The following is a 72,089-nucleotide window of genomic DNA, read 5'->3' as shown; positions in this document are numbered from 1 at the left end:
GAAATGGCAAATATTTTTGCACATTTTGAGGCAGTCTACCTTTGAATTTGTTCAATTCATAATTAAAACGATATCAGCCTGCCTTATCACAGTATGTATCTTTCTTTTTTTTTTTTTTAATAATGACTTAACAGTCAAAGTGCCTTTTTCTTAAGCAGAAACCTATTAGCACTCTATGGGGCAGATTTACAACTTCTGGCGCATCTCTGCTAATCAGCAGGGATGCGCCAGAAGAGTTGTGATGCATCTTCCCACCCGTGCGCCACCACTGATGCGCCACATTTACAATGTGGCGCACCATGGCGCACGGTTGGGCAGATGCGTGTTGCATCCCCCGGCGGAAAGGCGGCGCATTGCTGGAGTCGCGTCGCAAGCGTGACGCAGCTCCAGCAAGGCTCGGGGTGCCCCTATTCCTAACATGCTTCATCAATCCTTATGCCTGCTTCAAGCAGGCGCAGGGTTTTGACGCAGCATGGCCGTAAAAGTGACTGATTGAAATCTTGTAGATTTCACTCAGCCACTTTTCGGAGACGGTCCTGTGCCGGAACGCCCATTTTTAAATAATCCACATCTAACTGACGCAAAAGCTCTATTGGAAAAGGTTGAAAAGGAGATAACGGAGTTCAAAGACTATACAGTCATTCAAAAAAGCAATAAGTTCGAGTTGGACAAAAATAATTTTTCGTTGGAATCAACTTATCCTTATTTAAATAAAGATTTCTATACTAAAAACGACTCGAGAAACTATCTTCAGAATTATCGAGGCCGGTCGCGAAAGAAATTCATCACCTTCTCAGAATCATCATCGTCCTCGAGTGAGAACACAGACGTCAACACCAGGGCAAATCAAAATCCAAGGCTAAATCAACAAAATCAGGATCCGCAAATATTAAACCAAGAGGCACGTTTTTTAGCCAGAGGCCAACGACAAGGCAGAGGACGGTTACGATACTCCCAACCATGGGAAATGAGGACACGCCGGCAGTACTACAGGAGCTAGTTTCCTCGCCGATATTCAACCTGTCTGATAAAATTCTAACAAAAGCTGAAATGTCAATACTAGAGAAAGGATTAAGCTTTGTTCCATCTAGACCAACAGACTTTGTGAAAATGAAGTTGGAAACACTGGAGTTTTGCCGCAAAATTCGTCTTAAAACGTTCTTTTCGGACTCCAGTGAAGCTGCTACAACAGAGTTAACAGGACTGAGGAGAAAATCCTCTTTTTGTCCATCAGGCCCCAAAGTCCCTAAAGAAATTAGTACCTTTGAAAGAACCGTTCTATCTGGAATAAAGGCAATGGAAGGCAAAAGAGGCTATGTCAAGTACAATTTAGCTAAACAAGAGAAAGATGCTTTGATGGACCTTAAGAATGACAGATCGGTAGTGGTCAAACAGGCGGATAAAGGGGGTGCAATTGTTATTTGGGATGTGAACAAATACAAGAAAGAGGTGCTACGCCAGTTAGAGGATGTTGAATGCTATCGAAAAATCTCCAAGGACCCAAAAAAGGAATTACAAAACCAACTATTCCAAATCATCGAAGAAGGTTACACACAAGGCTTTGTTGGTCCAAAAGAACGAATTTTTTTACAGAATAAGAACCCTAGAACACCCGTCTTTTATGTTCTGCCCAAATTACATAAAAGCGAACTTGACCCCCCAGCCGACCGATAGTGTCGGGTTGCGAGTCACTTATTGAGCCAGTGGCTCAATATATTGACTTCTTCCTGAAACCTTTCAGTGGTGAAATTCCGGCCCACCTTAAAGATACCACGGCCTTCCTAAACAGAATAGCACCCGTTGGTTTTGACAACACAAGACAACTGATGGTCACATTGGATGTAGTATCACTTTACACCCAAATTCCCCAGGATCAAGCATTAGAGACTTTAGAGTGGTTCTTGGGCAAAAGAGAACAGCCGGTCCAAGTACCCATGGAATTTCTTTTGGCACTTGCCAAATTTTCATTGTCCAAGAACTATTTTACATTTGATTCACAGTTCTTCTTCCAAACAAAAGGCGTGGCTATGGGCTGTCCCTTCGCCCCAGAACTAGCGGTGTTATATATGGGTTTATATGAAAATAATTTCATATATAATAACAACCCTTATTTGGCAAACATTTCTAGTTACATGCGTTACATCGATGACATCTTTTTAATCTGGACAGGCACACAGCAATTACTTGATGAGTTTGTAGGATGGCTCAATGGACGGTCTAATGACATCAAGTTCAGTTGTTCGTCATCAAATGAATCAATCACATTTTTGGATGTAAAAGTGGAGGCATCGGATGGACATCTAGAGACCACACTTTTTAGGAAATCGACTGATAGGAATAAGGCGCTACATTACACCAGCAACCATCCTCGAAGTCTGAGACAAAATCTACCGTATGGCCAGTTCCTGCGGATCCGCAGGAACTGTTCAAATAAAGAGGAGTATTTTGCGCATGCGAACAAACTAAAAGATCGTTTATTAGCGAGGGGATACCCCAAAAAGTTACTAAAACATTCTCTCAAGAGAGCATGGTGGACACCAAGGGAAACACTGTTGGAGCAAAAAACAAAGAAAATGGCCAATTGACCAGTCTGTGTCACCACGTTTTGCCCTAACACACATCAACTTCGAAAACTCATCCTCGCTAATTGGCACTTGATCAAGGATCTTCATGAGGAATTTTCCATCCCTCCTCTATTTGCATATAAAAAAGAGAAAAGCATAGCCAACTATATTGTGAGAGCGGCTTTACCGAAACAGCAGCCCCCGACTCTGAGAAGCATGTTAGATCTACCACCAATTGTAGGACACCACAAATGCGGGACCTGCACATGCTGTGATCAAACCATTGAAGGTGATGTCTTCACGCTCAATAACATCCATTGGAAGCACAATGCTTTTACAAATTGTAAAACTAGGAATGTTGTGTATGCAGTAACCTGCCCATGTCCAAAGCTTTACATCGGAAAGACCACCCAGGAGGTGCGGCAGCGCATCACCCAGCACAAGTCGAGGATTCGACGACGAGAGGAAAATGCTCCCCTAGTCAGCCACTGGGTGACAAAAACACACAGTGAGGAAGACTTCAAATGGACAGTACTTTCTAAAATTGAGAGAGACCCCCGAGGAGGTGATTTGGAGGGCCATTCGAGTCAGCGTGAAGCATTGCTCATTATGAAATTCAATACGGCAATTAACGGTCTAAATGAGATAGCGGAGATCTTTAGACCAGTGGTATAAACTTTGTCTTTTACAGCATGATACTCTGATTTCAGGTCCCCCGTTGATGCCACATTACCATTTGCTAGACTAGACCACATCAGTTCAACTTATTCTCCATAAAGCGTGCCTGTTTCGTTTGTTCGTATTAACGTTGATGACATATCATATAGGCACCGATAAATAAGGCTATCAATCAGCTTTCCATCAAAGAACTCCATGTCCCACCATGCGCTGAACCATCGGCACATTAAACTACAATTCCCATGAGCCAACGGGATATCATGACCCGGGAGCATTCAGTTGTTACTCGCCCCAGTCTTCCCAGGAGTATGGCTGACGGACTGATGGAGCCGCGAAGCGCTGGAGGAGCAGAGTAATCTCGGTAAGCGTCTCCTCCTTCTGACAGCCCCACATACTACATAGATATGGCCAGCCGAGCAATACTAATGGCGATTTTTTTACGCCTTTGTGTATTAGATGCCGGCACGGGACTCTAATGTGAGACGAGCACGCAAACTTACATAGGTAAGCGGCTGCCTTCAGGATCCAATGGCATTTTCCCGCAGCCCGTTGAGATCACAAAGAGGTTACCAATTAGTATTTCCTTTCGCTCTTAGGAAGAAAATATAGTTCTCCACCGAGGGAGCCGGCTAAGGAGGCAGCCGTCTCAATTCGGTAAGCCATTATGGTATTCATTACAAGACCAAGAGGTTGGGGGAACCCATTTACACTCCGGCTGATATAAATTTAATATCTATTATAGGATTCGGCTGTCCCATTCAGACAACAGATTTACGGCGAAGGGTGAGCTAAATGAACGCTTACAGTTGTCTCTATGTGTGTCTTTTTAACATTTTTTGACAGAAAGAATGAGGATATAAGTGGGTTCTATTTGTTTTTCACAGCCCCAGGGCAAGCTGGATTGGTCACAGACAGTTAAGGTTCCATATTGACGCACTTGTCTAAGGTGGGTGTGCTCAGCCGCTGATGGCTCTCTAGAGGTCCTGAGTTGTTCTAACTATCTAAAGAGGGTTTGTTGTCTTTTTATTACAGAAATTGGTTGGTCCTGAAGAGAACCTCATAAAGACAGAGGTTCGAAACGCGTCGACCAGATCGGTCCTTTTGGCACCCACTTGAGGTGTTCTTATTAACAACGTCCTTTTGTACTTTTATTGCATAAAAAAAGAAAAAGTATTTTGACTTATCTAAAGTTTGGCAGTCAATATATTGAAAAAGGAAAGGTGTCATTAGGTCCACTTTGTTCAGTGCATGTTGATTGTATGCATGAGTGTATTGGCCATGAATGTTTGAGGAGTGAATGTAGTTTGAAATCTCCATATAGGGGATCAAGATTATTGTGTAATGTTGTGTAATGTATTTGTATTTTTACTATGTTGTTTTTTGGAAAATGTAAATGCGCAATGAATAATTGTTTATGAGAAAAATGAGAAATAAACAATAAATATTTACCTGAGTAAAAAGGAAATTTATAAAGCCCTCCTCTCACGTTTTACTTTTCATGATAGGAGCTATAAAAGGGTGTTTTTAGTGATTCTCAGTCTGGACAGTTTGTTTTGCTTTTTCTGCTAATTGGGCTCAGTTCAGCTGAGCTTTCTTTGAGCCAGGACCCAGTTTTGGTTTGTAGGAACGCCCATTTGTGGCGCAGGGCTTTACAACGTGACGCATCTCCCTAGATGCGTCACATTGTAAATACCCTGCAGCATGGCGCTGGCTTTGCACCGCTGCTGCGTCACAAAAGTTACACAACGGCGGCGCAAACGTGGCGTAGGGGGCTTGTAAATCTGCCCCTATATTTATGTCAGTATTCCTCAGTGCACCAACCTGGATTAACATAATTGACCCGACAGACATCTGAAGTGATTACATTAACCAACTGAGCTTTCTTGCCAGAACAGCACATTTCCAGAGTTAAACTTGCATTTATTTTTCATTTCATTGTATATGCAGTTGCCTGTTCTATAGGCGAAAGGCCATTATATCAGTTACAGATTATTCTGTTCTATTAGCTAGGTGGCTAAACCCACACCTATTGTAGTCAGGATCAAAATTCCCAAACGTTTTTATGCACTTCGATCGTTGCATTCACCCTACACTCACAGTAAACGTCACTCACATACAAGCTGGTGCCATCCCTACAACCCCAGTGGGTACTCCGAAGAAGTACGCTCCAAATAAACAATACTACAAATCAAAGGGGCATATTTTCAACAAACGGCGTTAAAATTATCGCCGCATTGGCGTCAGAAAACTGCCGCTAAAGCGGCGACAATGGGCTTGATAATATGCCGCAGAGAATTCCCATAGAAGCCCATGTTCTGGTGTCAACATGGGCTTCTATGGGAATTCTCTGCGGCATATTATCAAGCCCATTGTCGCCAATTTAGCAGCAGTTTTCTGCCGCTAAAGCGGCGTTAATTTTAACGCATTGCTTGACAATATGCCCCACAGAAAGTAGTCTCTAGCCTCCCATGAGTCCCTGCATCCCAAGGGTGTCCATTCCTTAAGGGCTACAAATTACAAATTCTTTGCAGCGGACCCTTGTACAGTCTATGAGACCCTCCCTAAGCAGTGGTATTGGGACGGCCAGCAGAGCGACAGAGTTGATGCTTCAAGCAGACGCACTGAACTGTGCACCGAAAATGGCTGGTACACCTAAAAAAAGTTAATAAAAACAATTCATGACTACACATTGTACTGTGGGACTCCTACACCCCACACTCTCCAACAATCTGCACCTGTATCCCAGAGCTTGCAGTGCACCAAACTGCCCTGACACTACAGCACTGCATTATGCTCTGCCATGCATGCCAATCCCCCAAAAAAGAATACAAGCAACACACACTCACAGGTACCTTCAGACAGACACAGTGACACACTAATCAACACGTGAAGCACCTTCGACATCCACAAGTGGCGACAGATTTGATTAACCCTTCACTCTTTGTCCTTCATGAACAGCAAATGTTAAGGTCTGACGACTGCTTCAAGTCAAGCCTGACCTAAAAAGGGAATGTTTAATGAAATAGGACCGCGGCAGCAATAAAGGCACTGGAAACTGCTTCACTAATTCAATAAACAGCTTGACAGCCAACCAATCTCGGGTCCAGTCCAAAAGGAATGCATCTCAGTAATGCCAAGCTGCAAACACCAATCTTGTTAAGCGCAGCCAGCCTGAAAACCCTCAGCAGCTGAATGCTTGCCAATGACAAGCCATTAGAATGGACGAAGATATCTAATTCTACGTACCCCTTAAATTCAGAAAATTGCATCAACGCTTTGTAAGGACAAGTGGTCCTACCTCCCAATTTTCCAAAAATCGATATATTTTTCCCACAGTTATATGTTAGACTATCACATGGATAAATATACTCTAAGAAGAATATTGTAATCAAAATACTGTTCACTCGGTGTGAATTTTCTATTATTAACGTCAATGGGGACATATTTGTGCAAACATTATTGATGCCATGATATGTATATTTGACAATATTCTGCCAACGATTATCTGGTACCACGCCATCTCCACACCCAACTAATCCATTTTTCATTATTCTCAACCTGATAACTAATTTAGCCCCTCACCAATTTAGGGGCATATTATCAAGCCAGGCGATAAAATTATCGCCGCTTTAGCGGCAGAAAACTGCCGCTAAAACGGCGATAATGGGCTTGATAATATGCTCTATGGAATTCCAATTGAAGCCCATGTTAGACGTCCTTCACATTTAACATGGGCTTCAATTGGAATTCCATAGAGCATATTATCAAGCCCATTATCGCCATTTTAGCGGCAGTTTTCTGCCGCTAAAGCGGCGAAAATGTTATCGCCTGGCTTGTTAATATGCCCCCAACTTCTTACCGCTTCAGATTAAGCCCATCTTTTGTCCCCAAAAGCTCCATGGGGCATATTATCAAGAACGGCGATAATGGGCTTGATATTATGCCCTTGAGAATTCCAATAGAAGCCCAGGTTCACACCAGAACCTGGGCTTCTATAGGAATTCTGAAGGGCATATTATCAAGCCCATTATCGCTGCTATAGCAGCAGTTTCCTGCCACTAAAGCGACGATAATTTTAACGCAAGTGCCCTAAAAACAAACCATATAACACACAATATAAACAGCAAGATTCCACACACCAAATACAGACCTCTTTCAAATCCCCATCTTCCCTTCTAGTCTTTCGACCATCACCGGCCTCCTAACCTCTGCTCTCATCTACTAGCCTTTCCCCATATTCCTCATTGAAAGTTTGCAAGTCCAGAAACCCTAACCTGGAATGCTCCACAACATTTGGCTGGAATTGTAAACAGGGAAGCACAAATGTCCATCATATTCAAAATGAATTTCATTACATTGTTCCACTTCTGGAACACTCCCATGCCTCCTCTTAGTTGCACCTATTGCCAAAAATCCCTTCCATTGTCTTAATGTTTTTTCTATTTGAAAGAACCAATAATCTCACTATTAAATGGAGCCCCATTACCCTCCTACCTCACAGAGCTCCAGGGGCACCTCTGTATTGACCACATCTGCTCCTGGTGACAGAACCTCTGTCACTGTGACTAAGTCAAGGCTTCCACAGTGTCACTTTCAATGTCATGGGCGCATCTTGCTCTAAAAACAGTGCTATTATACATCACAGCACAAAACCCACTCAATTCTTGTAGCTGGCTTGTATTCTAAAAATAAGATACTATCTAGTTGTCCATGCTCAGACTGACAGAATTCTAACCCACAGCACCATCACCATCGACGTCAAGTGCGGATCACCAGGGTTTGCAGTTGCGACCCCTAGCTTGTCCCTTGTGACTCCTGGCATTGCATTTGTGACCCCTGGACTCAGAGGTGACAACATCTGTGCCAAAAACACTGGGACACCTCCTCCTTATGGACATCGGCCGGGACTTCAATCTCCTTGTTTTTTGTCATTTTTTAAACTTACACTAATATTGAATAACATTATATTATTCACTATTAGTGTAAAACAATTGAGTACAATTAGCTAGAATATAACTCTCCCTGGCATATGAGATAAGTAAAAAATGCTTTTAAATTTATGTTGTGTGTATGCGTGCAGGTGACAGTGTGTTTATGTGAGAGAGAGTGTGTGAATGTGTGATTGTGTGTTGATGTGTAAGCATCTGTACATGAGTGAATAGAAAAGTCCAGTAAGGGTATTTGACAGTTAGGAAGTTAATGGTGCTCTGCAGGTAAACGTGAATGGTGCGAACCCAATAGATGTTATGGTGCAAACAGGGAGGGGAAACCCTTAAAAACCCCTCAAAAATGTGTAGGAAAAACCTACAACCAAACAATTAGGACAATCCTGTGCACACATACAGTTTATCAAATCAATGTTGAAAAGGGTAAGTACAGAAATGAAAAGAGGAGCATTCGCATATGAACAGGTGGTTCTGTTTAATTAGCGTAGCCAGCCGACACGTGTTTCGTCATGGAAAGAGTAGACCACGACTCTTCAGGGCTGTAGCCTTAGCCTGAAAACAGTGGATGCCCACAGTCGGTGATAATTCCAACCCGGCTGGGTAAACAAAGCAATAGATGAAGAAGGTTGGCCCAAAGTTCCAGCACGAATAAGTCTCTGCGCAAATAGTCACTATAGCTGGCGAGTCAACACGTCCTGGCGGCATCCATTCACTTGTACACCGAATGGATGCCGCCAGGACGTGTTGACTCGCCAGCTATAGTGACTATTTGCGCAGAGACTTATTCGTGCTGGAACTTTGGGCCAAACACTTACTTTTCAGAAATAATACACTTCGAATACGGATTGACATTGAAGACTTGATTTTGCGTTACTGGCGGTAGACATCTTTAGAACTACTTTTACTCGAACTAAGAGACGATACAGATTTGTTTTGCTTGATTGACCAACCTTCTTCATCTATTGCTTTGTTTACCCAGCCGGGTTGGAATTATCACCGGCTGTGGGCATCCACTGTTTTCAGGCTAAGACTACAGCCCTGAAGAGTCGTGGTCTACTCTTTCCATGACGAAACACGTGTCGGCTGGCTACGCTAATTAAACAGAACCACCTGTTCATATGCGAATGCTCCTCTTTTCATTTCTGTACTTACCCTTGTCAACATTGATTTGATAAACTGTATGTGTGCACAGGATTGTCCTAATTGTACATGAGTGAATGTATAGGTCAAATGGAGTGTGATGTCACTTCTGCTACCCTTTGCCTTTCTGTGAATTGGCGTTCATGACCATCACTGGCACCAATCGGAAAAATTGTAAAAAGAGAATTCTTCACCTGGCCAATAGAATCCTAATGCTCCTGCACCAGCTGAACTTGAAAAAAATCAGAGAATATGTATACATTTCTTCCACAAAAACCAGATCGTCATTGCATTGAATTTACTTCAGGGAGCCACCTACACCATCATATCTGGCTTCAGCTTCAACTTCAATCTAAGCAAAACCAAAGGGGATGTTGAACATTGCAAGCACTCACCCCCAGTCAACTGATCTGGGTTTAATCCATCATCATTCTTAGCTCACTCCGCCACCCCTGTTCAGACATGGCCATATGCAAATCAGTCTGACCCTGTGCCTTAAGGGAACAGTCCAGCCCGAACTGCCAAGCCATGTCTTACTTGGACCGGAAACAAGCCTCCTGGGACCGGTTTCTGGCTAATCAGCCTTCATCAGCCAGGCTAGCTTGAATCCAGTGGCAAAGTGAGCAAGGGACCGATGTCTGGGCATACCCTGCCAACTTAGGGCAAACAAAGCAAAACCAAAGGGGATGATGGACGGAGTGTTGAACATTGCAAGCACTTACCCCCAGTCAACTCATCTGGGTTTAATCCATCATCATTCTTTTGCTTACTCCACCACCCCAGTTCAGACATGGCCATATGTAAATCAGTCTGACCCTGTGCCTCATGGGAACAGTCCAGCCCAAACTGCCATGCCATGTCTTCCCTGGACCGGAAACAAGCATCTTGGGACAGGTTTCTGGCTAATCAGCCTTCATCAGCCAGGCTAGCTTGAATCCAATGGCAAAGTGAGCAAGGGACCGACGTCTGGGCATACCCTGCCAACTTAGGGAAAATAAAGCAAAACAAAGGGGATGATGGACGAAGTGTTAAACATTGCAAGCACTCACCCCCAGTCAACTCATCTGGGTTTAATCCATCATCTTTCTTTAGCTCACTTCACCACCCCAGTTCAGACATGGCCATATGCAAATCAGTCTGACCCTGTGCCACATGGGAGCAGTCTGTTTTCAAGACTGATTTGAATATGGCTGGGTTGAAATTGGAATGGCTTGGTGAGCAAAAAAACGATGGAATAAGGCCCAGATCTCTGTACTGGGTTGAATGTATGACATTGTTCTGCATTCTGTCCATCAACTTGTTTTTGCATTTGTCACCCCGAGTGGGACGGGTATGCCCAGACGTGGGTTCCGTGCTCTCCATGCCACTGGAACCAAGCTAACCTGGCTGAAGAGGGGTGAAACCCCGAAACCGGTCCTAGGATGCTTGTTTCCAGTCCAGGGAGGACCTGGCTTGGCAGTTCGGGCTGGACTGTTCCCATGAGGCACAGGGTCAAGACTGATTTGCATATGGCTGGGTTCAAACTGAAATGGCATGGTGAGCAAAAAAACGATGGATTTAGGCCCAGATCTCTGTACAGGGGTGAATGTATGACATTGTTCCGCATTCTGTCCATCAACTTGTTTTTGCAATTGTCACCCCGAGTGGGACGGGTATGCCCATACGTGGGTCCCATGCTCTCCATGCCACTGGAATCAAGCTATCCTGGCTGAAGAGGGGTGAAACCCCGATACCGGTCCTAGGATGCTTGTTTCCAGTCCAGGGAGGACCTGCCTTGGAAGTTCGTGCTGGACTGTTCCCATGAGGCACAGGGTCAAGACTGATTTGCATATGGCTGGGTTCAAACTGGAATGGTATTGTGAGCAAAAAAACAATGGATTTAGGCCCATATCTCTGTACTGGTGTGAATGTATGACATTGTTCTGCATTCTGTCCATCAACTTGTTTTTGCATTTGTAAACTTCAATCTAATCATATGGTGAAGCAACGCTGCCCATGATAAGACAAAACCCAGTCATCTGCAGAAGGAATGCCACAATCACCCACAACTGCCTGCATGTTTCTTTTTGCCAATTCATAAGCAGATACGGCTTACTGTGTACTAAGTTTCCTTTTGGACCCACTTTGATTCTTCCTTAGTTTTGCGTATTACACATTTTAGACTACTTTGCTTTGCACAGCCACACATAATACATTTATTTTGTGCCATATAATTATTTTAGAAATACATTGTACATGTTATTTGTTATTGAGTTATTCTTCTCAGGATTCAGTTTGAACATTTTGTACAAGGTCGAACAACATGGTGTACTGTTTTCTTGTGCCCGGTCAGCAACATCTCCTAACATTTTCGATACAAAATGGTTTCAACAGCTGCTGCTTTCCAATACAGTAGATCTTATCATATAAACTGTGACTCACCCCCATGGAAAACAGTGAGGAGAATTCCAACAGAGGAACAGATCTTGAAATGGGCACACCAGCCTTACATAATTTGAGTTTACATTTATGATGCAGGCCACCTTAATACAAAAACCATGTATGGAGTCTGATGCTAATACCAGAGATTACTGCTATATCCCTGTAATCACATAGTGAGAGTATGCCTAAACAGATATATCATTAGCCCTGACAGGGCTATTCATTGTATACAGTTTGCTAGTAATGTTGATTATTCTGTTTATTGTATATGTTTTGTAATCGTAGCACAATTGCTTCATAATAGACTACAATAGTTTCAATAAATATTGTAAACTTTCCTTGTGTCTTTCTTTTGTTTAATATGGACGTGCACGAGTGAGAAACGAAAGGTGATGATCTGTTTCCGCAGGTACCCTGCAGACTAGAAGTTTGCCAAATAACCTGTTACTGTAAAAAGATGATAAGTTCGGGTGACGCACTGTGAGCTAGTCGGATTTGGGCCTACAGGTACTGATGTGGTAGAGAGACTCAGTCTCAACATTATGACATCCTGTTATCCCAAGGCATAGTTCTGTTTCTCAGCAGAATCCCTGCAACATGGTGCTTCCAACAATGATCTGGTACTTTTTCAGCAGGTCTCCTGATTAGTACTGGTGCATGTCAATAATAGCCCTTATATTAGGGCTGGGCAGAGGTCACAAACTTTCACTCTGTGGAATTCTGCAGAATTACCGAAAAACTTCAGAATTTCGTGGAGTTCCGTGAGCGAGCAGAGTAGGCCGACATCAACAAAAACGTATGTAGAGAAGTGCAAGAGCAGTTCCAGGAAGTAAACACGCAAACACACACTACAGGCTAACCTGACATGAGATGCTACAAGCCCTCGAGTGCAGTTTGCAGTTACTGAACCAGAGAAAACACAGAAATTATAATAAAAATAGACACAGGTGCTGCACAACTTGGAGGCCCAGCCGATGTTTGTGCAGCATGGGAGCTTTGCATGCTGGATTCCAGTGTATGCACTCTGCACACTGACTTGCACAACATCCTTTCACTAGCGCAACCAGCATGCATAGTGGCCAGAGCACGGCCTCTCCCACTGCATGCATTGTGGTGCTAGGGCACCTAGCTTGCAATGCAGAGCCAGCGGTGTTTACTTCTTCACTCCATCCACATGCTCCCAGGGCTCGTGAAGTGCTGCACCAAAATGTGAACAAATTGACACGGATGGAGTTAGCAAATTTCTGGACATAGAAGACAGACTAGCGGCTGTAATCATGGACATGGGGAAGTGTAATCCTTATAACAGATGAAGGCATTCCAGCTCAAAAAAACTGGGCATGCCACTGCATTGGTGGTGTTCTGCAAGCACTGACAGGGTGCTTTGTGTGTTGGCAATGTTTGAGATAGTCACAGAATATCATTCACATACAGAATTGTCCCATCCAAGGAAAAGCCTTCCCTCTGAAAGGGTTCTCCATGGAGACCAGTCAGGTCTTTTTACTACAGTCTTGGCATTTCCCAGAATAGGGCTGATCATGGCAGTTGAGCACTCCCCATCTCTCTGTACCGGAGCACACTGCTAAATTGCTGTCACAGAAATGGTTAAATGTGGCAGTCTGAAAGGCAGAGCTCCCTTGACAGCCATCCAAACCTACTAGTCTCTCATACATTCCAGTAGGAATTTTAGAACGAGGAAGATCCTGTGAGGATAGATTAGCGTTCTTATGTAATAAAATAACAGGTTTAAAAAATAAATATAAAGGATAAGCTAATTGAAATGCCTTTGCAGGCCATGAAAAAATACATTAAAGTGGCCATTAAACACAGTGAAAAGTCAAAAAAATGTGACCAATCTAAAGTTGCAGGGACCTCCTGCCAGATTGACTGCTGTTAGTGGAGCCATGAAGCACTAGAAATATAACAATACAAACTAAAAGAGGTAAGAGTACACAAGATGCAAAGATCAAGCTTAACATGGAGGTTACACTAGATGAAGTACACTTGACGAAACAGCTGTTGGGAAAGGCTGATTTTAGCTAACTATAGGACATTATTGATAGGCCAGGTGCCAGGCTCCAAAAACAAAGTAAAATATACCATCGCCTGAGTGTATTAAGTAAGTTAGTTGGCTGCTACTCAGAGCCACATCCCCGCCATGTGTCACATGTGTATGAATCACACAGCAACACTCCTTCATTTACATCTTGCTGAGCTTGTCTGCATTCCCTAAATGCGCTTCCACTACATCCGTCATGTCTGCCACTTAGAAAAGGAAAGAAGTAATGGTGGATGTCAGTAAAACTCTGCCATGCAGTGATTGTAGAGTTTTTGCTCAAGTCCATGCCCCAAGTGGAGCACGGAGTTGCAAAAGTCTAAAAACTCTCCCGGCTTAGCTGAGTTTGCCACCCACTCCTACCTTACACCTACCACCAGAGATGTCCGTTGTGTTGGGGCTAAATCTTCCTCAGTATTTTAGGAAGCACCTCATTTTCTTGTTGGTTGCTCAAGCTTGAACCATTAAAAGGATAACCCCTTTTTGCGTTTGCACTTTGCTTCCATTACTTTTGTAATAATAGCTCAACCACAACCTGCCTTTATTGTTGACAACTGCATACTTGCACTCTATGCATATGTAATTTACATGGCTTTACAAAAGCAGGAGGTTACTCTATCTTCATGTTTGAAGCACATGATGGCTATCATTTAGTATTCTTTTCTTCTTGGATCATTTTTACAGCTGTGAATGCTAATATGAACACATTTCATGAATGCACACATGGTAATCCACCACAAATATATAGAGCATATGTGCTCTTAGAAATTCCATTAACACATTGGGAACATCAAAATTGGTTCGAGGTGCCCTTATATGTGCACTTGCACCAGTACGCACGGGTCCTCCTTGTAATGAAGGGGCCTCAAGGCCAGCATTAGCTGGGTATACACCATTCCCCAAAATAGCGAATGTCAATGCTCAGGAGCTACAACAATTATACACCTGTCTAGTTACACTATATAAATGGTTAACTCAATATGTTTCATGCACCTTGCTGGCTGTACCAGCAAGGCTGGTTTGGCAGGGGAAGCCCAGTTGTCTGTAGTGGCACCCATAAGTCCTGTGATTGTTCATTCAATTATGGGCAAAGTTCCCTCAAATCATGAGGAAATTCCTTTTTGGATTGCCCAAAATATCACTCAAATTGAAGTTGTGTTTCCCCTTACAGTACCACAATGCAAGCACAGAATATTGACTATGTGCTTACGCCCATGAAATGATTCCCGGAATTGGTGACTGTGCCACTTGGTGAACAATTTTTGCTGCAGTCTGTATTGGTCATGGTAGTCCATCTATGCCAGTGTTGCTGGAGGTGTTAAAGCAAAAACAGAACTAACACGGGGACGCTGCTGCCCTGGATTTGGGGATGAAGCAAATTGGAAATTTTACTGTGATGTCCACAATGATTCTGTCTAACATAAAAGGTGAAGCAGCATCTTTGTTATACACCAGTGGATCACAGGGGTTGCACCAGGCAACCAGGAATATGAGCTAGGGGTGGGCGGAATTTGCGTAGTCACGTTATGCAAAGCTCTGCGAAACTGTAAAAAATCTCCGCGAGCACGCAGAAATTCTGCGAACACGCAGACTTGCTTGTTCACGATGCTTTTTTCCTGTTCGCAAATGCTGTTTGCGTGCTCGGGGGGAAATATCTGTGAACACGCACTTTGAGAACGTGAACAAGCAAAAAATTCCGTGAAGCCGCGGAACGCAGAACTTTGTGCAATTCCGTGTTCTCCGCGGAACGCGAAACTACCCAAATTCCGCGAGCGGAATGGAATTTATCGCCCAGGCCTTATATGAGCTACATATAATTATAGCCGAAGTGTATACCTCTGTAGGTTGCAATGATTTGGAAACCAGACCTAAGAAACCCCAACTTGCCAAACCTAATTCCAACAAGGACACTGACAATCAGAACCCTGAGGGTATTAAGAAACAATGGGAAAAACCCAAACCTAAACAAAAAGCTAAACCTGGAGGAGGTTCTCCGCCACCAGAGCCCTCTCAGGGACACTATAATTTGAGTGATCCTACACAAATAAAGGCACCACAAAAGTATTCAATTTCTGATAATCGTCCTTCTTGTTCCTTTAATAACTCATCTGACAAACAATAAGAGAGAGGAGGGCATTCTGATTGCAGACAGGAAGAGTATGTGAAACTAATGAAGGAATCACAACACTTTTCCAACAAGAAGATAAGAGGCGAAACCTCCTCAATTTCGGCCCTAATTTCAGAAAAAGAAAAATGTGTCTGTAACTGTGAAATATGCCACACACACTGAGAACTCTCCTCTTGAACAAGATGTGGGTGGTGATTCTCCTCAACAGCACGGCAGAAGTCACTATAGTGTGCCGTAATCTCCAGGAGTTTCTGGCTGCGACAGCAAATGAAAACTTAGTTACGGTTGAAAGCTCTGACAGGTAAATAGCCCATTCAGACAGATTATGTCATTTGGATATACAAATTGAGGGTGACATACAGTGCACCATTAGGGTATTATGCTAGGAAAATTTGACATTGTCAAATGACATCCTTTTAGCGAAGGTCGATTGGCCCTGCAGTTTGTCCAAACATCTCCACAAGGCGAGGATGTAATAATTCCTAAATTTTCTGCACCTGATCTTAATGAAGTCAAACAAGCTTATACAGTGGAATGGGCTCTTGCACAATCCCCAGCTTTATATCGCAATCATGTTGGCTAGGATAAGGACTCTCCTTATCATAAAATAAACAGAAGGTCCAGCCCACAATTGCACCCACAATACCCCATGAAACGTAATGCTAAAGCATCTGTTAGAGAAATACTCTTCTAATTAGAGTACCCCGGTGTTAATAAACCCTGCGTCTCTCAATTAATAATCCCCTTTTTCCTGTCTCAAAAAAGGATCATTCATATAGCATAGTCTTAGACTATAGACATTTAAACAGTGATACATGCACATTTCAATACAAAATAAACACACATATAGTCCATAAAAAATACAAAACCACCTTGGATATTTTCAATGTTTTTTTTCTGCCAAAATCTAGCACCTGAAAGAAGTGCCTGGACTGCCTTATCTGCGCTTAGTTTTCAGCGTCAGTTTTCCTGACTCCCTATAGGCTATAAGAACAGTCCTGGACTTTTTGCTGCCCAAATAGTGTCACTTCTTCATGCTATCGACCATGATGCATTGTCCTAGGTAGATGATATATACCTGACTGACGATGAATTTAACACACATTTAGCCAGAGTGGATCGCATAATGTTGTGATTTACCGAATCTGGCTACAAGTTCAACTTTAAGAAATCTAATATAGCATTTCTAAGTGTCCTCTTTTTGGGATATGAACTCACCCATGAGGGAAAAAGCCTTACACCACACTTCTTAGAGAGAGTGGGCTCTACTGCAACCTACAAATACTCAGAAGAAACTAATTCATTCAGATTTTTCCAGTTAACATTGGACATCAGAACATAAAGACACACTCAGATCCTTACAATCTGACTTACTTGCAACACATCAATTAGATACATGTGTAAATACCACAAACCTACTTAGCCATGTGATTGTGGGTGCTATTGTCTTTACCTATATCATCTTTAACAAAGGTGACAAAGTGCTGCTTGCATATAAATCACATGTATATTCCAATATGCAAATGCATTTTGCATCCACTGAAAAAATACAGACTGCTGTGCAGATGGCTATTCTTAAAGAGAGGCCCCTTGCACGAGGAAAATGCATCATTGTTGTTACACCCTTTACAGCCTTAGAGGTTGTCACAAAAGCTAGTGTTCCAAATGCAAAAGCCCTCCATCCTAAATGGATCCAATGGGCAACATCCTTGACAGTTATGGATGCAGACGTTGTCTTTGACCTGTCTTTACAGACACAAGTTTCTCCAATGTGAGCATGTATATTCAACGCCCAGCAATATTTTACCTCTTGAACAGTATAAATACATTGGGGCAGATTTACAAGTCCCTTGCGCCACTTTTGCGTCACTTTTAACATGGGAAAAGTGACGCAAAAGTGACGCAAGGGGCTTGTAAATCTGTCCCATTGTGTATACTGATGGTTCAGCCCAACCAGCTATAGTTACCAAGCACCAGTATTCAGTGGTGTGCATCACTGTTTTCTGTATGTTATTGGATGGAAACTTCTAACCACGAAAAAACTCACACAAGTCCTTAGGGGACTGCACTGCACAGCTGGCTGAACTGAAAGCTTTCCTTCTAGAACTAGAACATAAATATCCTGAATTCCCCACACATAGTTTGTGATTTGTACTACTGTGTTGAGTCTTTTAATGACAATTTACATTACTGGCGCCAAAATGGATCCAAAGATTATAAGGGCAACACAATAAAGCAGAAAATGTTTTAGGCGAATGCAGCAGACCTGAAAGATAGGTTGCCATGGACTCACATCATTCATACATAAAATCAACAACGTGTGGGAACACAACTTGAAGAGAATTCTCAGATGAAGTGGCCACATCTGCAGTTGGGATTGTGACAGTTGCTACGGGTTTTCCAGCTAAATACACATATCATTTAAGTGAATAAAAAAGTTCCCTTTGTTGGAATGCCAGGGGTTGGTGATCGTTTGATGCCCAACCAAGACCGCAGACTAGCTTTAGTGATAGCCGCGCATGAAGGTGTTAGTTCTGCACATGCGGGTGTGGCAGCTAGAATGTTGTTGCTACAGTAACATTATTGATGGCATAGCTTATATCAACAGGCCCAAAAATATGTCCTTTGTTGTGATATTTGTTAATAAATTAAAACTTTTATTTTGGCTCGCCCATCATAGACACACCTGTTGATTTCCAACAAACCTTTTGGCTATATTTATCTGGACCACGGTGGCCCTCTTAATTCGGATGGACAGTTTAAATTTATATCTTAGTTGCAGTTGATTCTTGTTCAAGGTTCCTCTGGGTCTGGCCACAATGTTTGGCTGACGCTCATACTGTTATTAAAGATTTGTAAGTCTTTATTGGAACCCATTCATTTCCTGCATTCAGTTTGAAAGTGTATACAGATACTATGGTTTCTCTGAGTGTAGTGGTGCATTACTCTTCTCCATATTAGCCAGAGGGAAATTCTATTGTGGAGAGGATAAACTGTGACTTAAAGAAGTCCTTAACATCTAGAGTATTAGGTACAGGGTGTAGCTGGATCCACCACCTCTATGGACTACAAAGACCTCTTAATAATCTCTCTAAAATATCTCTGGGTGGTCAGACCCTATGCGAGGTCCTTTATGGCATCAAAATGTACGTTCCAGGACTTGACGGTCCAGACATTGTGACAACAGTCACAACCTTTGATGTAAATGAACGTTTTGGTGTCTTACAAGATCTACAAAACATCAGCGTGCAGTTGAAAACGTCTGCCTCTGCAGGAATTATTAAGAAGCTAGAACCTTCCGACTATATTCCACAAGTTGGGGATCTTGCTTGTGAAAAGGTTATGGTGAAAGGGTGTTTGGTCCATCATACCATGTACCGGTGTCAGTCCTTAGTGTTCTAGGTACAATAACTGTAATTTTGCCGTCAATTGCTGGTTTTAAAATGTTTTGTATGCATTGGCCACATCAAGTTACATCATGTGATTGATCCTGAACAGTAGCCCATGAAGAGTCCTTAGTAGTTTCCTAACTCCTCTTGCTACCATACAGCAAATTCCTCTGCAGCTTGTAAGGACCACCAAAGCTGTTTTTCCCCAGCTGGGAGGGGCAGGGAATGAACTTCAGTTAATTCCTAATACTGCTACAAATGTCAGCAACTTGACTGAAGTAAGAACTGTACTTACTACTGGGTCTTCTGCAGCTGATGTCCATTATTCAGATCCACCCTTAGTGAAACCTACTAGTTTTCTTACTGCACCTGTGGCTCCTGCTTTTCAACAAACTGCTTATGGTTATTATGTGGGAACAGATGATTTTTCATCTGATTCTTTTGACAGTTCTGCATTTTAGACACTTTGTCTACACTGGCCTGTGTTTTCTTTTCATGGCTGAATCACACTTATCTAGTCCCTCCTTGGATATATGTTCTGATAACTATTTCCTTGTTTTTTGTATTTCTGTAGATTGGATTCATGACTTTTTTGTTCTTGCTCATCAATTGCCATTGCCTTCCAGAATTCTCTGCCACATAACTGTGCAATGAGGTGTTGACACCTCATTCATTTTTAAATAAGCTAAACAGATACTTGTCCCTTGTGAACATTTCAGCGTTTCCAGTAACTGATGGAATTATTTGAGATAAAGTACCATATGATGTATTCGGTCATACAGAAATACTGCAGATTAATTATGTTTTTAGGGTTTCTATAACTGATGTCATTGTAACTGAGTAACATTCTGATGATTAGGATGTTGAGACTGTAAACTCTATGCTCCAGGAGTTGGAATACTACACTGTTTTTGAATCAGGGGAACTGCACCTAAATTCTGCCAACTATGGTGAAATGTTCTATTACTATCATTATGGACATCATTATTTATATTGCGCTAGTGTTCAATGCACACTTTTTAATTACACACAATGTCAACATCGTCCTACTCCCTCAAAAGTGAGCTCAAAATCATATAGGAATAAATTCATATGATACATTAGAACTGAAATATTTTTATTTTAAACTTGTCCTTGTAACACCCAAAAAATATATGATCACACAAACCAAAGGAATATGTATAGATTTGTTTGTCACACAATTAGCTGTTCAAGGTTATGACTATTGGAAGGATTCCTTCGACATGAAATCAATTTGGGGTACCAGATCCTGGCAGGTTCAGGGTACAGATACCTTATCTTGATCCCTCTTAATTCCAACACAAATGATTGTTCTCAATGATACTATTCAGCTGACTTCGTGTCTAGAACTGGCAAAAATTAAAGGCATGAATTCACAATAAATTCTGTCTATTGCCCGATTTGACAATTGGCAACATTTTAACAAATTACACTGAAGAACAACTCGATAGTATGTTGCAGGATGGGGAAGGGTGGTTATTGTGGCCAGTGGAAACAATTGGTTGATATACTCATTTTTTTTAAATTCCACACCGGGATTTAAGGCCAGGAGACCCGACCATTGTTATTTCCAATCTCAAAAATCAGGGATAGTCACAACCTATTCAGTGGGGAAATTGTGTCAACAATGGTTGGAAAATTCCACACTGTTTGCTGTAAAACAATATCTGTCCCTCCTGTCGGAAGACATGGACCTATCTGATTTCTTGCTGGGTCCTAAGTTTCCACGTTGAAAAATATTTATTATGCCACATATAATGACATTTGGAAATTATCACAAATGGAGGCTGCTACACTTTTAAGACAAATTGATCACAATAATTTGGATACAGTGCTTACTGTTGTTAATAATATTATTAATACATTGTATTCTCGCATTTACAATCTGAATAACATTGTGTTGTCTGTTATTGATATCATGCAAATTCAAAAGTCTTCATTTTACCATGCAAAAAGAACAAGTGATGGACAGAATGCAGAACAATGTCATACATTCACCCCAGTACAGAGACCTGGGCCTAAATCCATTGTTTCTTTGCTCACCATGCCATTCCAGTTTGTACCCAGCCATATGCAAATCAGTCTTGCCCCTGTGCCCAATGGGAACAGTCCAGCCCGGACTGCCAGGCCAGGTCCTCCCTGGACTGGAAACAAGCATCCTAGGACCGGTTTCGGGCTTTCACCCCTTATCAGCCAGGATAGTTTTACTCAAGTGGCATGGAGAGCACGGGACCCACGTCTGGGCATACCCGTCCCACTTGGGGTGGCAAATGCAAAAAGAAAAATTGATGGACAGAATGCAGAACAATGTCATACATTCACCCCAGTACAGAGATCTGGACCTAAATCCATTGTTTTTTTGCTCACCATGCCATTCCAGTTAGGACTCAGCCATATGCAAATCAGTCTTGACCCTGCGCCCAATGGGAACAGTCCAGCCTAACATGCCAGGCCAGGTCCTCCCTGGACTGGAAACAAGCATCCTAGGACGGGTTTCGGGCTTTCAGCCCTCATCAGCCAGGATAGCTTGACTCCAGTGGCATGGAGAGCACGGGACCCACGTCTGGGCATACCCGTCCCACTTGGCGTGGCAAATGCAAAAAGAAAAATTGATGGACAGAATGCAGAACAATGTCATACATTCACCCCAGTACAGAGATCTGGACCTAAATCCATTGTTTTTTTGCTCACCATGCCATTCCAGTTAGGACTCAGCCATATGCAAATCAGTCTTGACCCTGCGCCCAATGGGAATAGTCCAGCCCAACATGCCAGGCCAGGTCCTCCCTGGACTGGAAACAAGCATCCTAGGACGGGTTTCGGGCTTTCAGCCCTCATCAGCCAGGATAGCTTGACTCCAGTGGCATGGAGAGCACGGGACCCACGTCTGGGCATACCTGTCCCACTCGGGTGACAAATGCAAAAAGAGCAATTGATGGACAGAATGCAGAACAATGTCATACATTTACCCCAGTAGAGAGACCTGGGCCTAAATCCATTGTTTCTTTGCTCACCATGCCATTCCAGTTTGTACCCAGCCATATGCAAATCAGTCTTGCCCCTGTGCCCAATGGGAACAGTCCAGCCCGGACTGCCAGGCCAGGTCCTCCCTGGACTGGAAACAAGCATCCTAGGACCGGTTTTGGGCTTTCAGCCCTCATCAGCAAGGATAGCTTGACTCCAGTGGCATGGAGAGCCCGGGACCCACATCTGGATATACCCGTCCCACTTGGGGTGACAAATGCAAAAAGAACAATCGATGGACAGAATGCAGAACAATCTCGTACATTCACCCCAGTACATAGATCTGGGCCTAATTCCATCGTTTTTTTGCTCACCATTACGTTCCAGGTTGGACCCAGCCATATGCAAATCAGTCTGGACCCTGCGCCCAATGGGAGCAGTCCAGCCCGAACTGCCAGTCCAGGTCTTCCCTGGACTGGAAACAAGCATCCTAGGACCGGTTTTGGTCTTTCAGCCCTCATCAGCCAGGATAGCTTAACTCCAGTGGCATGGAGAGCACGGGCCCGGTCAGCAACATCTCCTGATGTTTTACACAACATGGTAGCACAGCAGCTGCTTTTCAACACTGTAGCTCTTATCATTTAAACTGTAACTCGCCCCCATGGAAAGCAGAGAGGAGAATTCCAGCAAAGGGACAGGTCTTTGACGTGGACCACCTTAATACAAATACTAGTGGGGGGCTAATCCCAGGGATCACTGATATATCCCTGTGCTCACATAGTGAGGGTAGGCCTAGACAGAATTATCAATTGCCATGATAGGGGCTATTCATTGTACACATTTTTCTAGACATGTTGATTACTCTTCTTAGATGTATATGTTTTCTAATCTCAACATCACTGCTTAATAGTAGACTACCACTGGATTGAACTTTTGCGATTGTGTTACGTGGATGGCTACTGTAGTTTGAAGTGTTAAACCTACACACTTGTGTGTCATGCGAACAGGGCGGAGCTGTGTCCAAAGTGAGTGGTGTACAGGGTGCAGTGTCTCTGGGCGTATTGTCATTGAGGAATTTTATCAGCCCTTTGTTGAGCCCCCAACGGCCCCCACCTTTTCCCCGGCTGCGGCTTCAGCCGTGAGTCGCACTAGGGGAAGTGTACTTCTGACGAAGACTCAGGGTGGCGAACAGAGCACCACTGAGCCGTCCTCACTGGTCTGGTTCCCACTCCCAGATGCTCCATACCTTCACTGAGGAGCCAGGGCTTCTTGGGCCCCTGACCTTTGGACCTCTCTAGTGTTGAGGATGGATGGGGACACGGGAAGAAGCATCAGAAGAGGACGCTCCAGACACGAACAGGTATGTGGGGGTGGGGCCGGGTCTAGGGCCACTTTTGGGGGAGGGTTGGGTCATTTTCGGGGGAGGATTGGTCATTTTTGGGGGAAGGGTAGTCATTTTCAGGAGGGAGGGGTCAGGTATTTTTGGGAAGGGGCAGGTTTTTAGAGCTCAAGCTGGGGGAGGTATAGTTTTAAGGGCTGGCTTTGGGGTAGTTTTTAAGGAAGGGCACGGTTTTAGGATTCAGGGCAGTGGAAGGGGTTGGGTAGTTTTCGGGACAGTGTGAGGGGGTTGGGGTAGTGTATGTTAAGGGGCAGGGTTTTAGGCCTCATGGCGAGGGGAGAAAGGGGTAGTTATCAGGGCAGGTTTTGGGGCTCAGGGTGGGGCGTTGGCAGGTAGGGATTTGGTAATTTAGGGTTTAGGGCAGGGGGAGCGGGTCAGAGTAGTGGTGAAGTTACCCACACATATCCCCTTTCCATACATGCCTTTACAAAGAAATTGCATGGTATAGGCATGCATGTTAAAGGAATGCGTGGTTAAGAAGCATTTGTGATTCGTGCTGTGTGGTAGAGGCACACGTGGTTTAGCTGGATGCTTCTTTAATAGTGCACCAAACAATGTAACAGAGATTGAAGTGAATCTATCCCGCTCTATGGATTTTCCTCTATTGACATCATTTCAACTTGCAAATAAACATGTAATCATCTCTGAGTGGCTTCAATCATTACAAAGGATACTTGAATCTATACTACTACTGCTGGAAAAAGCAACATTTAATTCTGACAACAGACTAGACTGCAGTACAAAAATCTCGAATTAATCAAAATGGGCTGTACACTACCGGAGGGGCAGATATTGGAGTGGGAGTCCAAACAAGTGAAGTTGTTGATGGCCAAAATGCACAATCCACATGGAATATTCATAAACATTCCATTGCAACTCACACAAGCAAAAAAACACAAAAAGGGAAATAGGGGATGGGGGAGGGACAGTTTACTCCCTATATAAGTTATTTGTAGAATCATCACTTGATCTGGAGGCAAGTACTGAGACAGCTGCTCCTCCCTGTTACCCGATATTTAATTGCCTCAATTCAGCAGGTTCCTCGAAAATACTCTCTTTGACCTCTTCAACAAAATAAGAAACAGAGCCGAAGAAGACCAAAAGAAATAGGGTAAAAGTAAAGAAGACTGTGAGGAAAATGAAAAAAGCAAATCGCAGATTTACTAAGAGGAAGTCCAGAAGAATAAAGTTTCCTCTAACAGATTACCACACTAGCGCTTAGGTTGAAGGAGCAAGTCGTTTCACAACAAAAAAGGCAAATTCACAGGATGCACAAGTACCGAATATGTCCCTCCTCCCATTAAAAGAAATAGTACATGCGCAATTAAACTCACTGTCCCAAATCGTGTAAATTCTGTGCTTCTACTGGATAGCAAGTACACTCCACATGCAGTATTGACAGTAAGCTCTAACGGTGTGTAAACTTTGGCAGGGCCAATATTAAATCTGTATTGAATCCTTGAGATATCAGACTTTCCCAAATGGGAATGATCCTCTAAATAGGCAAAAACATTTAAGGCTATTGCATGACTTGCAGCAACTCCAATCCCTTACTTCTTCTGAAATAAAGTTGGTGTCCTTTCCTAATAATCAAGATTTTTCTACAGTGCATGTAGAATTGTGGTCTAATGGAATCCCATCAATAGTGCTCCAGGAAAGTGAAAGACTTCACATAAATGGCTTTCACTTAGCAGGTATTCATTATAAGGCTCCTGCACTGCTGCCCTAATGCAGGCACCTGTCGGGGGAGTGAAAAATCTGATTTCCCCACCTAGTCATAATGGCATGAGTACAAAAATGGACCAGGGGAAACACTCACATTGCATATTGATGAAGGAGGTAGACGGAAATAGAACCAAAACCTGCGCAAAGTGGATAACACGAATGGATGTCTCTTGGTCCTGGCTCTCGAGAAACTTAAACGAAATTAAATTGAGTAGTGGCTCCAAACTTCCTTTTTAGCAATAATCTGGTGATTATCTTTTGAAACCTGGCTGGATTGTAAATATCTAAGTTGCACGGCCTGATGAGATTCTCCCCAGCAATCATTTGTCTCCAAGAGACCTGGGGGCATATGTATGAAACTCCTATTTTGCGAATCTCAAATTGCGATATTTTGCGATTTGCAGTTTGAGATTCGCAAATCGGGATGTATTTAAAAAATCGCTTATGTTTAGCGATTACTTAAAATTAGCTAAACATTCTCAGAAACATGCTTTGCGATTCCTTAATTGCGAAATTCGCAAATTAAGAAATCGCAAAAGCAGGAATCTGCTATACAGGTGCAGCCTGATGACATCATAACCAGGAAGTGGGAGTGATTTGCTGCACCTGCTTACCTGAGACACACTCAGAGGCTGTTTGGAGAGTGTGAGGTGTCAGCCCAGGAGAGAACAAACCCCAATGGAGTCCTAGAAGCAACATGAGGGCAAGGAGGATGAGAAGAGGAAGAGAAAACACAAATTCTCTGATAATGAGCAGGAGGTCCTCATAGAGGAGATGGTTTGCAGCCATGAGCTCCTCTTTGGCAAAAAGGCACTGAGAGTCCCAGAATCAAGAAAAAGAAAGATCTGGCTGGACACACAGGAGAAAGTTAATGCTGTGGGTGTTACTCATCGCACTGTTGAAGAATTGCGCAAGCGATGGTACGACATGTGGCAAAGGTCTAAGGAGAGGGTGGCAGCCAGACTCAAGGAGGCAAACAAGACCGGGGGAGGACCATCCACATCAGCAGAGCCAACTCCCCACGAGGAGCTTGTGGAGTCCATCCTCCTGCCTGAGACCGTCGGTGGTGTGGCTGACATTGACAGCTCCGACCCTGCATCCAGCAGCCAAGGTAAGATGCATGCAAAATATATCTGCCCTGATCCCCATCCCATGCACACTTCCCCAAATGCGCAAAATATACACAACACATGTCATTCCAGTCCAATTCTTACAGCACACCCAGCAATGCATCATGGAAGTTGTAGTAAGATGTATGACAGTGTGTCCATGACACATAGGAAATCAAATGCAACATGTGGGTCGGTGATAAGGGAATAACACAGTGTCAGAATTTAGGCAACACAAACTGTAGAAACTTTATTGAGTGCAAAATGCGGACAATGACACAAACTCATGTATTCCCCTTTACATCCACAGCACAATCCAGGGCACTTGATGACAGTGCAGAGGGAGATGACAATGCAAATCCTGAGGACCAGCATGATGATGGGGACTCAAGTGAGGATACAGAGCACAATCATGTGCAGGAAGCGCACACATGTTCCCCCTACTGCCTCCATGGAGGATGACATACAGCCCACAGGGAAGGAGAGTGATGGAAGAGAGGAAAGGCAGCGTGTCTCACACATGCGGAGGCAGGAAACACCATGGAGGAGCATGCCAGCACTGGAAAGACGCAGGTCAAGGCCCAGGAGCAGCACTGCTACTGATGAGGACCACACAGTATTTTCAGGTCTTGAACACAGCATGCTGCAGGTACAGCGCCTGCAATATAAATAATTGTGCTCCATCAATAGGCAGCTATGCACTCTCAACCAAAATCAGCGCAACATGGGGGAGGGCATCATGGCCATGGCAGGTGCCATACGTGACCTCTGTGACACCCGGAAGCAAAACCAAGAAGCCAGTGACAGGGCTGCCCGACGTGCCAAAGCACGGCTGCACAACTACACAAAGGCCGTGAACCGCCTCTGCACCACCACCAGCAATCTGACACGTCGCAGCATTACCATGCAGTTGGAAATGTCACACTGCTGTCAGGACATTGCTAGAGGGCTGGAACAGGTCACCAGTGCAGTGGAGGAAATGCAGATGGCCAACTCAGGTGGCACCGCTCTCATGGTCTCTGGGGAGAGTGAGGAGACCTCAAGTAGGAGTAACATCACACCTACATTGCCTGGAGCAAGAAGGCGCAGTGCCAGACAGGAGGCAGTACCTAGGAACCCCACGGAGGGCGCTCAGCCTGGATCACACACAGCACCAATCTGTCACCGATGGAGGTGAACTGTACAGTGACAAATTTGCAGCAATGGGTGATGCAACCCAGCAATGCATATTGAACACTTTCTTGTGAAGTATCTGCACTGTGTGCATAACATGTCCTGTGTACAGCAACAGTGAAATCTTTTGCAGTGTGAATAAACACAGCACACATTTCAATAATTTTTTTGTCTCATGTCATCATTACTCACCTAGAAGTAGTTTTGCGTGATCTCAGTCCGTCTCTGACGTCCGGCAGCTGCCCCGACTCCTGATGCTTGTCTGCCAGGGGGAGCAGGGCAATCGTCATCCGATGTGTCTGTATCGGTCACATCAATTGTGGTGCCCTTCCTCATAGCCATGTTATGGAGCATTGCACAGCTTGCCACGATTTTACAGCAGGTCTCAGGGCTGTATTGCAGTGCACCTCCACTTTTATGCAGGCACCGGAACCAGCTCTTTAGGATTCCAAACGTAAGCTCAATGACGCAACGTGTAGATCTGTGTGCCCTGTTGTATCTCCTCTCACTTGCATTGGCTGGATCCAGGTACGGGGTCAGGATGAAGTCCCGCACTGCATAGGCACTGTCACCTGCAGGGATAGACACAATAGGTAAGTCAATGCCCCCCCCCCCCTCAGGAGATGTAGTGGATGTTTGGATGTGTGCCATGTATTTACCTAGCAGGTATCCCTCGCCAAACTCTCCAGCACTCAAACGTCTGTGTATTCCACTATGTCTAAAGATGAAAGAGTCATGTGTACTGCCAGGGTATTTGGGTACAATGTCATTGATGATATACTGAGCATTGCACACAATCTGTATATTCAGGGAATGGTAGCATTTACGGTTTCTGTACACATATTCAGTTGCTGATGGGGGTGTGATGGCTACATGGGTCCCATCGATGCAGCCAATGACGTGGGGGAAACGTGCAATCTGGTGGAAGTCAAGTTTTGTTTTCTGTAATGCCTGTTGGGTGGTGGGAAAGTATATGTGATGTGATAGCCTCTGTAGCATTGCATCTAGAAAGGCATGGAAAAAAGCGCGACAGGGCACTCTGTGACACCCCGCCAACCTCCGCTATGACCCCTTGAAAACTCCCTGAGGCAAGGAGGTGCAGGGAGCACAGGATCTGCACATGTGTGGGAATTGTTTGTGTCCTGCGTGTAGGGTGTTCCAAATAGGGTTTCACTCCTCAATCAGGTCCAATATGGTCTGTGGGTGCAGCCTGTACTTGTCATGGATGTCCTCTTCAGTCTGCTGGAACAGAGTGATGCGCAGCCTGAAGATACGTTCCTGTCTCATTCTCCTCTGTGCAAGAGCCCGAATACGCAGCCTCCTGGCTATCACAAACAGTGCTGCCATTGTGGAAGGATCTGTTGCATTGTGGGGTGGTTTAAGTACCTTGCACCTGGTTACCACCTGCATGCACTTGGTGTTAATTGCGATTTCTTAATTTGCGAATTACACAATTTCCCAATTTGTGACTTTTTCATACATGTACTTGCGATTTCTTAGTTTGCGATATCCTGTTTGCGAATTTCGCAAAATGAGAATATCGCAATTTAGGAATTCGCAAGGAAATTTGCAGATTTTTGTTTTCGCACATTAAGAAATCGCAATTTTTGCGATTTCCTATTTTGCACTGGGAATGTGTGTCATACATATGAAATTGCGATTTTTTTAATCGCAAACGCTGTTTTTTGCGATTCGCAGCATTTGCGAATAAAAATGTGTTTCATACATATGCCCCCTGGTCAGTAGCTAAATTTGACTGGGACAATTATTTGGTTATTGATGTTCCTGCTTTTGAGTGTTAGGGAAGATCATGCCAAGGGTTGCTTCTCTATCCTCCTTACAGTTGAGATATAACGGGACTTTTTCGAACAACCAACTTCCGTGCAACAACATACAAAGGGCCTCATTTATGAAAAGTGACGCATCACTGCGAGAAATCAGCGATGCGTCACTTTTCATTGCCCCCTCCTTGCGACACCAATGATTCGTTATATTTACAGTATGACGCATCATGTCGAAAGGAGTTACAGATATGTCAGTATTTCTGACGTATCTGTAGGTGCAAAAATGACGCATTGCTATAGTGTGTCACAAAAGTGACACAACTCAAGCAATGAGTCATTACACATAGGCAAGTCCCATGTTAAATGTGCCTGTGTCAGTCTTAGGCCTGCTGTGAGGGAGGCATAAGATATTGACGCTTTTGCGTCCTAGAAGTGGCGCAGTGAACTCTCATAGATTTCACTATGTCACTTGTACGAGGCTTTCTTGAGTAGGAACGCCCCCCCTGCATACATTATACCTGACGCAGGTATAATGTAGCGCAGGGGTTTAAAAAGTGACGCATCTACCTAGATTTTCTAGAAATGTCAATAAACTCATTTGGCACCATTTCATTGCTTTCTCCGTCTCAAGGAGTAAAGACATTCAAGCTCCATACAAAAAAGACGGAAACTTCGCTCCATAAATAGTAAAAACACCATGGATAAGAACACCATATGAATCCCATCCCACAGAAGGAATTAATTAATATTTTTTCTGAACGGTATGTAATTAAAACTACCCCGTCGAGTTGTGATGAGTTCCCTAAGGCAACTCCCGAGCTTAATCAGCACATAACAGCTCCTAAGGATAAACGGATAGAGTTACATATAAGGAAAGTAAGATCTTCTGCAGCGATAGGCCCGACAAGATTCCCATAAAGGTATTACAGGGTGAGCCAGAAAGCTATAGCAGTCTCCTCACTCCACTTTTCCCCCACTGTTATGCAATATGACAGTTTCCAGGTTCATGATATGAAAGTGTAGTGGTCCCCCTCCACAAAAAATGGTTCTGGGTGTGGGGACAAACTCCAACCCTTTGTTTTAGACGATGAGTTTAACCTCAGATAGGGGTATGGTGCTCAAATGTATCCCTCAGGGCTTTCTCGATTCGGCCCTGCTGGGTTTCTGTCCTTGGCCACGCTCCTTGTGACTACCATTGATGGATCCTGAAACTGCACTGTTGGACCTCCTCTTTTTTAAACCTTTTTACTGTTTCTTGGTTGGCCTCTCCGTAAAAAAGAGTGTCTTCCATATTGGAACGGGAACTCCTTTTGGAACTGTGGGTATGGGTGTGTTCAGAAACCCATTGGGAATCCCTGATTTTGTGGGCCCACTGGTGGTGGAGGGGGCAGTACTGGTTATCTTCATAGCTACTATAACTACTGTTGCAACCAGAGCTGAATGGCCAGTTGCATGGAGTGGGTCGGTTTTTATTTTGGAACCTTTTCTTTTGCTGTGGTGTTGTGTTCATCTGCTATGTTTGGGTAGGTGGTCTCACGACTGAACTTATTTATGTCTTTGTTAAATTTATTAATATTGGATTGTGTTATGAATTCCCTGTGCTGGCCCATGTCTTTACTGATTTCAGCCAATCGCTATTTTTAGTCACTAATGAGGACTGTAGTTTTTAACTTGCCTTCACTAATCTGAATCTGGATAAGCATTTCGGCTGATATTGTTTTGACGATAAACAAGCCAGTCTCAGGTGCTTTCAATGCTATGTATGACCATTCTCGGTGAAAGGTAACATCTTCCCAAACATTCAAGGTCCTGCACATTAACAATAATTCCCCCCAACACAGCACCCTTGCACTATGGTGCAACGATGCCTGCATTGGCACTAAGCAGCTTAATTTAGTGCCAGCGCTAGGCCTGGACTAAAATTCTGTTCCGCTCGCGGAAATTGCGATAATTTGACATTTTCGCGTTCCGCGGAGAGCGCCAAAATGTCAAAATTTCCGCAATCCGCATTTTACCGGAAATTTTTGGCTTGCTCGCGCTGTAAAATAATACATTCTCGCGTGCGCGCGATCGCCTTACCTGAATCCCAGAGTTCGCCAACAAGTTTTCCAGATCCGGTCGCGTTCTCCAAGAGATGTTGGATTGTTGGTAGCCATTTGCGCTGTCTCGCGACAGTTCGCGCCCGCAGTAACGTCATTCGTCGCGCGATCACGTCTTTCTTCTCGCGATCATGCACCGCGAGACAAGTGAAAACAAGATGGCCGCGCCCGCGAGCAACCGCATGGGTAAGTTGGCGAGCCGCGCCACGCAGAAAATACCGCGAACGGGCGGGAAAAAAACTTCCGCATCTTCACGATATTTCCACGTGTTTGGGGAGATTTTTAACATTTTCGCGATAATTTGCGAAAGTGAATTTCGCAAATTCCGCCCATCCCTAGCCAGCGCTAGGTGAAACACAGGGGTTCGCTGTATAATTTTTGTACTGATAGAACGTGGCGTTAATTCGTGCTCCTGCAGTTCATTGTACATATGCCGCAGAATGTGTTATTCACAGTAGTTTCACATGTAACAATGGACAGGCATTTGGCCGTACTTAGAGGTCCATAGGTGCAATCATCTCAGTGCTTGAGAGCCGCTACTGAGCACTCATGAACATCTTACTGCAGGGCACATAACATGTGACGCTGGCAGAGTGAAGTTCATATTCAAATTCATCAATAATGAGAGGCGGGGAGGGAAGGAAAAGGACAAAGAAAATTTACATGGCAAACTGACCCAACTGAGGTCTCCCCAGCCCTCTCCCATCCCTGCAGCCCACCAAATACATCTACAATACACCCATTTTAAAACAATACACCCATCAAACCATGTTTGTGATGTGAAGTGAACATGAAAATATTAACTGTCTCACGCGCTTATTATGAAGTGGAACATTGTTCCTCCCCATTTACAGCTTTCACTGCCATTTTGGCATCTGGGTGATCCAACTCTAGATTGTCTCGCTTTGAAAGTCATGTAGTAAGTTTCCAAGTTGGTAGCAATAGGAATCCTATGTTGCCCCAGAGTCTCTTCTTTGTGTAACGCAAAGCTTTCAGCCTGGGCCCACATAAGCAGTGAATCTCTCAAGGCCACCAGCAGGGGAGGTTCAGGTGGCTTCTAGCGTCTCGTGATTAAACGCTTAGCTACCAGCATGACCAAGGCTAGAAAGTGCGAAGTACCCCTCTGTCACTTACGTCTGTGAAAAAAGACCCAAAATACACATTTCCCTTTATTGTGTCACAGTGCACCCTATACAGCTGGACAATTGGGTTGTGATGCCTTGCCTGTAAGTAGTAAGGAGTGGGCAGGCCCATAACATGTGAAGGAGGTCAGCGTCTGTCATGTGACATCTGGGGCAAGTGGCGTCAGTGCAGTGGAAGTATCGATTTATTTTAACGTGGGTGAGAGAAGCCCTCTGGACAATGTAGTACTGAATGAGGTGAAAACGAACATTGTGCGGGACTCGGATCGAAATTTATAGTATGGCAGCCTCTTTATACGTACAAGGATGGGGCAGATTCTCCTCCCAATGCCGCCTCAAAACCAAGAGCGATATCGCTCTGTGTTGGTGCAGAGAAGCTGGAGGATTTTCACAATGTTTTTTAGGAGGAACATTCACTGACACCAGCAAAGGGTCCAGGACATGGGGACACCACTTGGGGATCAGGACTTACTTCAGCGGAGGCCAGAAAGAAGGCTCAGGCAGTCTAGTCAGGACCAGTTGCAGCTGGTCAGCAGAGTAGTTGCAGGGAGACATCTGGATGTTTGTTACTTTCCTGTAGATCACACAAGAGGCCATGCCAACTGATCCTTGGAGTCACTCTGGGTAGCCAGTGCTTAAGGTGAACATGCCCAAACTTCCTTCTTCAGACAGCAGTCCTTCAAGCACCAGGGCAGTCCTTCTGGAAGCAGGGCAGTCCTTCTTCTAAATCTTTCACAGGTCCAAGAGTGTTCAGGGGATTGGTTCTGTTCCAAAGGGGACTGGGCCCTTTTTGATTTCCTTATTACGATTATCTCTACAACACTCCTTTAGTCCTCCGATGGACATTGCCTTGTGCTGATGAGTGATTAAATACAGAGGATCCAATATCTGGCTATCCAATCAGGACCAAGAATTGTACAACCGACTTACAAGCACCTTTGGAACACAGCAGACAATTTGCTCAGTGTATGCCACGCGGAGACCACCGGTAGGTGTAAATTCCGAGATCTTAGGTCACATTGGAACTGATAACAACTTGAACATCTTTGCATAAAGTGCATCACCCAAACATTGACTTTAACCACTTTGCATAACATCATACAGCCATTTTACAACACCGCAATCTAAGCATAAGTATTCACAATGCACAACCCTATTGATAGTCACACTACTTCTTTAAATCATCTTCTTTCCGCTCCACCTATACAAGTACGCGATTTCCTTCAGCTGAACATGAAAATTTGAATTTGGTATAGCCAATTCTTAAACAGGGATCTCAGTGGGGACCCCATATATCCTCACTTCATTGGACAAAAACCATCCGACTTGCTACCAGACTATTGTTCCAGCGGATACTGGGCCATTTTTTATTCTCATTTTCTTAATACTATTATCTTTCCAACACTCTTTAGGTCCTCTAATTGACCTTGGTTTGTGCCCATGATGGGTTAGATACAGAGGATCCAATATCTGGCTATACAGCGAGAAACAGGAATTGGACAGTCTAATTACAAGCTAGTGGTTAAATTCATGCATATGACTCTTGAAATTAGACTATACAAATAAAGAATTATCACTCCTAGTCCAAAGCTTCTGAAGAAATTAAGTCGGACTAAAATCATGCGAAGCAATAATTCTGTTAAGGCAATGCAAAACAATAACATTAGCTGATCTCTCCCTAACCATAAATCAATTTGGAATGCGCAATCAACTCAAGGACACAAGTCATGATAAAGCAGAGTCCTTAGTTTAGTTGAAGGGAAATGTTATCAAAAGTATACAAAATGGCAAATACATCATTAATCAACATTAGGGTTTAAAGAGTGAAGGACAGGCTAATTAGTTTTGCCATAAAGTGACAAGAAGCTTTGGAAAGTTCAGCAAGGACCTGAGCCAGGACAGATCATGGGCAGTGTCCCATCGAGAATAAGTCCAGGAAAGGTGCACACATGCACACAGCTTATGCGTCAGGCCAAAAAGCAAGGATCGAGTAGAGTTTGCAGAATGGTTACAACATAAGGTGCAGGAAAAATCAAAGGCAGTATCTCCGGTTCCGTCAAGTCAATGTAAAATATAATCCTCTAGTTCCAGGGTGACACCTCCTTGGTCACCTCATTGTGTTCGACCACTCAGTCCATTGGTCAGTTCGTATAGGATGATCGTCATACGGCATAAAGGAAGGCACATATTATAGAAAGAGGTGGTTCTGATCACATAAGTTGTCAGATCATCCCTTACACGTATATTTCCAAACAATAAACCTTTAACAACAAGCACATGAGTGAGTTCAAGAGGACAGTTTCCCATAGCAAATGTTCTCTATGGATGAACTTTGTTGCAAATAGTCTTTGTAAGCGAGTGAGAACTCTTCTTGGAAGACAGTTTCGCTTCACATTGTATTTCTGGGAAATCTTCTCACGAGTGTAAGACAAAGCAAAGTAGGAAAGTGCAGGCCTATAATAAAGTAAATTTAAGGACCCTTAGAATATGATAATGTTGGCTAATAAAATATTAACCTATATTATTCAAATAAATATGTTTTCGGTTTTCGTCTGTCGTACAATTATCTTCATGCTTTTACGATGCAGTATCTAAGTTCTCTCACATTTATTTCTCATGTTTCTTCAACATATAGTTGGTGCACGATTATTTGTAGGTTACTCAAAATGTCCCATAATCGGATTATTTGTCAAGTGAAGGTTCTGACAGCTTTTCAGCTGCATCGGTTCTCACGATCCTCTTTTTACACCTGGTGCCAGGCCTTGTATGGGAGAAATCCCTGATCTACACTAAGATTCATTCTGGTCATTTCTTCCTCCTTTCCATGGTCCAGCCTCCAAACTATATGGGGTTAGAAAATGCAGGGCAGGGCTGATATCAGGTTCTTTTGTGTCTGCCGGAGGCAAAGCCCTTTGTAGCGTAAGTGAGGCTGGGTAGAGATCTCCCCAGCCATCTTGCCAGGATGGCCCATCCTGTCCACACATTAGCCCTCTTCGTCTCACTGTCCTGAGGCAATCCACAAACCCCAACAGCAGAGCCATTCACAGTCATGTGATCAAGCACACTGACAGGAAGGCACTGTTGATTGGGACAAGAATATGCCAATTTTCTAACAGTGGAACTTTTAAGAATTGTAATTTAAAATATGACTTTGCCGTAAGAGAGATTTAAAATTACAATTCATTTAAGTGTAAACCGCATATCTCTCTCTGCTCCCAATTCGAAGTTTACACATTAAATGTAATATGATAATCTGGTGTTAGCCAATGGGTACTATGGGGCATATTTACAAGGGTTTTATCTCCGCTTTTTTGGCTAACAAAGCCAAAAAAGGGGAAATAAAACCAGCGCCCTATTTACAAGAGGGTGCTAACATGCATAATCGCATGTTAGCACCCTTTTTCCCAATGCCTCACTTTGCATCTCCAATGAGATGCAAAGTGGGCTTAACTGGGTGTACCCAAATGGACTACCTTGCAAATATCGCTGATGTTTACATCGCGATATTTACAAGGCAGCCCACATGATTTTAGCACACTTTAGATTTTGGTTAAAACTGCAGTTTTTGCAAAAATCTAACGTCTGCTAAAATCCTGATTTATCCATCCCTAACATAGGGGGTGGATTATGCTGATACGACCCTGTGGGTCGTATCAGCAAGGTTATCGCCATTTTGCAGGGAACATCACTAGAAAACCAGCGATGTTCCCTGCAAAAGGACGATAATCTCACTATCTCTGAAATTTTTATCGCCCTGGAGTAACGCGTTGTTAATAACGCGCTACCAGGGTGATTAATACCAGAGATAGCCTGCGATAATATAATTATCACTAAGCACGGCCAGCGATAATTATTGCTGGCCGTTGTTAATATGCCCCCAAAGGTCTTACGGCAGTGAAAAACGAATTTAGGAGTTTTTCCCTGCAAGGACATGCAAAATAAAATTTATATCTACATGCCCTACTTTTAAATGCCATGTACCCTGTCCTACATTTCAAATACAATGCACTCAGCCCTAGAAGCTGTTGGCACCTACCCTATTGGTGGCTTATAAGTAATAAAAAGGAAATTTAGGCCTGGAAAAGCTTTATTTTGCCAGGCTGAAATGGAAGCTTAAAGCTGCACTACAGACTGCAGTGGCAGGCCTGATACAGTGGGTGCCCCAGCCCACTTGCACCATTTAATTTTCAGGCCCTGGGTACCAGTAGTACCATTTACTAGGGGCTACAAGTAAATTAAACATTCCAAATAGGTGTAGCCCATTTTTACCATGTTTTTGGGAGAAAGCATAAGCATTTTAGCACAAGTTAGCAATTGTGAAGTGCACACACAGAGTCCTGATACCAACAAAAACGGGTTTTGCAACAGCCGCAGTTCCAGCAATCTGGTAAATTGCAATATGTGTGGAAACTCCTGTTACTTAATATATCGTATTTTGTGATAGTTTGCCAGGGGTAAAATATCCTATATTTACTCGAACTTGCATATTTTGCTGCCATAAGCAACAAAATCTACATGTTAATCCCCAAAAACCGATCAGTTGGATTTTATTAGGAGCAATAAATATCACACCAATTACCAGTCTGGTCATAATAAAGGCTGTTGTTTTTTTGTTGCCTTGGGAAATATATTCAAACGTTTATGACATAAATGTCACACAGAGTTGAACCTTATATTTAAACAATCTATCTATATTTAACACTATATGTGACCACAAGTTCAATTATTCCGATTTCCTCACTGTTCACCTCTTTCAAGACACCATAGGAATGTAAAAATCACTCCTTCAGTCTATGCAACCTATTAAATGTATAAGTTTATTCATACTGTCACTTAAGTGGTGTGTCCATCTCTGTATCTTCAATCAGCAATCTGGGATGCATTAGAATTTATGAACTCTACAAAGTGACAGCCTTATTCTCACTTACTGAATTAGAGATAAAGATCTCTCCAGAGCTTTCCTATCTGAAAGGTCACTAGCCTGTGGCGATCTCCGTCAGCTGAATAAAACGCTGCATTTCGAAAAAATGAGTTGATTTACGAGTCAGTAAGTGCAGCTGAGCTGTCTGCCGTAAGGCAATGCCTCTTTTTTTAATGCACGTAAATGTGTTATACATTTGCTGCAACGCTTGACAAGTGATATTTCGTTTTCAAAACATGTGCAAGTTTATCCTCTTAAAGGAAAACGATATTTAAGTCCAGAATTGTCATTGTCAGAAATTCAGAATGAATCATCTGCAATGGTAGGTAAGACATATAGGGCCCGATTCACAGAACAAACTTAAGACTAAATCCTAAACTTAGTACCATTCTGGTATTCACAGAATGCACTTAGTACTTCTGGTATTCACAGAATGAACTTACTACTTTTGCTATTCACAGAATGAACTTAGTACTTTTGCAATTCACAGAATGGATTTACGACTCCTAAACTTACGTCCGCACTCGGGCCGGAAATTCCGGCCCGGAGGCGGAGCTTCCGGCCCGGAGGCGGAGCTTCCGGCCCGGAGGCGGGGCTTCCGGCCCGGAGGCGGGGCTTCCGGGCCAGAGGCGGGGCTTCCGGGCCAGAGGCGGAGCTTCCGGCCCGGAGGTGGGGATTCCGGCCGATTTAGCTATGGCTGAAATCTCCACCTCCGGCCCGGAAGCCCCGCCTCCGGCCCGGAAGCTCCGCCTCCGGCCCGGAAGCCCCGCCTCCGGCCCGGAAGCTCCGCCTCCGGGCCGGAAGCTCCGCCTCCGGGCCGGAATTTCCGGCCCGAGTGCGGACGTAAGTTTAGGAGTCGTAAATCCATTCTGTGAATAGCAAAAGTACTAAGTTCATTCTGTGAATAGCAAAAGTAGTAAGTTCATTCTGTGAATACCAGAAGTACTAAGTGCATTCTGTGAATACCAGAATGGTACTAAGTTTAGGATTTAGTCTTAAGTTTGTTCTGTGAATCGGGCCCATATTGTCCACAGTCTAGAAAACAGCTACTTTGGGAAATTCGGCAAGAACCTGTGGCAATAACCTTACCCTCACGATTTTTCATCACTTTATGCATGTAGAGTTACCACTCAGGGCAGGCTTTAGCGCTGGTGGCGCCTGGTGCGACAATCATTTTTGGCGCCCCCACACCCCATCATCGTCTCCTTGGATTCTCTCACTACCACTGGGCAAAAGTGCCCCACATCTCTCCAATCATAAGTTATTGCCAAACACAGCGCCCCCCCTGAGGTCAGCGCCCCCTCCACAGGTCAGCGCCCAGTGGCCTAAGCCGGCTCTGTTAACACTTTTACCCTTGTTCAATGTACTGAATGAAATACTGGAAAGTAAAACCGACCATGAGAACACTGATACAGCACCCACCTGAGGTTTTACTTCCTGATTACTGAGTATGGCCTGTTGGAAAGAGGGTCACGTGCCATCCTAGGCCTTGATTACAAGTATAGGTGCGATTTATCTCACATGATAAATAAATAAATAAATAAATAAATAAATAAATAAATAAATAATGATACCGCACTGTACCCTTTTTGTCAAGTGCGATAAATAACACCTGTTAGGAGTTGTTGGGGAATAACATGCTGAGTTTGTTGTTTAATGCATCAAATCTTCATATTACTGTAAATACCAAACGGTTTTTCCCCTTCAATTTCGTCAAGTTTGACCCACCAATATTTAATGAAGGTTGAGTTATATAATTAGCGGATGCATTCAATACCTACCAACTCGTAATTCCAACCTGTGCATAAGCAGGTGTCTGCGCAAGGGTCGGAATTTGCCGCGCAAATCATAATCAGGCCCTTAGTCTTAGGCATTTAATTTTCCCTCATTTTAGTCTTTAGTCCGCCCTGCGCAAATTGATGGAGGAACATGCGCAGGAAAAAATGTCAGGTGTCACTGCACACCTTCAGGGCCAGACTGGGAACCAAAACCGGCCCTGGCAAAGGTGCTCGGCCGCCCCCCTCTTCTTGGGGAGTTGGGGGTGCCGCCAAACTCTTTGCCAGGGCTGGTTTTCGGCCGATTTTGTTACAGGGCTGATTTTGCAGCAAAAACAGCCCTGTAACAAAAACACCCCCAGGGGCCCAAAACTGTCCCCCACCCGTGCGGCCCACCGGTGGATTGCACGGTGCCCGATACGGCCAGTCCAGCCCTGCACACCTTGTAACACTGGAAACAAATGTGGATGCATACGATACATGGTATTCTGAGAGCCCTCCGAGTTAGGCTACTGGGGCTGTATCATGATGGGCTTGTCTGGCGCAGCCGTAAACTGAACGCATGTTTTATGTGCCGGCAGGGCGTAAAATGAAAATGCATTTTCATTATCATATAGCTCTGAAACAGAGAGAGGTAAACCTAGGGCACTGTTTCCGAACGGCACTATCTGAAATTAATGTACTAATTCAGAGAAGTATATTGTTAAACAAATTCACTTTATGCCCTGGAAGCAGATGAAACAGACGCTTGGCTCATCACTGCACCAGAAAAGCCCATTATGATACAGCCCTTGGTGTTTTGAGGGTGGTAAGAAATCACACTTTTTCCGTTCTGTAATGCAGTATTACTGCATTTATGTAATGAAGAAATACCAAGTCACTCAAAACAGCCGAATGGATAAAAATAGACAACTGTGTCTCAGATGTGTTTATATATATATTCACTGAAAAAACCATAGGTTTCACACACGTTATAGTTAGGAATTAGCATTTAAAAAACCTTGCAAATTCACTGAAAAAACCAGAGGTTTCACACACGTTATAGTTAGGAATTAGCATTTAAAAAACCTTGCAAATTCACTGAAAAAACCAGAGGTTTCACACACGTTATAGTTAGCTGGACATTTTACTCGCAAAAAACCAATGAAATTCCCCCGTTATAGTTAGTTCAGCTAACTATAACTCGCGCGCCCGCAATCCACTGCTGATGACGTCACATATTACATCACTCATGACATGGTCAGTGACATCACTGATGACATCACTGATGACATCTCAAAAACGTACGTACTCCACACGGTATACTTCCGTATACGTGTAGAGTACGCGCGCTGACGTTTACGCATATGTGCGTGCTGCGTATGCGCGTTACGTACGCGCATAGTACGTAAGCGCATGCGCGCATACGCGTTCGCGCATGCGTAATTGTACCGTGCGCGCTGGGAGCTTGCTCGGTGGGATATGTGATAAATAAAACAACACTTCTAATTGGTTTTCATTACTTTCAGTTTCAGATTGTTTCAACACCACACCCAATCCCCTCATGGCAAGTCATGTGATCCAGAAACATCACTTTTCATTGGTTCAAAGTACTTTCAGTTCCAGATTCTTCCAAAATCACACCCACCCCCCTCATTGTTAGTTCTGATTCCCTAGGAGGAGCTAATCTGTGTGTTGAGATACAATGGCAGAGCAGCAGCCTCCTTCTGAGAGTGAGCAGGACACTCTTGAGAGACAGAGGCAGAGGAAGCAGAAAGACTCCTTTATATGGCAGTTTTTCACTTTTCCTGAGGGACAAAAGAAGGTGAATGCACCAAAGGTCACCTGCAAACTTTGTCAGTGCGTCTTGTCACGTGGGAATCCTAACAAGAAGTAGTCTTTTAGTATTCATACTATGTCAAGACACGTTGAGAAAATGCATCCAGTGACTTTTCGTCGAGCTTCTGGAGCAAACCCTCCACCTGCTCAGCCGACGACATCTGCAGCAGCTCAGCCGAGCACATCTTCGGCAGCTCAGGCAAGAACTTCTTCTGCAGTGGTGCCTTCACCTTCTACCACACCTCTGGATATTCGTCCTTGTTTTGGGAGGATGAGTACACCGTGCATGGATTGTGGTACTCTTATTACTATGGGTGAGAGCAGTATTGATCTCATTCAGAGGAAATTTGAAGAGCACCCTTGCACTAGGCCATAGTTTTTTTTTTTTTTTTCTCTTCCTCTGTCCCTACATTAACTCAAGGGCTCTTTTTAGAGCCACCTAAAATCCAAACACAAAAACTTGTTTTTTAGAATCTATTTCTCTTTTTATTTTTTTTAGAGTGCGCGCACCCAGCGCGCTCCCAATGGTTTTTTTTTTTAAAAAAAAAAAAACATTTTTTTTCACCTTTACTAAACCTTCAGGAACTCCTTGAGAAAGAGAGGGGAGTGGCAAAGTAATTAAAAAAGAGATGGTGTACATTTCACAGATGAACGTAAGACAGTTTTCCTATTAAACTTTAAACTCTGCATCAGTATTTATGTATAGGTGCCCCAGAGATGTAAAAGAAATTAAGGGTGAAACAGACAAATCAAGAGTGACAGATACAGACACAGAGAGCAAACAACTGACAAGGAGTAAGGCAGTTAAAAAGACTAAGACATATGGATACAGAAAAAGAAACATGGATGAAAAATTAGTTTTAGAGGTAGTAAAGGTAGGGGAGTAGTATAGAAGGAGTGAGGAAGTTACAAAAGAGTAGTAAAGCAGGAAGAGAGAGTGAGAAGAGAAATGAGAAAAGTAGAGTAAGGACAGGTGAAGAAAAGGAAGCATGAAACGAAACCAGTGACACATACAGATATGTAAACTTACCTGACCATCAAAATAAATAATTTAGAATTAAATGTTTTTATTTAATTGCAAACATAACTGAATAACATCTTCTAAATTTTCTTTCTAGTTCTGAAAAAAAGAAAAAAAGTATTAATATTCAACAATACACTTTATTAAACAGTACATGTTTTTTCATATTTAGCAAAGCAATTTTTTGCCCTTTTTTGCTGTTTTCAGAATGTTTTGATTTTCACTGAAAATAGTGAAATCAATTGTATTCATCATTTAACAGCGGGCAAAAAAAAAAAAATCTGAAAGATTGTTTAAAAAAGCCCCAAATGTATCCTCACTAAAACATACCTTGATAGAAATGTTTAAAATACCTTTTAAGAAGAATAACAATGTCTAAAAAATAACATCTGTAAACCTTGTTGCAAAAGAACATTTTCCAAAATAATATCTGTCAAAGAAGTCCACAATTGTTTGTTTTACCTTTCCTTACGGCCAAATGATAAGTTTAAAATCCCTTTTGAGAGAAATATCCAATTTTAATCCTTTTAAATTTTAATAATGCTTTCTTCCAATGATGATGTTAGTATTTAAAATTTGAGTTTCAGAAAAATTAGGTAACAATTGGGTAAATCATAAGGCAAACGTTGCTTGAAAATCAATTGAGAATCATTACACAGTGTCCATCCTTTTTCACATTTAAGATAAACTGTGTAATAACCAGAAGTTATAGAAGGTCCATCATGAAAAATTATTGCAACTGCAACAAAAGTTTTTCCAGATATTGATAATTGTTGTCCTGTAAACTTCTTTATTAAAGTGTCCAGTTTTGTTCCATCAGCTCTACAACGTTGCATCATTAAAATTACATACTGTCCATATTTCTTTAAAAATAACGTTGATAACATGTCTGATTTACATTGAGAACATTCCATGTTGTGATTAGCATCTTTAACTAATTTACTAAAAGTCACTGTTTTACTCTCTGGTAATGGTAAATATATGAACCTTTCAGAATCAACATTACTACTGCTTGTGTTCATACAATTATCACAAGAATGTTCCCATTTATAAGAGACACCAAATACATTTTCTACTTCTACCCCTTCATCTTCCAGTACCATCAGGATATACATCAAGAATTCCTGTGCATCTTGCTGGACATTTTGTGTAAACTGTGTACGTCCAGAACATACATCTAAAAGATTTCTAACATCAGAAGCACTTTCTATTTTAGTTTTATCATTACTCAGCTTCTCATAGAGGAGACTCAGCAAAGAACAGAATCTTTTTTCTTGATTTAGTATTATCTGCTCTTGCAAACTTTCAAGATAAAATACAACATTCAGCACTACATTTGCGTAGCAGTTGACACCAGAGCTATTTTCAAAATGACAACCAACAACCTCTTCAGCATTGTCCTTTTTCTTTTTGCTTGCAGTCACATCACTATCTTTTTGTTTTCTCTTCTGTACACCCTCATTACAGATATCCTCAAATCTCCTTTTCCGACAAACAACACGTTTTTCAAACACAGGATACTGACCTAAATGAGAAGCATAGCTTCTTCTTAATCTATTATACTCCTTTACACAGTTTGCATCAGCACTTACTTTTGAGTCATCAAAGTCTATCATGAATAAACCAGATAATTTTTTCACGCGTGATAAAGCAACATATGCCATACCTTCTTTAAACACACTAGATCCAATGTTTACAAAAGCACTATCAACAGTTAATCCTTGAGACTTGTGAATAGTTACAGCATATGCTAGAGAAAACGGAAACTGCTTCCTACGCACATATAAGTCTTTCACAAGCAAGAAACGAACTGAACAACGTCTTTAACCTCTTGTATCTGATCAAATTTTATTTTTAAACATTCAATTCCAACTTTTTTCTGGTAATTAATAAAACCCACAACTCTTCCCATAGCTCCATTCACTAAACCTTTCTCTACATCCAAATTCCGTCTTAAAATTACTCTACAGTTCATACACACATAAAGATTCTTTTCCAAACCTGCTGTTTTTTAAATGTTTTTCTCCAGAGAATCCAATTTAGTACCCAATTTGCCTGTCAATATAACAGTTATTCGTTCATGTTCTATTTTATCTACAGCTTCCAGTTTTATAATCTCTTCATTTTCCAATTTCAAAAGTTCTTGATTGAATACAGAACATTCATGTAGTGTTGGCATTAAGCAGATTACAGTATTTTTCTCTGCAATTTTCTTGTATATTTTCTCTGGAACTATTTGTTCTGTTGGAAACAAATTACTCAGCAATCGACTCTGTAATGCTTTTCTGCCATGTTCTGTGAGTAGTCCAATTCTTATATCTTTCAGAATACTTGCATAGTCCTCATCATTGGCTTGCCTCATATTGGTAATGAGTTCCTTATACTCAAAATATGTCCAAATATTTACATTGCCTATACTTCCTAATTACTTTTTTGTGTCTTCATGTGTAAGTGTATGGAATACCGGTTGTCCTTTAACTGGAGTAAGTTGCAAAAGATCTAAAAAAACTATGACATGTTTTCCTCCAAATAGGACGTCAAAGTCTGTCTTCAGAATTTGCTGCATTCTTAAATGCACAAAGGCAAGCATTAAGTTTGATACCATGCTTACCTCATCAATAATGAGTACTTTCATTTTCTTCAATACTCTTGAAACTTCCAAGCATGCTTCTCCTGCTAGTTTGTGGTACTGTATTTTGTTCTCATGCTCTACTGGTAACATTAGCAAACGATGTAAGGTAACTCCTTTGATGTTATACCCTGCTAACCCAGTTGGAGCAGTAACAACATAAGACAAAATGGAATCCATTTTCTTCTGTAGGTAGCTTCTAATTACATTAATTAAGAAACTTTTTCCAGTTCCTGCTTGTCCACTTACATACATTTTCATTGGTTCAAAAGATGTGCATGAGCACTCTTTATTTTCATGTAGTAATCCGTGATCAATTTTTTGTCTGACTTCTTCATAAATTTGTTTTTGTTCTTCATTCAGTTGCTCCTCCAAATATGTTAAGTCTACAAAATCTTCCTGATCTTGATTCATAGCTGTTTCCACTTCGTTCATGGCTATTGCTGCTTCGTTTTCGATGATCGGTTGTCCTAGAGGATCTTGACTGAATGTTCCAGAACTTTGACTGTCTTGAGAACTGTCTCTAGCTACTTCGGCTGCAATTGTTGCTTCTTGTTCAATTTCTTCATTTAACATTTGAACATAAATTGTGAAAGTACTGCATTCAACGTTGTCTTTGTTAGCATTGAAGGAATCTTCATAGCTCTGAAATTCTCCAAGTAGTTCCTCCTCTGTACGCCATGGTTTAAACAGCTGCAAAAGTGCCAAGTAGTAAAATTCCTTTTTATCAGGAGTGTCGCAAGTCAGCTTCCGGTGATTTATCAAACTTCCTTTTGTTTGCTTCACCAAACATCCTTCCTCACCAATGACTTTATATTTTCCATTGTTGATATCTTCTGTGACATTCCGTTTAAAAATAAAGTTCTGCAGCACTTCATAGAGACACATGTTCTCAAGGTGATGACTTCTTTGAGGGTAATATGTGTCCAACATGTTTGTTCTTAAAATGTCTGTACTTTCTGGTTCGAACTCTGCTAAATATTCAATTTCTCGAATAGATTTCAGAACCCGATTTCGCATTCCTGCAAGGCCTAAACTTGCCCAAATTATTCTTCTGGATTTCGAGTACAGACTTGCAGATGATAACCTATCTGAGCATTCGTAGGATCCAATTTCTCGATGCAATAACATCTTTAAACTGAAACTGTATAGCTTCTTACTGACAGTCTTCTCGTGAGAAATCTCTTCCCACATTTATTTCAATTCCGTTTTCTCAGATTTAGTGATGTAAGATGTGACATAGCGAGCAACAGCAATAGAATTGTCAGCCACATACTGTATATCCATGTTAGCATTCCACATGGATAAAATGACTGGGTTGTAGTCATTTATATATTTTGACTCTTCTTTTCTTCTTAGGTTGTAGGTATTCTTAGGCGATTTTCTTGTAATAGTATGTCGCACAGCTGACATAAAACAGTTTACTCTTCCTTTTGAAAGAACAGGTCGTGGAAATCCAAATCGACATTTTGTGTAGAATTTATTTTTACTCTTGTACTTCCGTCAACAGTATTTTCCACACCGATGACTTTGGAATCGTAAAACTTGCTCTTTTAAATTTTTCTCTTCTGTGCTTTTAGGTATAGCACATGTTGCATATCCTTCGATGAAACTTAAAACTGCATCATCAGAATCTGTTCCAAATTTTGGAGCATCCTTGATCCACAACAGCATATGAATATGAGGAGCACCTCTGGCTTGGTACTCTTTTCTCCAAAAGAAATCCACAACTTCTCCAAGAGGTGGATTTTTTTTATTGCAGATGAAGGACATCATAGCCTCAAATCTATGATTGAAATATCTGCAAACATTAACCGGATCCAATGAGCACAATTCTCCTGCTGTCTTGTATTGGATGTTTTCAATATTTGAATTTGCCTCTCGAAGAAAATCCAGAAGATCATCCCAAGCGTACTCAGCACAGCTTAGGGTAAGGAACCATGTAGGAGTTCCTAAATTCCGTAACATACATTTCAATTCTCCATGGCATCGGTACCAATATTCATTCGTCCCACGCTGACAAGCCATCAAATTGATCAATTGAGATTCCAAATGATCATCTCGCTGTTGCACTTTGTTCATAAAATCCTTTGCAGTCACATTACATAGATGTACTCCAGTTTTCAAAATGTGATTTACTGCATAAGATAGTGCTGACAAGTCACTTTCAAATAAAAGATGGAACAAATAAGGAATACTTTGACGAAATCTCGGATCTTCAGCATATAGTCTTGTAGTCCAATACTCAGAAGCAGGAATCTGTACTGGACGTTCATCATATCGTCCTCCTTCTCCTGTAGGAAACAGCTGGGGAAAACAACGAGCTTCCAAGCTCTCTTCCCATACACTCACGGGAGTTCCTTGTGCTTTCTTCATCTGAAACAGATCAATAGCGTTTCCCATAACTTCTTTAGAATGTAGAGGATGTATGCTGAAATGTTCATAAATTTCTTCTTCTTTTGACTTATCCACTTTTTCAAGTTGCCCAGTTGGTATTCCTGTGTCTTCTAGTATTTCTTCTTCATCCATATAAATGGCTTCATACCATTTATTATTTTTTTTCAAATACAAATTTGCTCTTTGTACTTTTCGTACATCCACCAGCTCCTGCCAAATTTTCTTATTCTTTGTAGGTACACCATTAACTAGAATAACTAATGGTTCAGTTTCCAAAGTATCTGCATCAATTGTTTCCATATTTTTTTTCAAATCTAATGGCAAATAGACAACTCTTCCTTTTAAACCTCTCTGTAAATCCAAAGGAGGTAATTTACCAGTTTTTGGCTCCATACGCACTATGGTCTGAAATGCATGGACACATTGAATGAGTATAGACTCATACGTATTTAAATCAGAAAGTTCTGGAGGAATATCAACCAATTCTAAATTATTATGTACAGCTCTAGCTGGCATTCTATTTTCTTCTAACTTGTTATAACAGTATTTACAAATACGCTGATCTTCACCCAAATCAAAACAATTTTCCAGAAATATATATGTTGCAAAATCTTTCCACTTATAATTATCTTCATTTTCACTTTTTTTATACAGATCAACATTCCTTGTTTGATTTTTGTAATGGCTTCTCCGGCAAGATATACAAGTAATATTTGGTCTTTCATTAGAGATGATAGCAAATTTTGTCATTTCATCATCAAAATTTTTACTAACAGTGAGTTCTACATTCTCTTCCACATTTTCATCAATAACTGTATCATTTTCTGCACTTTCTTGTTCTGGACCAAAGTAACAAAACTGAATTTCATCAGTAACCTTCACTACATCTGATACAGATCCACGGAACAGAGCATTATTCAACTCATTTAACTTTAGTGCTGGACTTTTAGCAAAATACAATGTTCTCACAAACTTTCTCATTTCAGTATGATGAACTGCCAGCATCCTAAAATGGTGAAAAAACTTTGACACACTTTCCGAGATAGACAAGCCAGAGAATGTCCTTGCAAACCAGTATTCTCTCTCACTCTGCATGGATCTAGTCTTTGAAGCACCTTAATCTTCTGTTTAACACTCTTTTTACTATATTCTCTTAGAAAGTCATGTAATTTATCAATAGATTCCTGACGCACAGTACAAATACTACTACAATTCCAAGTGTACACTGGGGCTTTAGGACGTCTTCCCATAACCTCATCAGCCATCACTTGTTCCTCATTTCTTGGAACAATTTTCTCCTTTTCCATTACACACCCATCCTTAACTTCATATGCTCTACCATTGGTGTCAACTGCATGCAACAAACTATTACTTTGAAGATAACTCTCTTCATTAAAAAATGGTTCAGTACTTGAACTATGCTTCCATTCTCCTAAGAACACTTTACAAAAGGTTTTTTTTGACTTCTCTTTTCCTTTTGCTTTGTGACTTCATTGCATTGACTAATTTATCTAATCTACGCATCCTGTTCAAAATTAAAATGAATAGTTTTTTTTTTATTTCTAATGCCTTGGTAACAATATTTTCAATTAATTTCTTTTTCTTATAAAATTTTGTTTTTTTCTTATATTTTTTCATATCCTTCAGCAAATTTAACATCACTCTTCTCTGAAACATTTTTTGACGAATGTTTTTAAAATCTATTTTCCGTGTTAAGTCACTCTTCCTAACTTCTGAGTCTATATTAGCATTTTGTTTTTGCTTTCGACTCTGTTGTTGTTTTGTACTTGAAACACTGTTTGAATGTATCTTCCGATCATTTTTTTTTTTTTTTAAGATATTTTTTAAAAAATCTTTAGTTTGCTTACCAGAAGACTTTTTCTGTTTTCCAACACGTGCTTCGCCTTCTATTTTTTTTTTATCAGTCGTCTTCAAATATAGTTGTTGTTTCTTTTCTTTTGTTTTTCTTGACTTTATAGGCATCTTTATATTTTTTCACTGTTGCTCACCAATACCTGCAAAAAACAAAAAAAAATACCTTTATGTAATTTAAATTCATTACATTTTTAAAAAAAAAACTTTTCAAATCCTATCACATGAGCTGATCCTTTGCTACGAGTCAAACTCTTACAAAATAGAAGAAACATGAATTAAATCTCTGACAACAATTCCTGTGTCCACACAGACTCATGGTCTGATTCTAGGCAGAAAGCGATATTTCCTTTGGCAATTTGAAAGCATATTTACTACTGGGGTAGAGCAAGTGATAATTACTGTAACAGACTGACACATGTTCCTTCTAGTTTAGACAGGCAGAAAGGAGCACATGTCCTAACAGCTCCTTGAGACCATGACCATGTGTTACAGGGTGACTGATTAGACTAGAGCAAAGGAAATGAGCCTTGGTGATTTTGAATCTGTTTGCGTTACACACTGCTATCTGAAACAACACACAGAGCTGAATAATACACATGGGAGTGTAGCAGAAGCTGCTGCGTGTGTGCAAAGAGTGTGTTTCTGGAGACTGTGTATTGTCAGCTGCAAGAGACATCTGCATGGAGACTCCCACAACTGCATGAAGAGTACAGACATGTGTGTAAGAGTACATGTGTGGTAAGGGTTAATTGGAATTTTCAACATGTAGGAACCACCTCAGCCATTGCAAGAATTGATGAATAATCTACCATGCTATTTTCAAACGTGTTTGCATTTGCATCACATGTTTGAGATACTGCTTTCTGCTGATTGCTAACCAACACATTGGAAGAAAACAAGCTGAGCCTTTCCTGAATGTGCAAGTTTTTCTGATCAACAGCAACACAAATTAAAACGCTAACAACAATTCCTGTATGCACACAGACTCATGCTCTCATTCTAGGCAGAAAGCAATATTTCCTTTGGCAATTTGAAAGCACATTTACTACAGGGGTAGAGCAAGTGATAATTACTGTAACAGACTGACACATGTTCCTTCTAGTTTAGACAGGCAGAAAGGAGCACATGTCCTAACAGCTCCTTGAGACCATGACCATGTGTTACAGGGTGACTGATTAGACTAGACCAAAGGAAATGAGCCTTGGTGATTTAGAATCTGTTTGCGTTACACACTGCTATCTGAAACAGCACACAGAGCTGACTAATACACATGGGAGTGTAGCAGAAGCTGCTGCGTGTGTGCAAAGAGTGTGTTTCTGGAGACTGTGTATTGTCAGCTGCAACAGACATCTGCATAGAGACTCCCACAACTGCATGAAGAGTACAGACATGTGTGTAAGAGTACATGTGTGGTAAGGGTTAATTGGAGTTTTCAACATGTAGGAACCACCTCAGCCATTGCAAGAATTGATGAATAATCTACCATGCTATTTTCACACGTGTTTGCATTTGCATCACATTTTTGAGATACTGCTTTCTGCTGATTGCTAACCAACACATTTGAAGAAAACAAGCTGAGCCTTTCCTGAATGTGCAAGTTTTACAGAACAACAGCAACACAAATTAAAACGCGAACAACAATTCCTGTATGCACACAGACTCATGCTCTCATTCTAGGCAGAAAGCAATATTTCCTTTGGCAATTTGAAAGCACATTTACTACTGGGGTAGAGCAAGTGATAATTACTGTAACAGACTGACACATGTTCCTTCTAGTTTAGACAGGCAGAAAGGAGCACATGTCCTAACAGCTCCTTGAGACCATGACCATGTGTTACAGGGTGACTGATTAGACTAGAGTGTTACAAAAAAAAAAGCTGCCCCTTTCCTGCGAGTGCAAGGGTAATAGAGCAAGACCAACCGGAATGAAAACTCTCTTTACATTTCCTATGTGCTCACTGTCTCATCGTATGATTCTAGGTAGAAAACAGTATTCCTGAGTGATACCAGTACACATTAACTTATAATGAAGTCATACTCCATAATATATAACATGTTCAAGCCACTTAAATATCTTCCTTTACATAAAATGTTAAACACAACTTTTAAAGTGGTAGGAAAATGTACCATACTATTTTCAAATGTGTTTGCATTTGCCTCTCACTGATCAGTAAATGATTTCTGCTGAATGCTAACCATCACACTTTAACATAACAAACTACCCCTTTTCTGCGAGTGCAAGGTTAACAGAACAAAAGTAACACAAATTAAATCTCTGTAAAAAAATCCTGTGTGCAGACAGACTCATGATGTAATTCTAGTCACAAAACAATATTCCTCACTAATACCACTACACCTTAACTTACAGTGAAGACATACTCCATAATATCTTACTAGTTCTAGACAGTTAAATTTCTCCTAAATCACAAAATGTAAAACACAACTTAAAAACAAGAATGAGAATTCTTTTATTTATATCAAAATACACCACATACTTCCCCTCTCAAACTCATAACTCACCTTTAAAATTAATTAGCTGAGAAAGAAATGTGGGACTCAAACAGCAGATTATCAGAGCCAGAATCTCAGAGCTCTACACCTCTCTCCTCTCTGCAGAACCAGTAAATGGCAATTTTCCCTCTCTTTTTTCCCACATATACATGTTAATGTAAAATCATAGTCCTTCCCACATTTTTTCAAAAGGAATCACACATTTCTATTGGTTGCAACTTTCAACCCCTTTGCAAATCATCCCTTCCCCCAACATGACTTCTGCCTGCTACCATAGCAACAGCTCTTGGAACACTGGTGTGAGCACAGAGGTCAGAAGTTCAGCAGACATTGTTTCAAATCAAAACAGCAAGAGTGGTTGACTTTTCAAACCTAACAGCAAATCCAAAGTAATGTTCAGCGGGAACACATTTTTCTGTACCAATCCAAAACATGCTTTTAAAAATTTAAACATACAGCCTAGTTTTAACTGTAAAATGGTTTAAATCAGCCAATGAGTTATTTTTATCAAAATAAAGTATGTATGCCTCCATTTTCCAACTGTGTTTCTTTTCATATTGCCATTCTACTGAAAGACACCTTCTGAGTGCATCCAGATCTCCTTGAAACATGTTCAGAGTGTGGATTGTAGGTCATAGCTATGTCTTCTGGAGTGAAAAATTTGCAGAAAAAAGAGGTATGGTGAGAGACCTTGCTTTGCCAAATGTTGACATTAAATGGATTGGTCAGAGAGGGTTAAAGTGGCACCAATTAATGCCTTTGGTGAAAACCTTTCTACATCTCCCACAGCCTAACCTTATTATTGTGCACTGTGGTGGAAATGACCTAGGCACTTTAACTGGGGTAGGTCTGGAAATGCTTATTAAGGACACCTTTGTGCAATTGATGTCGCTTTTTCCTCAATCTGCCTTTGAATATTCTAACATATGCCAAAGGCAAAAGTGGAACTGGTCCAACCAATTTTGTCCACAGATTGACAAAGCAAGAAAGCACGTCAATAAGTCTGTTTCTGCTTTCCTCAGAGACTATGGTATGGGTTCTATATACCACAACAACTTGCGTTACAACATGCAAGACATTTATAGAGGAGATGGTGTACATTTCAATGATGAAGGGAACAGAGTCTTCCTCTTGAACTTTAGACTCTGCATCGGTACTTACTTGTAGGTACCGAAAAACACTCAATGAACACAAGGACTCTTTTTAGAGCCACCTAATATCGAAACACTTAAAAGTGATTTTTATTACTTTTTTTAAAAAATGTTTTTTTTCGGGTGCGCGCTGGGTGCGCGCACCTCGTGATGTTTTTTAGGTTTTTTCGGGTACGCGTAGAGTGCGTGCACCTCGCGATGTTTTTAAAAAAATTTAAATCTTTTTTTGCCCTTCGTGGTCCTACTGTGCCCCCCTGACAATGACTAGGGGGTCTACAACTCCCTACCCTGCCCCCTCTTCACGGTTTCCACCTTTCCTTTTTAGTGCAACGGACAAAATGGCGGCCGACACTTCCTGATTTCGACCCATTCGAATGTTTACTGACATCTAACAACCAATCAGAATGACGCTCGCGCACGGCAGGGTGCGCGCACAGGGCTTGCTCAGTGCGCGCACGGTACGCGCGTATAGATATTGATATGCTTTTAAATGCTATTTTCTCAAGAAATACTGAACAGATTTACACCAGACCTGCAAAAGGCACTTCCTTGACCTTATGGCTACCTCTCGGTCAAATTTCAAGTAATTCTGTTCAGCCGTTCGGGCTGTAGCTGTGTCTAAAGGTCCTATGGGAAAATGCATGGGGAAAACACGTTTTGGGACCCCCCTTTTTTCTCGGCCCCCGCTTGACGATTCACCCCGAGACTTTCAGGGTAGGAGCTGAACGGAGCGCCCCATTAGTTTTGAAAATTTCGCGAGGATTCGTCAACCGGCGCCAAAGTTATTCAAAATAGAATTTTCAGATTTCCTATGGAAACATGGTCCTAACTATAACTCTATCTACTGGCGACCGCCAGTAGATAATATATATATATATATATATATATATATATATATATATATATATATATATATATATATATATATCCAACACTCGCCCACAATCCGTATATTTTCTTGGAAAGACGAGGCGAACCCAGATTCTGTGATTTCAAAGATTTATTCCGTGCCCTGCACCGCCGCCATTACGCGTTTCAGCTCCCAAAGAGCCTTGGTCACATGATACACCACATGATTGACGTTACACCATTTAAAGTGACACTGCACGGGAAGGGAACGACAGGCTCTGCCGTGTCAAAATCATAGACATAGACAACATACCAGCTTAATGCTTCCAAATTCCCTTTCCACTGTATAAGTTCAAATTTGTAATAAACAAATCAATATTCTTAGCATTGTAACAATACTAAATGTGCAAAATAATGCTATGTACAAACAGATGCAAGTGTTATGGTCTAAATACCAAACGAACCTCATGGTCAATAAATATATGAATAAATATATAAATATATAAATATATTCATTAAAAACAATCATATATGGTTAAAAAGGGATTAAAAAAACAGGGTTTAAATAACCACTCATATTTTATAAAATCCTAATACATATTGAACTTTGGTTTAAATCCATCTATGTATAACCTTATTGACACATGAATAAAACTTGCTCATATTTGTTGAATAACCACCACAATGGGTAATTGTACATAGTAAGAACTAATAGCACGCTGAGTCAGTAATCTATCCGGTGTCATTTTCAAATGGTGTTAAAAAACCTAATGTGCAAAATTGTGCTATAAATAACAAAAATCATAAAATTGTGTGTGTACAAAAAAAATAAAAATCTTATACTATCATAGGTTTAAAAAGAGAGAATGCGCTAGTGATATAAATGTTCAAAAGACAGCAGGATTGGATATTAGTTAAATCAATATATCATAAGTGAGTAAAAAAGTCCTCACTAGAATTCAATCCATTGGGGATCTTGCTATCTAACTCAATTATATATCTTGTTTCTAGTTTTCTAAGTAGGGAATCATGATTCCCGCCTCTCCTTAGGGGAGGAACTGAGTCGATCAAAAAATATTGTAGTTCACTAGATCTCCTAGAGTGTGTTTCGTCAAAGTGGCGGGCTACTGGGTAACTAGGGTCACCATGATTGATAGCTCGAATGTGCTGCAAAATTCTTTTATGTGCCTGTAGTTTTGTACTGCCCACGTAGCGTAAGCCACATGGACATTCCAGTACATAAATAACAAATTCTGTTTTGCAAGTGAGTTTTTTATCAATTTTGGTCATCCTGTCACTCCATGGAGAAGTATATTCTGTTTTGTTTATTCCATGTTTACATGCTTTACAACTTGCGCACTTTAGGAGACCTTTGCTAGTGGACAACCACGTGGAGTTATCAAACAGCTCAGGACTGCTTTTGACCAGTTGATCCCTCATAGAGCGTGCCTTTCTGAAGGTCAGGTTGGGTGATCGACACAAAGTGTCTCCCAAAACTAAGTCACTTTTGACCAACGCCCAGTTCCTAGAGACAATCCTTCTTATGATATGCTGTTGTCGACTATATGTCAGGATTAATCTAGGTGATTCTGAGGTACCTAGGTCAGTGGTAAGACCACTAGATGATTTCTTAGCTAGTGCCTGGGTCCTACCCCGATCATTGGCTTTAGATATAGCTGTGTCTATCATTTTCGTGGTATATCCCCGAGTCAGAAACCGTTCTCGGCATTCTGATTGCGCCTTAAAGCAGTCTAAGTCAGTAGTACATATTCTTCTGATGCGCAGCATCTCCCCAAAGGGGATACTGTGAATCATGTGTGCAGGATGGTGGCTAGTAGCATGTAGGAGAGAGTTTCCAGCAGTCGCCTTTCTATGGAGTCTAGAGTGTAGGTGGTTATTAAGGATAAACAATTCAACATCAAGGAAACAAATACTGTGACAACTGATTTGACCTGAAAATCTGAGATTCAAACTATTGTTGTTGATGTCGTCAATGAATTGGAGAGCCCCAATCTCCGGGCCCTTCCAAATAATCAGAAGATCGTCGATGTACCTGTACCAACGAACTATGTGGTTACTAATGACCTCTTGAAAGGATGCCATGAGGACCTGTTCCTCCCAAAGTCCCATATGCAAACAGGCATAACTTGGGGAGAAACAGGCCCCCTTCGCCACGCCTCTAATCTGTTGGTAAACAATTTTCTGAAATAAAAAGAAATTGTTCTCTAGGCACATAGAAATGATTGACATCAGCAATTTGTTGTGTTCAGTAAAACAAATAGGGCGTTTGTTCAAGTAAAACTCTACAGCTTTAAGACCGTCTCTATGGTTGATGCTAGTATATAGCGAAGAAACATCAAGAGAGATGAGCAAATAATTATCATGCCAAACAACATTTTCCAATTTGCGCAAGAGATCACCAGTATCTAGGATAAATGAGGGTAACTGTCTCATAAAGTCTTGTAGAAAAAAATCTACATATTTACTTGCATTCTCTAAGATACTGTTGCGGGCTGATATGATTGGCCTCCCAGGTGGTACAAGGGCATTTTTATGAACCTTTGGTATAAAGTACAATACCGGCATGACAGGGTTATCGTTCTTAAGGAAATGGAATTCATCCAATGTTAGTAACCCTTTGCTCTTCCATGCCAGTAGGTTAGAGTAAAACACTTTCCAAAAGGCTTTGACCGTAATCATATCACTCCTTCTGTATATATGTATTACATTCAAGAATAGTGTGCACTTGCAGCAGGCATTTTGTAAATTTTAAACTGTTAGTCCCAGCTGTCTATTAATTAAACTAATGGAGCAAACATCTTTATTTGCCAACTAATTGACATTCGTTTGTAAAAATAAAAATTTGCATGATTAGCACATATGGGCGATCTCAAAATTTCACATAGATGTGCGAAAAGTCTTGTGAATGTAGGGTTATGAAGCATATGTGATTTACATGAAAAGGCACATATGCACACGCACCCATTAGTATGTATGTGATGTATGGATGGAAGAGATATGATGACAATGGTGTGAATCAATGTTTCTTAGCCTATGGTCCGAGGATTCCTGAGGGTCCACGATTTCTACTCAGGAGGTTTGTGACTGTTTTCCAAAATTAAATAATATTAGAATGGATACATTAAAATGAATACATTATATACAAATTAAGAAGCAACATTGCCAATTTGAAAACATTTTCTATATTTGATTGTGAATTACAGAAAATAATTCAATATTTGAGCATTAGTTTGATGTATACTTGTTTTTGTATTTTTGTGTATTGTTTTGAGGGCCCAATCTGAGAAATTGCTTTGCCTTGGGGTCCCTGACTTCCAATAATGACTCACTGGGAGGTCTCCGGATTCCAGTAATGATTCAGTTGAGGTCCACATAGGTCAAAAGTTTAAGAATCGGTGGTGTAAATTTCACATGTGAAATGCAGCTGTGAAAGCAAAGGCTCAAAACAACAATGCAAATCAAAATACATATTCAGAAATGAGTAAATGTAGGCTCAGGATTTGTAATATACAGAATTAGGAAAAAATTCCAATTAACATCTCTGCAAGTTGTAATACACACAAATCAAGTCCAGGCACAATTCAGAAGGCAGTCCCTGCAGCAACAAGGCAAGTTTGAAGGCCCAGCACAAACACAGTAGACCAGTGATTGTCTGCATAGTAGAAAGGAAGACGTGGTGTACAATACAAAGTCTACTAGTCTTATGATGATGGGAAGAAGTTGAAAGAAACACATACCACAAGAATAAATTAATTTAGAAAAAAGAAGCAAATCATCACATTTCTCTTTGGTATACACTAGATTGGACTCTGAAACCATTCTAGCAATGGGCTTCTCTATCATCTCTGGTCCCGCTCGAAGCCATTCTTTTTCTGTAGCTGGGCTGACTACCTCAGCTAAAAACTCAACCCTCCCCTCCCCCACTGACTGTGAGTTCCAATAGCTACGTTTAAATGCAAGCATTACCTTCAAATTCTGATGCATTGCCTAGAAAGAAATTTGTTTAAGAAGCATTCCTTATCTCAACCTTTCCATTATGGTACATAACTCAGGTGGCATAAGGATCCTTTGAAGTCAGAATTCTCTGTGGATAGAGACCTCCAGGCTCAGCACTTCCTTCACCCATAATTACTACTTCTCTTCGGTGCTGACTTCAGCCTGGAAAACGCTTCCATGCAACATAGAAATTAGGATCTCCCTTGTGACCTTCAGGAGGCAGCTACGGGGAATTTATTTTCCATGTGTTCCTGGAAGTACACGAGCCCTCCCTCTCAGTTATCCTTATTACTTGTCATTTCATTAAGTTCTGCCCTTTGCCCAATGTCATCAACGTTATCACCGTGTCTGCTCATGTGTGCTGCTGTTCGACTCATATCTTCCCTTGTTGTGCGTGATCCTTCTGTTGTACGTGAAGTGGAGTCTTCTCAACTGAAGATTCTAACTAACTCAAGACACTCGCCCAAAAATGGATTTACATCTCCCTCTGTTCTCCGAATCCCACAAAGTGTGATTTCATTCTACTCACTGACAGTTTCAAAGAAGATCTCATTCAAGATGCATCTTTTTCAAATGAAATTGAAGTGATTCACTCCAAGCTCACCCTTTCTGTCAAACCCTTAGGCTTCATCAAAGACAGCAAAAATGTATTTAAGCTCCACATTGCCAGTAATAGAGATGTGCAAGGCTTTTTGCAAGACTTGCAAAGCTCTATGGAAAATAATGCAAATTTGTATCCCATGACTTTGCCAGGGGTTTGATGTCTAGCAGTTAGCCAACATATCCACGCAACGCTCGTATTCGTTTTCCACATGTTACTGCATACTTAAAGAGCAGGTGGAGGCAGGTGCAAGAACATAGGGCGAAAGTGACACAGACATACCAAAAGAGACAGAATCAGACCTTTTTTCTTTCAGAACAGCTATGAACCGTGATCCAGACAACACTCAGCACTAGGAAGAAGCCATGGTGGTGCTAAAGATTGGCCTTTGCAAATGATAATGACTTGTTTCTTTATTTTGTTATGGATGATCCTTCACAGGCATGATTGTTGTGTTCCCTAGGTAGCCCCACATTACCATACCTATGGTCAAGGGCCATTTACTGAATGCATATTCCTGGAATGATGTCTGTACTGATGCAAGTTTGCCTTCAATGCAGGAGACATAGTAGTGAACTATGGGAGCAATATTGTATTTCTGGTGGTTCTGTGTGGTGGTTTACACAGGTTTCTCATGCACCTGCGTAACTTGGTTATCTGTGTGTCAGGCCATATAATACTGCAAGTTATTTTAAATAACAGGTTTGTAGATTACTGATCCAGACATGTCCAACCTGTGACCAGGTGCAAGTGGTAATGGGCACTGTTTCCATAGAGGTTGCATGAAGTATAATAAAGCTTGGTCGTGGAGCTTTAATCAAAGGTGTGTGCCTAAACCCATGACAGACATTGCAACTGCTAACCACATTCTGACAAATTTCTGCCTCACATGTTTATTTGCACATCATCACCCATTCTTGCCCACTCTCACTGTCTGCGTGTCAACACTGCGTGCATTACCCAAGCCAGTGGCGTCCTGCCGCATACTTCACTGGATGTATTTTAAAGTTGTGGGAACCAATTATGTGGAGCTCATTATCGTGATCCATGACATATAAGATAAGGGAATCTCTATAGGTGAAATCCCTCAACCTTTTCACGCACTTTGTAGGTAATTGGATACTATAATGCATGGGCATCCCGAAGGTACACTACAGCTCTGGCGCAACAAGAACTTGACTATTTCCCACTACTATGTATGTTGGTGAACAGATTGCTCAAAAGTGAGTGGTTAATTCCTGGTATTGAAAAGTTGCTGCATTATGCATCACATGTGCCTGTGTGTTTATGAACTTTTGTCCCCATCAGAATGAGATTTTCTGCAAGCTTAGATGTTCTGCATTTTTGTGACTGACCACCTCCTTTCATGACAGATATAAAATACGTATCATCTGCACAAATATTAAGGTTGCAAGTCTGAAACTGCAGGTGTGATTTCTATGGCCATTACCTAGAGCTAAGCAAACACAGGGGCATATTATCAATGGCCAGCGATAATTATCGCTGCCCGTGCTCAGCGATAACTTTCTTATCGCAGGCTATCTCGGGAATTTATCACCCTGGTAGTGCGTTATTAACAACGCGTTTCTCCAGGGCGATAAAAATTGCAGAGATAGCGAGGTTAACGCTGTTTTGCAGGGAACATCGCTGGTTTTCCAGTGATGTTCCCTACAAAACTGTGATAACCTTGCTGATGCGGTCCTGTGGTCGTATCAGCATAATCCACCCCCTATGTCAAAATCTAACATTTGCTAGAATCCTGTGGGCTGCCTTGTAAATATCGCGATGTGAACATCAGCGATATTTGCAAAGTAGTCTGTGGTAAATAATTTAATTACCGGTACTTAATTTGATGCGGAAAATTAATAAGAATAGCTCAGTAAAATAAGAGGCAAAATCCGTGGTATTAGAGATTCGGAACGGCTTTATTCCTATACAAAGGAACATAATTCGAATTATGGGCCTTCTATTCCATCACCACGAAAGTTCAGGAAGGAAGGAACATACATTATTGACAGATAATCATTTTTATAGAAGAGGCATTACAGTGAAACAGATGCAGGAGGCGTAACAGTTGATAACAGAGATAAAGACATACATGCGTAACTAAAATGGGTGTAACTAGGCGTAACTAAAGAACGTCATTAGGTATGATGTCACAAATGGGTGGTTCCATGAAAGAATTTCGCAATGTCAGCAAAAATACTTGGCAGAGATGTGCGCGCAGCAGCATGACGTGTGATTTGACGTGCAACTAGGGGGAGAGAGGGACTTGACATTTAGCTCTACATGTGGAGACAGAAGTCTGGGGTTATGTCAACCTAATCCCAAATCATATCTAATATCCTATGTTTAAAGAACTGTGTTATCCAAAAAGAGAGGTCTCTTAGGATAGAATCTTATTCTATACTGACTATACTGACTGTTAGTGCGTGTACAAGCGTCTAAGTGTCTACACTAGATGCGAGGGGGTAGGAATATTCCATGGTAACAGGGCTATGAATTACTTGCATGAGGGCAGCGAGGCCTGGCCCTTTGCGCGGTAGCTGGAGGAATGTTTACCTAAACTACTAGACAGGAATGCATCGGATGAGGGGCGGAGGAGATAATCTTGAAGGTGAAATACAGTTTTCTGGCAGGCTACGGGCTGGATCAGGCACCGTTAGCCGCGCAGGGAGTAAGACAAAGTTGATGGTCACAGATGCAGGCTCAGACTGGAGCTTTCAGAGGCAGAAGGCAGGAAAAGGCTTGGTGGCAGAATCAGGGCCTACTCGCCTGGACTGTAAAATGGGATAAATGAACCATATAAAGCCGGTGGCCTTTCATACTTAGGAATAGAATATCCGGCCCATTCATGGCGGATCTGAAAGAGGACATGTTGACGGTGGACGCACATGTGTTTGCGTCTTCATAACTGGAACTGGAGGGAACATACATGTACTTGTAACTTATACATGAAACCGTTGGGGTCCAAGATAGGGGACATAACCGACCATAAAAATCCATATTTCCACATTCCCTCCTTGTCCCCTACTGGCCCTTAGGAGATATCAATCTTCATCAATCCATCGATCTGTTCATATAACATCATTTGTTCTTCTTTCTTCTTCCGGGATCTCGAACGAAAACTTGGATGTGGGATACACGAGGTGGCACACAGACCACAAATCGCTGGCCCACATTGTAGACATAAGCAACAACTGAATAGGATGAGAAAGCCAATACCTAGGAAGGAGAGCATTCTCCATCCCCAGGCTGACAACACGCCCCAGTACCAACCGGACCAAGTCCAGATGCCTGGACTCTGGTGTATCTGGCTTACAATCTTATGAAGGCGGGTTATGGCTTTATATACTGACGGCGAATTTTCTGGTATGAAAATGCAACAACTTGATCCGATGACCCTACAAGCTCCGCCCCTATCGGCCAGGATGACGTCAAGGACAAGACGATTTTGAAGCACAACAATCCGCATAGCAGACTGTTCTTCTGTTAAATTGCCTAAGGCGGAAATAGTTTCGTTCACTACTGCTTCAAGGGTTCTGGTTAATCTACGTATCAACTTACTATTAGTGACTGTACCTATATAGGGGAAGAAACCTTTATTGAAATCTGTGTATTTTTCCCATGCTGTTTCAGTGTAATCGACGATTGGGAGATCTCTCTGCTGTCTATTGTGTACTAAATGAGTATTTCTATGATAATCAGGAGGAGCTAGGAAAACAGGTGGTAGGAGGAATGCTATGTAACAGGTACCATCCCAATCTAGAGGTAGGCGTATATATGCGGTCTGGCCACATATAAAGTAGGAATGACGAGAAGCTCTAAATGTAGACTTGCCTTGATCATTGAATTTTATCACAGTGGTGCATTTACTATGGCCCATGTGTATAGAGCCATTCTTTCTTATACATAGTTCCCCTTTTACTGGGAATACGGACATGGCGGGCAAGATTGGTGTAGCTTCAGATTCAACGTTCAGGATCATGAGGTTAAGTGTAAAATTACCTAATCCGTATACTTCATTTTCTAGATCAGTTCCTGTTCTTTTGGGAAGTCCCTCCTTGTTAGGGTAGCAGACTTTAAGCAAAACTAAGTTCAGGTTTCCCCATACCCAATTGTCTTGATAAACTGCGGAATTCGAATCTAGGGAATTGATCAAACTAAACCATGCTCCACAGGAGCCATTGTGTGTGAACGGATAGGGAAATAGGGGCAAAACTCCCTTATAGTTCTGATAGGGAGGGAGTCGGCCACATATCCAACAATTTGTAGCATTGCTAGTCTGATGGGAATGATGTAACATACTAATAAAAGTGTTATTGCGCAGCGCAAATCTATAGGACAACTCATGCGGGGGTAATTCACTAAAAGAATGTTCAGCAGTAACATTGTAAACATGTTTAGAAATAGGATAATATATGTGCAACAATATACTTGCAGTGATTATTAAAAGACTTACGAAAAACAAAATTAATAACGTCACTGTGCAATGACTACGCAGTGATTTACAGTACGCATGCTTTTTCAACTGCATCTTTCGGTTTCTTTCTCTATTCAGGTCTAGGGGATACATGTCAGAGACAAATTCGACCGATTCACCTTGGAGAGGACTTAAACAATCAAATTGTCTGACTTATTAGACCGTAATTTTAGTTTGTATAGTTCCTTATCGCTTTGTTCAACCAAAGGAAGCTTTGAGTCAATCGGTGAAGACACGCGAGGTGTAACGTTTACATCAGACGGTAGTCCATGAAATTTCTTGATATGACTTGAATGTAACCATCCTTTGCGACCTTCGATCTTCACGGCTGTCCTCGTGGTGAGTAGTACAAGTTGAGGCGATTTCCACCTAGGATCCAGCTGAGTCTTCCGGTCAAAATTCCGCACTAACACCAGGTCCCCGGGAACTACGTCATGGGGTTTCACCTCGGTGTTGTCGGGAAAGGCTGCAGCTACCTGTGAACGACAAGATTGTAGTGCAGACATCAAGGAAGCCAGGTAATCTGTCAGCATATTACAGTCAACATCAGTTATTTTGCGTGGTATAGGCGTCCCCCACATATTTGGTGGTCTGCCAAAGATCACCTCATAAGGGGATAGCCCTGTTCGAGAGTGCGCTACCATTCTCATGTAAAAGAGTGCAACTGGTAAGGCTATTACCCAATCGACACCTTTCTCTCTACATATTTTGGACAATCTAATTTTCAGAGTTTGATTATGTCGTTCCACGAGACCTGCTGCCTCGGGGTGTCGGACACAGTGAAATCTCCATTGATAGCCTAACAAAAGTGAAACGTGTTTCATTAGTTCGGATGAGAACGGCTGGCCGTTATCTGAGTAGACAACACGTGGTAAACCGTACCGTGGGAAGAATTCTCGAACCAACTGTTTGGCAGTAGTCGGGGCAGTGTAATCTGAGACCGGGTAGGCTTCTGTCCAACGGGAAAGAGCACAAACAACTACAAGAACATATTTGAATCCTCGACATCGTTCCATCTGGATATAATCCATCTGGAGGACTTCAAAAGGGTGATCAGGAGACTGAAATCCACCCTGTTCTACGGGAATGCTTTTACCTGGGTTAAACTGACAACAGATCATACAGGTACGACCTTTTTGTTTAGCTGCTGCTCGTAAATGTTTGTTGAACCAAATGTGTTGAATGCTGTCTAGCATAGCCTTTTCTCCTAGGTGCGCTGGACTATGTATTGTATTAATGATGACTTGGACCATTGAGTCGGGAAGAAACCATACAGATTTCTCCTTCGTCATCCATCCTTGATTTGTTTGGATCCCTCCTAATTCAGTCCATTTCTTTATTTCGTCTGGTGTAGCATGTGTCTGTATGTCAATTACGTCAAGAGCGGGATCCTTAACCGTCATGCAATGTGTTGGTGTCAGAACTATTGTCTTTGTCATGTCAGACATGTGAGTTTGAGCAGTCTGTTTAGCTGTTCTGTCAGCTAGATCATTGCCTTGGGAAATGATATCAGTAACTTTCGTGTGAGCTTTACATTTCATAATTGATATTGCAGTAGGTAGATGTATTGCATCTAATAAGGCATGAATGAGGGGTCCGTGCTGAATGTGGGCACCGTGAGAAGTTAAATAACCTCTCTCTCGCCACAGCACGCTGAAGTCATGTACAACTCCGAATGCATAACGTGAATCAGTGTATATGTTGACTTTCTTATTTGTGGCTTGAATACAGGCTTGTGTCAGAGCGATGAGCTCTGCTGCTTGAGCTGACAAGGTATTTATGCAATATGTTTCAATGACTTCAGTGTCTGTTGTGACTGCATACGCGGCCACTAGCTCTCCTGTACTTGTTCTCATACATGAACCATCTACATACAACGTCAGGTCTGGATCTGACAATGGGACGTCTGTCAAGTCTTGTCTGGGTTTCGTCGTGATAGTAATAACTTCAATACAATCATGTGCTAGTGGATCTGTTCCGTTTACTGGCAAAAGTGTGGCAGGATTCAATGTACTACAACGTCTGATTTCTATGTGTGGCTGAAACAATGTCAATTCGTAACCGGTAAGTCTTGCTATAGTCAAGTGTTGTGTTTGCGTTCGGTTCACAAGAACCTCTACTGCGTGTGGTACTTGTACTGTCAATGGATGTCCTAACACTATAGCATCGCTTTGTCTGATTGCTAAAGCTGTCGCTGCCACTGCCACTGATTTCAGGCACGCAGGCAGAGCCTGAGCTACGGGATCTAATGTACTAGAAAAATAAGCACATGGTTTGTGTGATCCTGCTTGTTCCTGTGTGAGTACTGACAAAGCAGTACCTTTGCGTTCTGTAACAAAGAGCGTGAAATGTTTATTGTAACATGGTGTTGCTAAAACAGGTGCTTGACATAAAGCTTTCTTTAGGCTTTCAAAAGCTTGTGTATGTTCCTGAGTCCAAGGGAGGACAGTCGATGTGGCCGCCTCCTGTGTTGTCAACTGAATGAGTGGTTTTGCTAGAAATGCATACTGAGGGATCCACTGCCTACAATATGAAGTGAGGCCTATAAAAGCCCGTACCTCCTTTTGTGTCTTGGGTATTGGCATGTTAGCAATTAACTGGATGCGATCTGACGTAAGCTGCCTTCCCTCCTTGGACAGCGAGTGCCCAAGGTAAACAACTCGCTGGACACAGAATTGCAGCTTAGAAGGGGACACCTTGTGCCCCTTTTCGGCCAAAAATTGTAAAACCGTCAGTGAGGCTTTTTCACATTCAAGTTCGTTTCTAGCGGTGATCAGCAGATCATCGACATATTGAAGCAGGGCAGTGTTGACTGGCATGTGGATACTGTCAAGTTCTCGTTTCAGTGCTTGGCTATAGATGCTGGGGCTTTCTGTGAATCCTTGAGGTGCGCGTGTGAATTTAAAGCTTCGTCCATTTAAACTAAATCCGAACAAGTATTGGCTTTCCGGATCTATTGGGACGCTGAAAAAGGCATTCTTGAGATCAATTACAGAAAAGAATGTTGCTTCGGAATCAATGGCTGTCAGTAATGAAGAAATGTCTGGGACTACGGGGTATTGTGGTACAATACATTTATTTAATTCGCGCAGATCAATAACCAATCGATATACTGGCGGGGCTTTTGGATCAGTTCGTTTAAGAATCGGAATTATCGGGGAATTACATACATTGGAGTCGGTTTCCACAACCACTCCTTGGGTAATAAGCTCGTCAACGATTTGCAGTAAAGCCACTACAGCATCTGGGGGTAACTTGTATTGTCGCATTCGTGGTAGTACCACTCCTGTCTTTAGTGTGACTCGATATGGTGTAATGTTCATGCAACCAACATCTGTAGGGCCTTGTGCCCATAAATGTGTGGGTAAAGTCTGCAGTCGGTGATCCATGTCTCGGGACACATAGTGCCCTTTGAAATCACGTAAAAACAATCTTACTCCTTCCGGAGAACAAAATATTATAGCTCCTAGAGCTTTCAGTGTTTTTATACCTAACAGGTTTTCTGGACATGATTTAGTAAGCAATAAATCTGTAGTTCGTGTCAAGGGACCAATCGTAAGTGGAAGAGGCTGTGATACTTCGTTAATGATGGGTTTTCCTGAAAAACCAAGGGAAATATTCTGTGAGCCTGAGAGGGGTGCCCCTGGAACTTCACTACGTTTTATGGTTGTTCGGCTTGCCCCTGTATCAAGTAAAAATTTTCTATCTTGGCCTAATAGTTCACTGTGTACATAAGGTCCTTCTTGATCCACAGGGACCTCGATAAGGGGTAAGCCAACTTCCCTCTCTAGGCTGTTTCATGAGTATCGTTGATAATCAGGATAGTCATACTGTGCGGTCTGGTACATCTGTTGTGTCGTTGTTTGTGTGGCAGCAATAGGCTGCGGTGGTGGAGCTGGCATAGACTGTTGCGGAGCTGGCATGGACTGTGCATGCTGCGGGGCTCCTTGTTGGTTCTGATCCTGTCTAAGTGGCCGTGGTCTTTCTTTTGTATTACCTATGGCGATATTATGTTTTAAAACTGGACAATCGTGTACATAATGACCTGGCTGTTTACAATAGTTGCATGTCCCTTTTACAGAACCTGCTGAAACACTGGACGGTGTCATACCCTTTTTATGACCGTCAGCTGGAACTGTCTGGGAAACTAGCATTTTCATTTTCGTGTCTTTCATGCGTCTTTGTTCATGTTCTTGTTCCTCTCTAATTCTATTGTGATGGTACTGTAGCATTTGTAACATTTGTGACGGAGTGTTACCTTGCCAGGTACTCTCGAATTTCAATACTCTATTCTTAACTTGGGGCAAGGAATTTTCAACTAATTTTGTCACAAACAGATGTGGATACGATTTGCTACTTGCTTTTATTCCACTATTTATACCAAAACATTTTTCGAATCGGGCATAGAAATCACTAGTGTCTTCATCTTGCTTTTGTTTACAGGCTGAGATTGCACCCCAGTCTTCCTTTTTCGTAGTTAATAAACGTGGCAGTACCTGTACTAATAAACCTGGTAGTATTTTGGTCTTTTCCCCAAGCCCTAAACCTGGACCTCGAGCTGTTTCTTCGTTTTCTAATGCTGTCCAATCTATCTTTTGGTCTCCCACCTCCCAATCCTTTTCTTTGAGTTTTTCGTAAATGCCCGCAGGCATTAATACCTTTAATATTTTCATAATGTCGGGATAGGTATACTCTCCCATGAGCAACATGTCTTTAATTTCACGGTGGAAACCCGCTGGGTCTTTGTCATGACTGGGTACCACTTTCTTCATTTCTAATAGTTCCATTTTAGATATGGGTGTGTATACAAACACACGTTTAAACTGATTGTCATCACCTTTTATCGGGTGGACTTCGCGTAAGGGATTCTGTCTATCCATATAATACGTCGTTCTTTCCTTGATGGGCAGTGAGACATGTTCTGGGCATACAAAAAGAATGTACTGCTTTCTGGATTCTAGTATTACTCTAATTAACTCAGTACCTGAACCTCTCCATTTATTCGTGAGTAATTCAGTCAATATATCAGGTAAGGGACCAGGATCGGAGTGTTGGCTTTTATATAATATAAGGAGTTGTTGAATCATGTAGATACCAGCTAAACGCTGTTCATCTAGGGTGAGGTTCAAAAACGTGTGCGCTAGTGTATCATCACTATATTTTCCGGGACTGTCAACCCAGTGAACGGCTGACCTGGCTAATTCTTGTTCGTCCATAGAATCTAGTATATGATAACCCCTTCGTTCTCGAAGTAATTTGTCAGCGGCTTGGAACGAATGTTCGGGGGACCTTATATTTATTATAGGGGTTTGGAAATCTCTGTTATTAACTGGACGTATCGGACGTATCGGATCAGTAAAGCATCTAGTATTATTACAAGATCTTCCTCTACCTACATAGGCCATGGTTTCTAACTGTCCTGTGGGCAGTTCCAATTCTTCCTCCTCCTCGTTTTGTTCAAGCTGGTCTACCGCCAATCTTTCTTCGTGTATTCGTTCTACTTCTTTGCGGATCTTTCGGCACATAGCTACTATGCTTAATAATCTATCATGTCTCCCCTCTGATATATTCCGACTCCATGTGGTAAGAATTCGCATTTCTTCCGGATTTACCCCTGGTCGGTCTTGATTTCTGATCACACAATTTATGAGGAAACGTAACAGTTCCCCCTGTATCTCCACTTTCTGGTACTCCATGGCTCTATTAATACTTTCAGAATCTCGCCCTGACTGGACAAAGTGATATATATTTTCTAAATGTGTAGTCATTCCTGGTAGCCTCCCTAAATATATTGCAGCTCGTCGGATACGTAATGATGCCAGCAGCATTTCGTCCTCTTTGCCGGGCACAGGGTCATATCTACAATCTACTAGAAGTTCCTTAAGCGTGTCGGGAGTTACTAGTTTGGGCGTACGTTGGTGGGCTAATTCTTGAAAGGAAAGTTTATTTACTCTGGGTGGCGTGGAAAAAATGTTTGTTGTACCTCCTGTAGCACCGCCTGGGGTGCTGGATGTGAAAGGATTCGTTGAACGTGATATAGCAACCATAGGTGTGGGTACAGCTGTAGAAACAGATGTGCTTGCCGGAACTTGTGTCGGAGTTTGTTGTTGCGGAGGTACAGACGGAGGGTCTTGGCGTTGAACCCCCTCGGCAGGCGGTCTATGTGGTGCAGTATTAGCATACTCGGGAGCTGCGTCGTCTAAATAAGAGGAAAGGAAAACATCTTCTGCGGTTCTGGGATGCCCTTTGGGATGTGCTTTTATCGGAAACAATGGAGGTGGCAAGTCTTTGGGTATCTCCAGAGTAGCCTTAGGTAACCCTTCGGCCAGAAGAGGATACATACCATTCATAAGGGCATTTCTTTGTCTGTCTACTTGTTCTGATTTTGCTCGGGTACCTTCTTCAATTAATAGATTTTCTCGGACTTTATTTGAATTCTCCTTACTTTTCTCTTCCTGTCTGAGTGCTTTTTCTGTACGTCTATATGATTCTTTACGCCATAATTCAATGGCATCTTTCTGTGATTGTCTAGCTTTCTTTTTCCATAATTCTTCCTCTACTTTCATGATGCAATCTGCATCCCAGGTCCCAGCTGCGGGCCACCTCTGACTTTCTGGTAATTCCTTGGTGTAGTCTACCCATAAATCAAGAAATAATATGGCGTCTAGGCCATGTTTATGATACATGAAGTACCCTGGAGTGTCCCTAGGAGGAATGGGAACAGCTTCTTCGAGTACCCCTTTTCTAGTTTTGATCTGTCTTAATTTTGAAAAGAGCGGCATATTGAGAACTGATCTGATACCTAATTTTGAACACGTTTAATACAACAAAACACAATAATGAACAGTCATTCACACCACAATATGCAGAACGTATTTAAAACATCTAACATTTAACATAATAATGAACAACAATGATGGCCATTTAGGGAACTAGTCACTAAGCATAATACTCGGCACTAACTAGGTAATTCTGAATTATATACTAGACATACTAGATATACTGCTAAACAGTACAGATACACTGCTGAAACAGTGCAGACCGGATTTGTGTACCCAAACCCGTCTTGACCGGCACCACCTATGTGCACGTCAGAACGCCTCCCCGGCAATGGTACTCACCGGGTAGCTCGGAACGGAAGGCCTCGGAACTGAACTGAACTGGACTTGGACCGGACTGGACTCGACTCGAACTTCGGAACTTCGGAACCTGGTGGGCCTCTGTATACCTCGGATCTTGCTCTCTCAGCTAGGCTCTGGTCGGGATACTTCGCACTTCTCACCGCCTCGTCTGGGTGTTGATCGCAGCCTTAGTTACCCCCGCTCGGCAGGAGGGAGATACAGGAAATCCTGTGGGTACGCGTTGTTGTCCGTCCAGCTGTGGCAGGAGACCGGGCCTGCAACGCACCTCCGGCGCGTGAGATGAGAAAGTGTCCCTGTTCGGGCGCCATATATGTGGTAAATAATTTAATTACCGGTACTTAATTTGATGCGGAAAATTAATAAGAATAGCTCAGTAAAATAAGAGGCAGAATCCGTGGTATTAGAGATTCGGAACGGCTTTATTCCTATACAAAGGAACATAATTCGAATTATGGGCCTTCTATTCCATCACCACGAAAGTTCAGGAAGGAAGGAACATACATTATTGACAGATAATCATTTTTATAGAAGAGGCATTACAGTGAAACAGATGCAGGAGGCGTAACAGTTGATAACAGAGATAAAGACATACATGCGTAACTAAAATGGGTGTAACTAGGCGTAACTAAAGAACGTCATTAGGTATGATGTCACAAATGGGTGGTTCCATGAAAGAATTTCGCAATGTCAGCAAAAATACTTGGCAGAGATGTGCGCGCAGCAGCATGACGTGTGATTTGACGTGCAACTAGGGGGAGAGAGGGACTTGACATTTAGCTCTACATGTGGAGACAGAAGTCTGGGGTTATGTCAACCTAATCCCAAATCATATCTAATATCCTATGTTTAAAGAACTGTGTTATCCAAAAAGAGAGGTCTCTTAGGATAGAATCTTATTCTATACTGACTATACTGACTGTTAGTGCGTGTACAAGCGTCTAAGTGTCTACACTAGATGCGAGGGGGTAGGAATATTCCATGGTAACAGGGCTATGAATTACTTGCATGAGGGCAGCGAGGCCTGGCCCTTTGCGCGGTAGCTGGAGGAATGTTTACCTAAACTACTAGACAGGAATGCATCGGATGAGGGGCGGAGGAGATAATCTTGAAGGTGAAATACAGTTTTCTGGCAGGCTACGGGCTGGATCAGGCACCGTTAGCCGCGCAGGGAGTAAGACAAAGTTCATGGTCACAGATGCAGGCTCAGACTGGAGCTTTCAGAGGCAGAAGGCAGGAAAAGGCTTGGTGGCAGAATCAGGGCCTACTCGCCTGGACTGTAAAATGGGATAAATGAACCATATAAAGCCGGTGGCCTTTCATACTTAGGAATAGAATATCCGGCCCATTCATGGCGGATCTGAAAGAGGACATGTTGACGGTGGACGCACATGTGTTTGCGTCTTCATAACTGGAACTGGAGGGAACATACATGTACTTGTAACTTATACATGAAACCGTTGGGGTCCAAGATAGGGGACATAACCGACCATAAAAATCCATATTTCCACAAGTCCATCCGGGGTACGCCCAGTGACGCCCACTTTTCATCTCATTGGAGATGCAGAGGGAGGCGCTGGGAAAAAGGGTGCTAACATGCGATTATGCATGTTTGCACACTCTTGTAGATAGGGCAATAGTTTTATCTCCGCTTTTTTGGCGATAAAGCCCTTGTAAATATGCCCCACAAGGAGATAATGGACGGAGCGCTGAAACTTTTCAGACACTCATCGCCAGTCACAGATCTGGGTTGAATCCATTATAGGGACTTCCTCAGGCCCAGAAACAGATAATGTATGTTGTTATCATAGATCCATTAACTTCTCCCATAGGAATGTACATCCATGTGATGTCGTCTTTCAAATTCAAATGTCGCCATCAAAGTCTCCAGATACGTAAACCGAGTACGATGTCCACAATCAAATCCTCATTTTATCTGATACACATGCCCGTGTTTTGGACATGATGCGACGCAGATAAGCGTAGTGGTTTAAAAATCATATGAGGATTTGATTGTGGACATCGTAAGCGTTTTACGTATCTGGAGACTTTGATGGCGACATTTGAATTTGAAAGATGACATCACGCGGATGTACATTCCTATGGGTCAAGTAAATGGATCTATGATAACAACGCACATTATCTCTTTCTGGCCCCGAGGAAG

The sequence above is a fragment of the Triturus cristatus genome, chromosome 6 (genome assembly GCF_964204655.1).
Source record: "Triturus cristatus chromosome 6, aTriCri1.1, whole genome shotgun sequence".
NCBI lineage: Eukaryota > Metazoa > Chordata > Amphibia > Caudata > Salamandridae > Triturus > Triturus cristatus.
Note: the sequence above shows the minus strand (reverse complement) of the source record.